The sequence below is a fragment of the Beta vulgaris genome, chromosome 3, assembly GCF_026745355.1.
Source record: "Beta vulgaris subsp. vulgaris cultivar EL10 chromosome 3, EL10.2, whole genome shotgun sequence".
Taxonomy (NCBI): Eukaryota; Viridiplantae; Streptophyta; class Magnoliopsida; order Caryophyllales; family Amaranthaceae; genus Beta; species Beta vulgaris.
This window is the reverse complement of record NC_079204.1, coordinates 12,689,370-12,761,458: the sequence shown is the minus strand read 5'-3', so window position 1 is coordinate 12,761,458 and position 72,089 is coordinate 12,689,370. Positions and strand designations below refer to the sequence as shown.

The following is a 72,089-nucleotide window of genomic DNA, read 5'->3' as shown; positions in this document are numbered from 1 at the left end:
GGAGGGGGAGGGGGAGGGGGAGGGGGAGAGGAGGCTCAAAGAAGATCGAACACTAAAGAGGGGAGGGGGAAGGGGAGGCCCAGCCTATACTACGAAACTCTAATCATGGGAGGTGGAGGGGGAAACCGAAGACCGACGAAATGCTGGGGGGAGGGGGAAACTAAGCGACACTGATGGACTGGCGTTGCCGGAGGCAGTCCTAAAAAACAATAGAGAAAAACCGCCGGATAAAGGAAAAGCCTATGAAGAAACTCGACTAGAAAAACGCAAAGATAAGGAAATGACAGTAAACTGAGGAAACTAAAAGGAAACTCGCCGGAGAACCCGTCAATCTACGCGGCGTCGCAACTCCGGCGAGTTCCTAGGGTTAGATGAGGTAGGTGCTTTATGTTTAGAGAGAAGGCAGAGAATTTAGAGAGAGACATATATGGTGTAATGTCTTTGCTATGTTGTCCGAAGCTTCCACATTTGGTCGTGAATTTTGATAACCATATACCATATAAAGGACTTGGCAATCTTTAAGTCTACAAGTCGTCCATATCAGATTAATATGAGGAGGAGAGTTTCCTTGCTAAAGACAAACTAGATTAGTAGAATCGGCTATAAATGTAACATGTGTAAGGCCTAAGTGTAACGTTACAACTGAAGCACTCGTAAAATCGTCATGAGGAGACAATTTCAACAACCCAAATTTGTGTTTTTTTCTCCATGTGAAGCAATCTCACCTTTAAGCTTGTGTTTTTGTCCAAGGGGAAGCAATTTTCATCAACACTCATTACCACCTAGCTAGTTACAAGGTGGTATTGAATGAAAATGAAAAATTTAAGAAGAAAAATAGACACTTTAAGATAATTTAGTATAGTTTTTTCACCATGTACCCCTGTCAGATTCTTTTGCATCAAATACCCCTTGCAAGTTTCGAGATTCACCACATACTCCCGAGATTTTTACAAATACATCATAATACCCTTATGACTAACAAAAGTCTGATATTGTTAGTCATTGACCCTAATTGACATAATTAACCCGCTAATTTTTAATTACCTCTCCCATAAATGCTAATTAAATCCTAATTAATTCCAAATAAACCCTAGCTGATTAAATTCCCACTATTCTCTCACCCTTTTGAAACCCCACCAGTGGCCCCAACCCTTGTCTTTGCCCAGTCAACCCCTACCCTTGAACCTCACCTTCAAAAACCATCTCCTTCACATTCCCCACCTTCAAAAAACCAACTCCTCCTTCAACCTCCCCTTCGAAAAGCACCCCATACCCCTGAACCCTACCTTCGAAAAACATCTCCCATCCAGCACCACCCCCCTCCCTTTCTCCGCCCTTGAAAACCTACAACAAACCCCACCTCTTTGAAACGCCCATCCAACACGACATGCGACCCCAACTAGACAGTAGCAGGCATATTAACATCAGCACCAACGGTAGCAGAATAGTAGCACAACAGCATTGCGTGTAGTGGAGAGAGGGGGATGGCAGCAACACCAAGGACTGCGGCAACGCAAAGAACTAGTTGATTGAAAAGGAGTTGGCTCCGGAAAGAATTTGATTTAAGAATTTGATCTAGATTGATATACTTTGAATCTCTGCAACTTCCCTAACACGCCAAAAAGCGACGCCTGATCAATTTCCGTAAGGAAATTAAATGAGGGCGCTTCGCTTCCACGACTACCTTCCCAGCCGCTAGCTTACAGCTGCGGTGATTAAGGCACCACATTAAAGGCGTAGCACCAACAACAAGGAGGAAAGGGAGAAATGCAAAGAGGGAGAGACTTGCGAATAGAGTGACACTAGGATAGCGCCAGTAGCGCTAGTGGCGTTGGTGACTTACCTGATGGTTTGGGTGTAGGTTGTGCTGCAAGCTTCTTCTAATGATGGGGGAAGGAGAAGGAGATGTGGTCATCAGAGATAACGAAGGTGGGTAGTGGAGGGAGAGAGAGAGGGGGAGGGGGAGGGGGAGGGGGAGGGGGTGGGTGGAAAGATAAACAAGAGGGAAGAGAGTTAGGGTCATTTAGGGTTAGTTAGAGTTAGATAACAGAATTAGAGATTATGACTAATGGTATTAGATTTGCGTTAGTCACAAAGGTATTTTGATGTATTTTATGGAAACCTAAAGGGTATATGAGGAATTCTGAAACGCGAAGGGGTATGTGGTGCAAAAAAATTTTGTCAGGGATTTATGGTGAAAAAAATCGAAATGAATATTACAATGAAAATGTACAACGATTTTCTTCACAAATTTACATACATATGTATTCTCACTACCACCATTTATAATCAAGAATGGAACATACCATTAGTGTAATATAGTAATGCCATTCAACGCCTTTTAATCTACTTGACTTGGGAAACAAGGTTTATTGATTTCTTTATTTGGACCGAGTTATGGTCTATATCTTTGAAAAATATCATAAAAGAAGGAATTTTATGTGTAACTTTCAGAATATATATATGATGTCAGATTGAAACGTGGAGTTATGTTCGCTTGACCTGCCCGACCCGCTGCATGCCAAGTCCTTCAATTTCATTGGCCTGTTTGTTTACATGATTATTTGTTATTAAGCATTCTACTAGGTTTTGAGTGTGACATGCTGACATCCCATTAGAAAAATTTCACAATTTTTTTTGGAATATTAAGATGGAGTTGAGTATTGCCACATTTCAACATTAATTAACTTGGGCAGGAGCCGGGAAGCAAATATTGTTAAAGTGATATTTCAAAGACATTTCCACCTTTCGTTTGGGCCTGTTCTTCCCAGTTTATTTTTAGTTCAGTTCAGTTTAGCTCAGCTCCAATCAGTTCAGATCAATTCAACTCATTCTTTTATAACCATTTTGTTAAATATTATTATTATGTTGGTATAATCTATTTTACTAATTACTCTTATTATTATTTATTTTTATATCATTACTATTAAGTATTAGTATTATCGTTGTTTCTATATATTATTTTGCTTATTATAGCTTTACTCATTATTATTACTATTATTATTATGATGAACATAGTTTAGGTTAAAGCACAAATAAACCCACGTTTTTTAGCCCATAAATCAATCAAATCGCTTCAAGACAGTTTATGATCTAATTTTCGCGGTCCAACCCAATCATTATTTTTATTGCTAAATATTATTATATTATTAAATCCAATTATTAAAATAGTAATATTAATTTACTTCTTAGATATTATTGTTATTATATATATGATCATCAAGTATTGATACATTAATACAAATAATATAAACTAATTATTATTAATTATCTATCATTAATTATTATTATTATTATTATTATTATTAATTTATGATTATTAATATTATTTATTTATAACTATCATTTAAAAATATCCAAAATACTATTATTATTATTCATTATTATTACTTATCATTATAATTATTATTTAATATTCATATTATTATTGTTTAAATATTATTTTTATATTTATTACATTCAATTTAATTCAATTTAATTTAATTCAATTCAATTCAGTTCAATTCAGTTCAGCTCCAATCAGTTCAGTTCAGCTGTTTTATGCCAAAAAGAATAGGCCCTTAATGTTCTCTATAAAAGTATAAAACTGATACTTGTCTTCTTTTTCCATTCCATCTTTGGTAAAATATTTTTCCTCTTTTCCTCTTTCTTAGCCCACCATACAAATCTAATTGATCTATTAAAGCCTACCAATCACCATGTCTCTGAACAAATTTCTCTCTCCCTGTGTAAATGTATGTCATATTTAGGGAAGTTATTTTCCATTAACTCCTCAGTATCCAAAATAAAAGTAAAGATTTTTAATACTCCCTCCATCTTATAATATAGTATTTATATTTTATTAGATGTTCGAAAAAAATATGTCTATTTTATTTTTTATCAATTTAATTGAACTCAATTATCCTCAATTTTTACACAAACTTTCTAAAAAAATTATCTTCATTTTTAGAGAGGAATATAAGCGCATCTTGGCATTGTCCATCGTTAGACATTAGCTGGTATTCCAACAAAGACAGTGTTATCCTTTCGAAAAAAAAAAAAAACAAAGACAGTGTTATAATTGTGAGGTTGGTACATAGGATTACTTCCATTTTTATGAAGGAGAGAAATTAGCTTCATTTAAATTCAACCACCTCCCGTCTAGGGATGGCAGGTGGGTATAATTTGGCGGGTTTCGCACCGCATCCGCCCCAGTTGGGGCGGGTATGGATATGACTTTGGTGGGTAGTGGGTGGGTATGGATACGAAAAGTCAAATCGCCATGGGTGGTGGGTAGGTGGTGGATATGAGGTCACATCCGCCCCAAATCCACCCGCCCCGCCCATTCTCCCGCCCCGCCCCATATCCATCCGCCCCGTATAATATTTACTAATTTACCCTTTATAAAATAAAGAATTATGTTCATAAATCTAAAAAATTGTAAAAAATAATTAAGAAATATGAATACTAAGAATGTACTTTTTTTTCTTTGAAATGTGTGTTTCTAATAATTAATTTATATAATAGGTTATATATAGAAAATAAATCAGGTGGGCGGGTGGAAAATCCACGTAGGTGATGGGCAGGTATAGGTGGGTAATGGATATCCACTTGGGTGGTGGAGCGGATGTGGGTATAACCTTATACCGCGTGGGCGGAGTGGATATGGAAACTTGTACCCGCCATGGTTGGCGGGTAGGTGGTGGGTATGAAAATTTTAGGTGGAGGTGGGTGTGGATTTAGGGGTATCCGCATCCGCCCCGCCCATTTGCCATCCCTACTCCCGTCTTCTTTTAACCTCCTAACGGTATATTAGTTACGCAAAATTCTTCATCTTTATATCCTTTAATAGCAATTTTTAAGATACTTAATTTTCAGGACATTATTATCTGTATATATCTTGGTTAACAAAAAAAAGTTACTTGTTTTTTTAGGTTTAGCCACAATAATAATGGTCAAAGTCGACAAATTTTCATGGAAAGAAATCAAATATATATAGCTTATATGTTCGAGAAAGAGGGAATTGCTATTTGTATAAGTGAAAGTGCATAAGCGGCCCCAATATAAAATATATATTATTGCTCAAATTATATCAATTAGAAAATTTATAAGAATCGACAATAAATTGATCAAAGAGCATTAAGAATTTATATGAAAAAACCTACAACTAAAAGAAAAATCGTAGTTTCTCAAAGACCGGACTCTTGAATAGCTTTATTGATAAGTGTTGGAATCAAGGCTTGAAAAGCCTCCTTTACTTTAAAAGTCCACATCACTTGTGGGAGGGAATACTCCCTTGTTTATATATTCCCTCCTTTCCTATTTTTATTGAGTTGGATACTTGAGATGCTTTTGTGATTGGTTATCATGTTTGGATTTGGCTTGCTAACACACACGCGCGCACGCCGCTTGCCCGAACCGGGCTTGGGTTCTAAGTTTTGGGTTCTAGGAATAGAGCTAAAAATTCATTCTCTTCTCCATCTTCTCTTATTCCTAGGTACATGCTAATCTCCATGGCCTACTCTGTTAGTGGTGACAGTTTAGGTTGTTATGTTAACCTTGGGGAGCTTTCCAGCCATTGTCAATTACCACCATTGTCGGGTCGGAATTGCTTTCAAGTCAGTGGTCTCCTACCATGGCACAACCTTGAAATCAGTTTCTTCCTTACCATTGTAATTGTCAGTTTCTAACAATTTGAAAGCAATTACTTTATTTGCAATGGCTGATGTTCCAAACAAATCCATGGCTCACCTTTCAAAGCTTGAGTCTCTTGGCGGAAATAACTACAAATGTTGGGCTCAAAAGACGTTGATGTTTTTTTTAGCAATTGGACAGTGACTACGTCCTGTTCAAGGGTTGTCCTGCTGATATTACTACTACAGCTGATTCCTCTTCTTCTCCTTCTGCTACTGTTATTAAGAAGAATGATGATGAAATTCAAAAATATGAAAAGGATAATAAGACTGTTCATTTCTATATCCTTAATTTGATGACAAACAATTTGTTCGATTTATTTATGGTGCATAAATCGTCTAAACTGATTTGGGATGCCCTTGAGAAAAATATGGGACTGATGATGGTGGGAAACAAATGTATGTGAAAACTGGCTGGCTTTCCAGATGGTTGATGACAAGCCTGTCATGGATCAAGTTCATGTCTACGAAAACTTGTGTGCTGATGTCTTAAATGAGGACATGAAAATTTGCGAAGTTTTTCAAGCTAATGTGTTGCTGGAAAATTTCCCCCCTTCCCGGCGAGAGTTCTGTAATATTTTGAAACATAGGAAAGAGTTTATGTCTCTTCAGAAACTCATCAGTCACATGAGGATTGAAGAGGCAAACCGCATCAAGGATAATCAAGACTATGTATCGATGTCAATGTTACCAAAGCTAACCTGGTGGAAACTGCTGCTGCTTCATCAGGATCTGATTAGTTTAAGGGAAATTCTATATGGTGTCCCTCAACTTTTTTAAATTCTATTTTGTAGACAATTTTTATCTTTCCTCTATTTGGTAACCTTCTACTCTATTTTTTTTTTCTTTAACCTTTTTGCATTTGAAATTATTTTTTAATTTAAAAACTGATTTTTCAATTACAAAAAACTGATTTTGAAATTTAAAAATAAACCCAAATCCTCCCCCACCATTACCACCCATCCCACCCTCCTTTCCTCTCCCTTAGCCTGTTACCACCGCAAATAATCCCTCAGTTCCGACCTCTTGCTACCACCCCCACCCCACCCCATACCTGCGACCACCGCAACCCCACCCCCTGCAAGCACCGCCACCCCCAAAACCAGCTCTCCCCATACATAATACATTAATATAAATAAAAATGGACTAATTACCTTAAATTCAGAGTCGGGTTTTTTATAGGATCCGACTCAAAGCTGAACTTTTTAAACATAATCGAATTCGAATTATTTTTTGTCAGAATTGGCTCGAATTTTTTTCTTTTGGATTGGAGCGGGGCAGGGGTAAATTCGAACTGGACTTCCATTTCTAGATATACTGTAGTGTTGAACTAAGAGTTAATTCAATTACCCCCACATATCTTTTTGGTACTTTTTTCGTTATTTTTTTCTTTGTATATAGTTGGGACTTGAACGTTTCACTAACTAACCTAGTTCTTTCTCTTTACTTTCGTACATCTTTGTAAAAACTTTTACAATAAATCGGGACGGAGAGAGTAGTTCTTATTAGTTAAGCAATAACTAACACTGTTTGCCGTGAAGGAGCATTATCTAATTAAATAATCATTAGTCAACTATAGTACTTAATATTAGATGAATTAAGGCCTTAGTTTAGTAAGAGAGATTTGGAGAAAAATTAGAGTTTCAACTTATATTAGTGGATTTGATTAGTAAATTATTTAATTTAAATATTTGGTAAAGAGAGGTTTGAAATAGTTAATTGGCTTAGAAATCTCTTTTTGAAAAAGTTAGAGGACATTTTTTGACTAGAGGCTTAGAATGAATGGGTGTATTACATTTATGTTTTAAAGTTATTTAAAATTACATTTATAAACAACAAAAAGTACAATAATTGATTATGTATATGTCCTTATTAATTAGTTTGCACAATTAAATAACAATAAGCTATTATCTACTTATCAAATACCTTTATACAAACTCCTAATCTAATCAGTTAGTCAAATCAGCTAATGCAATCAACTATCCGCTATCAAATAATAATATTGTATAATCAGCTATCTATTAATTGTCAAACAGGACCTAAGTATTTCATAGGATGATAGGACCCAAAAGTAAATAAAAAACACATTGCACATGGACTTTTACTTATAGTCTCTCAGTCTCTCTCTAATTTCATGATATAAAATTTGTGGGCGTTTTGACATTTTAGAAAAAAGGTGACTAGCTTATCGGTCAAAGTTGTTCAAAAGATCCAACGGAAATGAGGATCATGAATTGAAAAAGGTAACTTTACTCATTAAAGAGTCTAAAGACACAAAAGTATTAGAGAGACATATTAAAACTGTAAAAAGATCATGTTTGAATAGAACTAGAACTAAGAAATTGTTTGTGAACTTAACTTATAATTATATTCTAATTACATTTTGTTTGAAAAGGGTATAAATGAATATGTTAGAAAATAATACAATCAACTCCAATGTTGCACTACAGTGTATAGTCTATATATTAACAGTAATGCACGTATATATGTCATGTACATGTAACCTAGCGTTAGCTAGCTAGCAGTGGCCCTTTCCTCCTGGTATGTACGTGCATGGCGAGCTTCCTGAGCGTGGCGATGATCCTTTTGGCAGCAACGAGAAGAACAATGAAGACATATCATTTTTCGCCAACCATTCCTCGCCGCGAAAGTGTCTAATAGCAAATCCTACTTGCACATTTGCCAGAATAATACACAAAATGCAAATTATTAGGATAGACGTTCTCCAATTGATTGCACCCATGATGATCGATTTAACTTAACAATAGTTGGCTTTTGATAGTAAATGAAATGGAAGAGATTAATTGTTAAATATTCTTTTCTGGGGAGTAATGTTAATGGATGTTTGAATGAAGTAAGCTGATTAGATTGTTGGGTTAGCTACTTATGATCGATGTATGTGATCTTTGATGGGCTAGCTGTATTTATATAGAAGTGTTATATATCGTAGTTAACGTAATTTATCACTGAACGCTGTTTGAATTGTGTATTGTTCAACGTTTTAATGTCAAACGACTTGGGCAAGAAGGATTCTTTGTTTTGACCCAGTTAATGGTCAATGACTTTGAACTGGTTGGTGGTAGTGTCCAAAAAATCAAAATATATACTATGTGTTTTTTTATATATATTTTTGTGCTAGCTTTGCGATTGAACTTCGATGTTCATACATATGCAAAGCTAGGCTATCGATCGGTCTATTGGAGTTGCACAATTAACTCATTATTGTAGTAGCTGATAGTCATAAAGTAACTGCTAGCTAGTTGTGGCATGTGAGAGTAGTTTTTATCGGGTGATTAATAACTATCAGAGGTACCTGTAATTAGTTGTTTGAGATACGTGCACTTAGATTGAAATACTAAAAGAAAAAAACACTATATTGGTACTTAAAAGCCTAATTAAGTAGTTTTTGTCAAACACTAGTCCAAAAGTTGTTTTATGTGAAATACTAGTTCTATATGCTACTAATTATATCCAATTATTTATAGCAAAAAAAATCAAATTTATTTAGCATATTGATAAAACTAGATACGTAATGATATCAATTATAAGTAAAATAATATAGTTTATATTACATAATCAGGACATGCCTAAAATGCATGGTTTCTTGTCAAAATATTAGATAAGAACAATGGTTTGGGAGGAAAACAATATACATGTATAAGTTCAGACAAATTTAGCTCATGACCAATATGTTCAAATCAATGAATAAGTTACATTTAACGTACATAGTGGCAATGTATCTAAGTTCAATTTAAATACATGCAATAAGTTCGAATAAGTACGTATCGTGAACTAAATTCAATGCTACTGATTCAATTCGACATATATAATTGATAAATCTAAAAACACATAATTTTTTTGAACTTCTTTTACGATATTTTTTTTTTGAAAAAATAAACATATAACAACATGATAACAATTCAGATGAAAAAACCCACCCTTGATTAGAAACTTGTGTTGCAATTTGGAGATCAGAATTGCATGACTTTTCAAGTCATCCTAAGCACACTTTACTACTTTTATATGCCGTAGTCGACTAGTCGTAACATGCTGCTGCAGGACATTGAGCATACACATCTTAACTACTTGTGTAGTTAGGAACTAACTCAAAAATACCTAGAATAATTCAAGTCAGAATTACTTAAGTCTTGGCTCCGAGTCCCATGGGACCAAAAAGAAGAAAGCAATAAAAGTTAGCTTTTTACATTTAGAAAAAACATGAAGTTTTTTATCCCAGCTAGCAGCGGGATACATGATCTACTCAATTTTTTATTATTTCGGTGAAATAGGGTAGCATAGTGTCAAAAGACCAACTCAATCAAAAGGTTAAATTGATGGTTGGAGTTTTTGGAATAATTTTGTACTCTATCATGTCTTCTCACGCGAGAGCCCATTGGGCTAGAAATGTGAATGCAGCACATGTCTCATTCATACCCGGCGATAAATATTCCACTTAGAAAGGAGGGTTGGATGGGATTTGGACCCATGAAATTTATGTCACGTTGGCGCTGATATCCTGTCAAAATATCAACTCAATCAAAAGTTTAAGTTAATAATTAGAGTCTCAAGAATAATTTTCTACTCTATTATATAGAAATTAAGATGTTATGGCAATAAGGTTTATAATCCTTAAATAATAAAACCCGACAATAATAAGGACGGGAGGAAAAATGTTTAATTCCATTAGGAGTGCCAACCCCATTCCTACATTCATGAGCTAACTTGTCCACCACTTGGTTGTCCTTGCTTCTAACAAAGGTAAGGTTGATTTTTCTGAAAGTAAAATTGCAGCTCCCTGCAATTCATAGTAATATCGCTATAAAAATCATTATGAATTATCTCGATATTGGTGGTATCCACGACCTTCTTACAATTAGAATGAAATGCAATGCGAGTGAAATTAGCTTCACTTGCAACATGGCCGGAGTCCTTGCCGAATGGCTAACAACTCCACATGAAAAGGATTAATGGCATAGGTAGAGCTGCCAATTTAGTTAATCGAGTCGGGTTCAGGTTAGGTCATCTCAGGTTTTAAGTCATGTTCGGTCAGGCTGTGTTAGGTCATTAAATCAAACAGATCGGGTGCAGTTTGGGAACGGTCATAATTCGGCCACGTTTGTCTCGGTTCATTTCTTTCAGGTTAAGCCGGGTTCAACGCGGTCAATTTCAGGACAGGTCATCTTTCGTGATCATGTGGTGTCATATCGGGTTTATTACAGGTTTGTAGCGGGTGCTTTCAAGTTCATGTCATGCGTGGGTCGGATACTTATCAGGTCAAGACAATACCGGTTTAGGTCGGGTTCATGTTGGTAGTTATTGGGTTGTACCATACTTGGTTTCAGGTCACTTTCGAGTTGCTTCGAGCACGGAACAAGTCACGAATTTTGTGTGGTGGTGCTTCAAATTTGTATCATTATACTTCCTCAGTCCCGAATTAAATGCAACAAATCTACTTTTTACACATGTCGAGACATTATTTTGACCACAAATATTAATAATTATATATAAGTAAAAATTATAAAAATTATGTTTCATGAAAGTAGTCATGAGACGAATCTAACAAGATCCTACTTGACTATGTTTTTCATTATGTATAAATCACAAATATTTGTCAAAGTGAAATGTGTGAATAGTGAAAAAATGAAATTGTTGCATTTAATTTGGAACCGAGGAAGTATAAGATTTCATTGAAAGTCAATGCTTGAATAGTTTATCTAGTTATATACCTTTTTTATAATAGTGTAAATTTATGATTTATGTTACTATGGGGTGAGGTCAATGACAAGTCGAGTTATCAACAATCAACATGTCGGGTAAAATCGGGTAACATGTAGCAACAAGTCGAGTAAAATTGGGTAACATGTAGCAATAAGTCGGGGGAAATAATGTACCGGGTCGCAACAGGTCTCAGGTAACGGGTCGCAACATGTCGGGTTAATGACAAGTTACGTCGAGTTATAATCAGTTTCAGGTCCTAATCAGGTCAGGTGTCGAATCAGGTTCAGGTCGTTGTCATGTCTAATCATTTGAGTTATCGGTCTTTTTTGGGCGGGTACCAGTTGAGGTTCAGGTCATAAAGTACCGGGTCACGAGCAACAATCAATTATTATCAGGTCGGGTACAGGTTAGGTTACAGGTGACCTGTTCTGCCAAAATTTCAGGTGCAAGTAAGTTACAGGTCATTACAGGCTCATGTCAGGTTATCAGATTAGGTATAGGATAGCCTCTATTGTTTCTGATAACCCCCTGAAATACTTATTTTGGTTTCACTGTTCACGAAAGACGCGTCAACATACGTATAGACAGAAGGGACGGGAGAAGCCTTCTACTGGAACTTGGAAGGGCGGGACAAAGGTTTTAGAAAGAGGAGAGGGTTGATACGCAATGATATACTCTTTAGTTAGACTTAAGGCCATGTATAGAGTGATATGAGCAGGAGTATATGATTTGTTATCAAAAATAAAACGGTTCGTAATTGTGGCTTTTCAATTTTCAGAACAGATGAGGGCCTGAGGGGATAGATGATGAACCAACTCAAACCATTAAAACTTAGATCGACACTAATACAATCTTTGAGCCATTCTTTCACATGGTTGTGGATCCAAAAGGAAGGGGGGGGGGGATCACAATTTGCAGGGAGATTTTGCACGATTTCATCGTAGACCCGGGACAAGGAGAAAGTATCTTTTGCAATCAAGGAATTTCCATATTAAGAAATTGTTGAAGTTTCTTATTTTAGATCGCGGAACCATAAATTTTTAATTGGTCCATAGATCGTTCATAGCAAAACGCAACAAATTCAGCTATAATTTACAAGCAAAAACGTTTTCTACAATCTATACAAATATATGCGCGTGAGAACAAGAAATTGTGCCACGTGGCGCTCTCCCTAGGGAGTTTTAGTTTATGTAATCCATGTGCGATAAAAAAATTAAGAAATTACATAGTATAAAGTTTGATCCCGAGACCTCAAGTACATATACTAAAGTTTTAACCACTAGGCTAAGTTGTTTTTAGTGTTATTATCATAAAGTATTATATTAATAAATGAAATTTTTTCTTACCCGGGGAATATCCCGGGCCTAATAACTAGTTTTCTAAATCCTAAAATCAGCTTAATTGAATGCCGATGAACGGAATAAGAAGCACCACCATCAATACACATGACGTTTGAATATAACTTTTAAATTAAAATTATGTTAATTTTTTTTTGATCCATAATTAAAATTATGTTAATTTATTCAACATCAGTGGTATTAGTGAGCCTAGTTGGCTCACAAACTATTTGAGTACGACTATGGAATAGAAAAAAATAGAACTCCAAGAGAAGAATGAAGTTCTTGAGTTGGAACTCCAAGAGAAGAAGAGCTTAGTTACATAAGGGTGTAATTAGGTTTCTTATGTAAGAAACAAAGATTATCATACAGTAATGAATTGGAATTATGGAGTTGTTCTTTTGAATAAAGGAACTGTTCCTATGGAACTATGTTAGTGGAACTAGTATAGGAAATATGTGTCTAAAACGAGGAACTGACTAAACATTGGTAAGGACCTACAAAATTATAAGATAGTGGTTATTTGTTCCTTTAATTTGTAAGGAACTGATGAACTTAAGAAACTAACGAAACTAAGGGAACTAGACAAGTATTGTATGGTGCAACGGTTATAATGTGTCAGTTGAATTGTTAAACGCTAAAATTTAGGAAACTGTCTTTTGTTTGCTAAAAATCTTATTTTAAGGAAAATATTTTTAAATGGAAGATCTTATCTTTATTGAAAATAAAATCCTTTTCAGTTTTTAGAGAAAAATATTTTAAAAGATATTATTTTGTTAAAAAAAATTAAAGTTGGTTTTATTAATTAAAATAATTTTAAATTAAAAATTGGATTTAGAATTGTTGAATAAGTGGTTGCTAAAATTAAGGAAGCAATATAATTCTATAACACTCATTCAACTAAGATGGTGGATATCATGGGTAACAAAAGCAACGTGCTCATTTAGTTGAGGAACATCATTATGGGAAAATGGTTTGTCTACTAACACATGATCTAAACCACATTCATTAAACTTATTGTTATTTAAGACAAACACTTAATTGAGTTTCAAGTGTATCTGACAAAGTGATAATTAATCTGCAAAGGTATTAATTTAAGTATCACGTTTATTGAGTCATTACCACCAAAATTCAAAGTTTCATGTTCCAAGTTTCATTACCATATGAGTTCATTGTTTCATTACTACTTTCTATCATTCTATTATTTTGTATTTTGAGTTGAGAATAGAGTTGAGAACAACTCTTATAGTTTAAGTTTAGGGAAGGGGTTTGAGTGAAATCTTGTAAAGTGTGAGGCTTTGAATGAAGCAAAGAAAGTGAAGGGAACTTCGAGTGAAGTTCGATAGGAACAACAGTTAGAGGGAACTGTTGTTGGGACTTTAAGTTTGTAGAGGAACTCAAGGAGTGGTCCGAGAGATAATAGGTTTGCAACAAAGGTATTTTGGCCTATTACAGTGAAAGAGTTTAATGTAAAATACATAATGGTCGAGTTAGTTTCTTCTCGTTGGGCCTAAGAAGTTTTTCCTCGTAAAATATGTTGTGTCTTCTCTTGTTCCTTTCATTGTTTTATAATTCCTCAAAAAGTTACGTTCATTCCCCACACATATAATTCAACCCCCCTCCCTAATAATTGAGGGTTATCAGTGGAAATAAATAAAAAACTTAGGGCTACCAATAGGAAACTCGAAAAGTTCAAAGTCACCATTGAGAATTTTCCTTTATATTATAATTTAATTTCTTATTCTTATCTTTAACTAAGGGTTTATTCTCTTCGGCATAAAACAGCTGAACTAAACTGAACTGAACTGAAAATGAATGAATTGAATGGAATAACTGACTAAATGAACTGAACTGAATTAAATTGAATGTAATAAATATATAAATAATATTTAAACAATAATAATATGAACATTAAATAATATATAATTATAATGATAAGTAATACGAATGGAAAATAATAATAGTATTTTGGATATTTTTAAATGATAGTTATGAATAAATAATATTAATAATCATAAATTAATAATAATAATTAATGATACGGTTTTTTCACCATATACCCATGACAAATTTTTTTTGCACCATATACCCTTTCAAGTTTCCAAATTCACCATATATCCTTCACTTTCAGAAAATACACCCACTTACCCTTAATGACTAACGGCGTTAACGTCAGTTAGTCATTAACCCCTAATCCCCTCCTAACCCAAGTTAACTAACCTAAATCCTAACCGCCTCTAGCCTAATTAACCCTAAACCCTAACCCCTCTAGCCTAATTAACCCTAAATCCTACCCAAATCTCCCCTCTAATCCTAAACTTACCCTAACCACCCACCTACCACGCCTCCCCCACCCCACCCCTTCCCCCTTCCCCAGTCGCAACCCCCTTCCCTTTCCCCGGCAACCCAACCCCCTCCCCTTTCCCCGGCAACCCCACCCCCATCTCCGCTCCCGCGCAGCCACTACACCTTGAACCCAATGCCACCTCACCAATGAGAAATTCGGTCACAGTAAGTCACCACAGCCCTGAACCCAAATGCCACCACACCACACCCTGAACCCTCCCCCACACTACATCAAGTTGAAAGGAGAAAAACAGAGACCGACGATCCCCCTTCCCCTTCGAAAAACAGAGACCGAAGCGAAACGGAGGAGAGCTTCGAAAAATAGCGGTGCGTTTTTCTGGCAAAACAGATGAGAGAATCCGGTGGGGTGCGAAAATCCGGTGGGGATGGGGGTCAGGTGCGAAAATCCGGTGGGGTGGGGTCTGGCGAAACAGAGGAGAGGTGGGGGTGCGAAAATCCGGTGGGGATGGGGGTCAGGTGCGAAAATCCGGTGGGGTGGGGTGGGATGCGAAAATCTGGTCAAGAGTGGGGGTGGGGGTCAGGTGGTGGTGCAATGGTGTGGGTTAAGGTTAGGTGGTGGTGGGCTGGGGATCGGGTGGTGGGTTGTGGGCTAAGGATGGGGGTGGGTAGGGGTTAATGGGCTTTTAGGGTTAGGTTTTTTGGTTAATTAGGTTTAGGGTTTAGGTAGTTGATAAGGAGTAGGAGAGGATTATGACCTAATGACTAATGGAAGTCTAACACCGTTAGTCAAAAGGGTAAGTTGATGTATTTTTGGAGAAGTGAGGGGTATATGATGAATTTGGAAAGTTAAAAGGGTATACGGTGCAAAAGAAATTGTCAAGGGTATATGGTGAAAAACCGTTAATGATAATAATGATAATTAATAATAATAATTTTAAATTATTTGTATTAATATATTAATACTTGATGATGATTATATAATAACAATAATGTATAAGAAGTAAATTAATATTACTATTTTAATAATTAGATTTAATAATATAATAATATATAGTAATAAAAATAATGATTGGGTCGGACCGTGCAAAATTGCATCATAAACCGTTTTGACGCGATTGGATTGGTTTGTTGGCTAAAAAACGTGGGTTTATTTGTGTTTTTGACCTAAAGCATGTTCCTTGTAATAATAATGAGTAAAGCTATAATAAATAAAATAATATATAAAGATAATAATAATAATAATATAATAATAATAATAATAATAATAATAATAATACTTAATAATAATGATATAAAAATAAATAATAATAATAAGAGTAATTAGTAAAATAAATTAGACCAACATAATAATAATATTTAACAAAATGGTTATAAAAGAATGGAGCTGAACTGAACTGAGTTGAACTGAACCGAACTGAACTGAGCTGAACTGAACTGAAATAAGTTGGGGAGAACAGGTCCTAAATAGATTATATCACTCCCCTAAAAAAAAAAATTACACCAGTATCCTATCAGTTTCCAAACAATTGAAGATTTTAAAAGGCTACTCACTACCCTTGAAAGTTGTAAGTTGTAAATTACCTATTTAATATTCTCTTCATTCATTCTCTATCAAAACATATTATTTTTCACGTTTATCAATGTATAACTTTAATTATTATCGTTTTTGATAATTTTTTAGTAAAAATTATAAAAATGTTGTGAGAAATATAGAGAGAGAAGTTATGTAAATATATCAGAGAGTATTGTATTGTATTTATGTGTAAACTGATTTCTTACATCGATGTATTTATAAGCAAAGTTTTCTACTGTGCACAATTGTAAAATTTTCAACACGGAAGAAAATTACCTGACATGCATTAAATGCACGCAGGAAATATGGACTTCACACATATGTGAACAGTGGACTTTACATATATAAACAGTGGAATTGTTCATTCCACTGTTTCTCAACACTCCCCCTTGAATGTCCACTTATAAGTCATAATAGACGTTGTCTCATTAAGAATCTTTGTTAGGAAAAATCCGTGGGAAAAATCCATAACTAGGGAAAGAGTACAACTATTATGTATCCTTATATGCTTAAAATCAACTGCCTCATTAAAAACCTTGTCAGGAAAAACCCAGTGGGATAAAAACCTGATCGAAGGGAAAAAGAGTGCAGCGCATATAATACTCCCCCTGAATCTAGCATAATCATGAAGATGACGCATTCCAATTTTTCGGACTAATTCTTCAAATTTCTTCGCCGGAAGGGATTTGGTAAATAAATCTGCAAGATTCTCACATGATTGGATTTGTTGATGTTGATCGTCCCTTCCTTTTGGAGGTCATGAGTGAAGAAGAGCTTTGGTGATAAATGTTTAGTTCTGTCTCCTTTGATGTACCCTTCGCTTACTTGGGTGATGCATGCAGTATTGTCTTCGTAGATGATAGTTGGATTTGTTGTTATTGTTTCCATCCCCATTCTTCTTGGATATTCTTGATCATTGACCTTAGCCATACACATTCCCTTCCAGCTTCATAAAGAGCAATTAATTCGCATGATTTGATGATGTGGCCGTCAAAGTCTGCTTCGTAGATTTCCAAGATATTGCAGTACCTCCATAAGTGAATACATATCCGGATTGAGACTTAGCCTTTTGTGGGTCTGATAGGTAGCCAGCATCTGCATATCCAATGAGTGACGCATTGGTCTGACTGATAGAATAATCCGAGATCTTGTGTTCCTCGAAGATAACGTAATAAGTGTCTGACTCCATTCCAATGTCTCTTGTTGGTGCATTGCTGTATCTAGCTAACAAGTTTACTGAAAAAGCTATGTCAGGTCGAGTATTGTTAGCCAAGTACATTAAAGCACCAATTGCACTTAGATATGGTACTTCAGGACCAAGAATTCTTCGTTTTCTTCTCGTGGTCTGAATGGATCATCTTTCTCATTCAGGGAACGCACTACCATTGGAGAACTTATTGGGTGGGCTTTGTCCATGAAAAAACGTTTCAGGATTTTTTCTGTATAGTTTGATTGATGGACAAAAATCCCATTTCTTAGATGTTCCATTTGCAGGCCAAGGCAAAATTTTGTCTTCCCGAGATCTTTCATCTCAAATTCTTTCATCAAGTATTTTGCAGTCGCTTCAAGTTCTCTAGGAGTTCCGATAATGTTCAAATCATCGACATATACAGCAATGATGCGAATCCTGATTTAGATCGCTTAATGAAAACACAGGGACTGATTTGATTATTTTTGAATCCTTCTTTCAATAGGTATTCACTAAGACGATTATACCACATTCTTCCAGATTGTTTTAACCCATAGAGTGTTTTCTCAATTTTATTGAAAACATCTCTTTGGGCATGCAATTTTCTGGTAGTTTTAGTCCTTCAGGAACTTTCATATAAATATCTGTGTCAAGTGAGCCATACAAATATGCGGTCACTACATCCATCAATCTCATTTGCAATCCTTTCGAAACTGATAAACTTACCAGAAATCTTAGTGTAGTTGCATCGACTACTGGAGAATATGTCTCATCATAATCAATCCCTGGCATTTGCGAGAAGCCTTGGGCTACAGTCTTGCCTTATATCTAATAACCTCATTTTTCTCATTTCTTTTTCTCACGAATACCCATTTGTACCCAACTGTTTTACACCTTTTGGTATTTGGGTTATTTGACCGAATACTTCACGTTTTTCAAGTGATTTCAATCTGCTTGAATTGCTTCTTTCTATTTTGGCCAATCTTTTCTACGTCGACATTCATCAACTGTATTTGGCTCTACATCATTTTCATCGTATGTCATTTCAACCGCTATCGAGTAAGCAAAAATTTCATTCAAGACAACATCTTTTCGATTCCATTGTCTCTTTGTAGAAACATAATTAATTGAAGTTTCATTGTTGTCTATGCTTTCATGTTCCTTTTCTTCTGGAACACGTTTGTCTTCATTTTTTTTTTCATCATGCTCTGTTGGGAGATTTATATTAATTTCGTTCGTTGTCTCCCCTTGCCTTTTCATTTTTCTCGGTTTTGAATCTTTAGAACCGGGTGGTCTGCCACGTTTTCGACGTGCTATTGACTCATTTTCAATGGCCTTATTGTCATTAGGAATTTCAATCCGTTCCGGAGCATTCGCAGCAGGTACATGTGACTTTGTCACTTTCTTAGAATCTGTGAACGCATCTGGCAATTGGTTTGCAATACTTTGCAGATGAACAATTTTCTTGACTTCTTGTTCACATGAATTTGTTCTCGGGTCCAGAAACGACATTTGCGATGCGGTCCATGCACTAGTAGAATAAATGCTATTTGCTGCGGTTAAAAAGTGCCCTATTGCTGTGGTTTTGGGCGCGCAGCAATTAAGAGGGCAGCAATAGGTATTAATTATATTGCTGCGGTTTTAAACCGCAGCAATATCTCAAAATATTGCTGCGGTTTTAAACCGCAGCAATATCTCAAAATATTGTTGCGGCTTCTAGCACAAAACCGCAGCAATATTATCATTTTTTATCAGAAAAAATCCAGTATATTGCTGCGGTTTCTGGTCAAAACCGCAGCAATATGACCTGGTATAGAAATTTTTTTTTTTTTTTTGCATTTGCCAATTAAATTTGAAATATTAAAACCAAACAATTAACATATTCACTATCCATTAAATTTACAGACAAACCGAAGATAAAATGTTCATTAATATATAAAGATGAAAAATCTAATTACATTAATATTACAAAAGAATCAATGTAAAATAGAAAAGCAAAACTAAAAAAAAATTAACAGTAAATGACTAATAAAAATAAATAATACTAAAAAATAAAAAAGAAATCTAACTTATTCAAATCAACCTCTTCTACTACTACAAAACGCATATCGTCCTTCAAGGTTACCTGTTGAACCGACCCCCCTTCCCCCTATTCCCTTTATCTTCTGTATTTTGTTATAAATGTAGCACCTGACTAAATAAGATCTAAATTAGAATGAAGATACTACTTCACTCTGACCATATACAGAAATTTAGATTTAAATTAGAATATAAAATAAAGAAAATAAAAAATACATAAGTTTAAATCCAAAAAACAGAAAAAAAAAAACAGAAAAAAAAAACGATGAAGGAGATCCAAGAACCGCCGGGTTTCCAACAGAAAAAAAACTAAAAAGCATATTAAATCCAAGAACCGCCGGGTTTGAATGGCCGACGAGGAGAACAAACGATGAGGCTCGACGGATTCCAACGAAAGTAGAAGGAGATCGACGAGTAGAATCGACGGTTGGTGATTTTGGCGAAGAAGAACTCGCCGAATCTGAATTTTCGCGAAGTTGGTGAAGACGACCAGTTCGCCGGAGAGGAAGACGACCAGATTTCGCCGGAGACGAAGATGCGCTGGAGACAAAGACACGCCGGAGACGAAGACGCGCTGGAGACGAAGACGCACCGGAGACGAAGATCCGTCACTAACTGATGGATCTGAACGACAGTGAGGGAAGAGAGAGAGGAGAGAGGGGGAGAGAGTCATTAAAATGACAGTCGGCAAATCGAGCCGTAAATAGATCACCAGTTGTTGGCTCTAAATATTTGATAATTGATGGAGATTCAAATCCAACATATATTCCCATCCTTCTTTGTGGACCCATTTTAGTACGTTGGGGCGGAGCAATAGATACATGTACAGCGCACCCAAAAATTCTCAAATGTGAGATATTCGGTTCTCGACCTGATACTAATTGTAATGGTGAGAATTTGTGATAGGTTGTCGACCTTAATCTTATCAATGTTGCTGCATGTAATATAGCATGACCCCAAGTAGTAGATGGCAATTTTGACCTCATTATTAATGATTAATGATTCAGCAAGACCATTTTGTGTATGTACATGAGGTACAGGGTGCTCAACAATAATCCCAATAGACATGCAATAGTCATTAAATGTTTGGGATGTAAATTCCCCAGCATTGTCTAATCTTATTCTTGTTATTGTATGATCTGGGAATTGAGTTCTTAATCGAATTATTTGAGCCAAAAGTTTTGCAAATGCAACATTTCTGCTTGACAGAAGGCTCACATGTGACCATCGAGTAGAGGCATCAATTAATACCATGAAATAACGAAATGGTCCGCATGCAGGTGAATAGGCCCACAAATATCTCCTTGAATTCTTTCTAAAAACATTGGAGATTCAGTGGCAATCTTATTTATAGATGGTCTGATTATCAATTTGCATGCAGAGCATGTTAATTCATTTGACCGAGGAATTTTGACATTCTTTATAGAGTGTCCATTTGAGTTTTCAATGATTCTATGCATCATTCCTGTGCCGGATGGCCTAATCGGTCATGCCATAGAGTAAATGATTTTCTATTATCTAACTTCTGGTTAGATATCATATTAATTTCAATCGGACGTATATCTATGCGATATAGTCCCGAGGAAATTGCTGGCAATTTTTCATAGATGTATTTCTTGCCGTATTTCTCTGTCGTTAGGCATATGAATTCCTCTTTGTTCACCGTCATTGTTTCCAAATGGTAACCATTCTGACGTACATCTTTGAAACTTATGAGGTTCCTTCGAGATTTACTCGAATATAATGCGTCATTAATTATCAATTTTGTCCCATTTGGAAATATAATGCAAGCTTTTCCAGAGCCTTCAATTAGCTTGGCTGTCCCAGAAATTGTACTAACATTTGCTTGGAATATTGTAAGTTTTGAAAAATACTCTTTATTTTTCAATATGGTGTGTGTTGTCCCACTGTCCAGGAGACATTGTTCTTTGTTCCAACTTCTGATGAATTCATATCTTCATAAATAATAAATACGATGATCAGTATAAGAAAAATCATATTTTATTAATAATAAGGAACGAATACATGAAAGTGGATATTGAAGCAGTTAAAATAAACTAAGCACATTAATGGATTGTTATCTAAACAAAGTTATTTTCTGCTTCAGCATCATCCATAAAAAAATCTGAAACATCAAGGCTGGGCATGGATGTAGTGGCTTCATTAACAAAGTTTGCTTCAGCATTTTTTCCTTTGTTTTTTATTGAAGCTTGATATAGATCTACCAAATGTTTGGCAGTACGACATGTGCGGCCCCAGTGCCCAGTCATGCCACATCTATGGCAAGTATCATTTCCTTTATAGGATGTCTGACTCTGATTTCCAGATGATTGTCCCCAATTTTTATCTGAATGTTTAAAATTATTATTTCTTGGGGAAAATCGGCCTCTTCCACGTCCACTCCCTCGGCCACGGTAATTACTACGTCCTCTCCCACGACCGTTGTAATTACCGCGTCCACCACTACGTATAGCATTTGCTTCTGGTGGATTAGAGCTTTCTATTGCATTTATCTCATGAGTGGCTGAAGACCCCGTAGGTCTAAGATTATGATTTTTCAGCAAAAGATCATTATTTTGTTCAGCCACAAGTAGTACTGAGATTAGCTCAGAGTACTTTTTGAAAGCTCTGAACTGTATTGTTCTGCCAATATGATATTAGAGGCGTGGAAAGTGGAGAGCGTTTTGTTTATCATTTGCTCTTCTGTGATGGGATGATCACAATATCTTAACAATGATACAATTCTAGAAAATGTTGAATTGTAATCACTGACTGTTTTGAAATCCTGGAACCTCAGATTGGTCCAGTCATAATGTGCCTTTGGGAGGAGCACATTTTTGTGATGCACATATCTTTTGTAACACCCCAGAATTTCAAAGCGGAAACGAAAGAAATAATAATAGTATTAATAGGACGATGGCGGAAACATCGTCTTCTGGGAATGTCACTACTACAAGAAATGCAATTACATAACTAAGTGATAAACCAACATAAGTAAATAGTATAAATATATTAAATTAATTAGAGTAATAACAAAAAGAGAAAACTAACTCTTCAACTAACTAAAAGTCTAGGCCTAAAACACCTAGCTTTTTAATGCTCACAACTCAACTTGAGCACCCAAACCAAAGGAGAAACCCATTAACTAACCTGCAAAATATACAACAACTTCCACAATCAGTGGGGAGTAACTAGCAGTTCTCCCAGCTCAAATAGAAACAGATAATGAACTTAAAAGAAATTAGAAGCAACATCAAAGAACACATTATCAAGATACCGTACTCAGTACGAGGTACAATATTCATAAGCAACCGACCGTACTCACTATGAGGTACAAATTATCATAAGCAACCGACCGTTACTCACTACTAGGTACAAATTATCATAAGCAACCGACCGTTACTCACTACGAGGTACAAACGACAACCATGCAACAAATGTGGTCAACGTTGCAACAAATGCAACAAATGCGGTCCACAAGCTCAAACATAACAGACCATACCGCCTGTGAGTAGACTCATTGGACCATACCGCCCAAGGCCTACGTTGCATATTCGAGGAACCATACCGCCCTTTTCGAATATCCAGCATATTCGAGAAACCATACCGCCATTTTCAAATAGCTAAATTCTACGGATCATACCACCCGTAGTGAACCAATGGACCATACCGCCCAAGGTTAAGTAACCAAATCCTAGGACCATACCGCATTTAGGATAATCAAACACAAATTCCTAGGACCATGCCGCCCTTAGCATCATCACACAAATTCCTAGAACCATACCATTCTTAGGATCACATATATCTAGAACCATACCGTTAAAATCAACTAACGCAAATTCCTAGAACCATACCGTTCATAGGGTCAATCAAACACAAATTCCTAGGACCATACCGTCCGTAAGATCAATCCAACTCTACAAGCACAAGGTGTACACGACAAGGTATACACAAAATCCATCTAATCCAACTTTCATAGGTATACACAACAAGGTACACAAGCAAATCGAATTCACTAACGAACAAGGTTCGAATGTGTGAATGCACAACAAAGCATAAGCCCTCAACATACTCCAAACCAAACAACCATAGGCTACCCAACAAAATAGGGCACATACCCTTACTGTAACACTTAAATCGATCAAACAATACTCAAACATCCTTGGTATACATATCTAAGACAACTCAAGCAAAGGTACACAAGCTGTAGACCAAAAGGAAACAAAAACGCAACAGCGCGACTCAAGAGGCAGACCCCTCGTCGCGAGGTGCGACGAGCATCGCGGGTCGCGACAGCCAGCCACCCACGCCTACTCCTTCGAGGCTAGCACCAGCCACCCACGCCTACTCCAACCTCAATGACACATCGACCACACGCCAAGCACTTCCACAAACATCCATACTTCACCAATAACAACAACGACAACTAAGATTCCAAGACGCAATCCAAGTAAATCAACCAAAACTTATTCTAACACACTTAGCATACATGCCTAACACAACACCAATCATCCTCACTGAGGCTAAATCTCATCAACAACGACAACTTCTCAAAATCCAAAGATAACCCAAGTGAACCAATGAATCAATTTAACCACAACAACAACAAGGATACAACTAATCAACAAAACTTAACAAGATGATCATAGTAGAAATCCAAGGTATGAAAACAACACCAACAACCATGAAACTACATATAACTTCAATCATAAAATCCTCTAAGTTCCACCTAGCATGATACTATATTCTCTAAAGCGATTCTAACAACCTAAGTTCACAATCTATTCTCTATCGAACTAGAATAACGCTAGTTACCTTTTTCTTGAATGTTGAAAACTCTTATTTTGCACTGCTCTGCTCCGATCATGATTTCCAGTGATCAAAAGCTCGGATTCCCAATCGATCCGGTCAAAGAAAAGAACAAGATGTTATCAATGTTCTGTCCAAATTTTAAGACGATCCAACGGTTATATCTCCAGCTACAGTTATTTTCGTGAAGGTATGACAGGGAACAAAAACCGATGACTCGTCTGATTGAACGAAAACTGCAGTCGCTCTTCCCCTTTCTTCAAAAAAAATTATACACGAGCAAGATCTTTCGAGTAGATAGATTTTGGCTACTCACACGCTCAATTCGGATAAGAAACGAAGGAGATATGATGCAAAGAAAATGGGTGTGCAGAAATGGACGAAAACCGAGAAGAGAAAAACTCTTTCTCTTCCTCTCTAATGGTTGGACGAGAATGGGGGTTACAATGCAGCAGCCTCATCTGATTAATAACCTTATAAAGCAAAGGTTTGAAGGTGATTATGAAGGTGGATTAATGGGAATTAATAAGGAGTTACAAGAGACTCAAAGGTTAGCTTCATAAGCACGCACCAAAACTCTTCATCCTCCACAACAAAATTGCTAATTTTCGGCTAGCATGACACGCCATATGAAATGCAACATTTCATCACCCAAGTCGGTCCAACAACGTTACAAAAATGCTACGCGACAAAACCGGATTCTAAACACCCAAATAAATAACGAAACTAATATAACAACTTAAAATAAATATATATATATATATAAATATATCACAACATATAAATATATATACACATTTTCATAACATGTTCCAAAATAATTTAAATAATAAATTATTTATTTTTATGAAAAAGAAAATACCATTTTAAAATAAACAAACACCAAAAATAAAGGGTTAGAATTACGGGGTGTTACATCTTTCATTTAGGCTATCCCATAGTTCTTTTGGATCATCCACAAGTAGATATTCACTTTTTAAACTTTCATGTAAATGATGTCTTAGGAGGACTAAGGCTTTTGCCTTTTCTTGTACAGTCGCAATTTTAACTGATGCGGCTGTTGTAGTTGCATCCCCTTGTTGGGTTGTCACATCTTTAATTGTATGTTCCAGTCCTTGGGCCTTTAAATTCATTTGGGCGTCCACTGTTTCTCAACAGTGGACTTCACACATATATAAACAGTGGAATTGTTCATTCCACTGTTTCTCAACAAAAAAATTCACATTTTAAGAATGTATAGTGAGACGAATATAAGATGACCTCTCCTTGACCTAAAAATCACATCAGAATGTGCAAGAGTATTGTGTGAATAGGTAAATAAATCTTATATGTTGCACAGAAAAAGAACTTCTGTAAGAATCAAAAGAGGTAAACTCCCACTGATCTTATTTGTAGTTCCATCCTACTTCCTAGTTAGACCGCCTCCGATAAAAATTGTGTAAGCCCATTAATCGCCCACTTACCAAGTAGTGCCAATGGCACACACTTTTTTTTTTTTTTTTTGGTACATAAAGAAAGTTAGGACACCCTTCTCTCAAGGGAGATTCCTAACGAATCCAGAAGAACTAATTTATTTAACAAAGGTTCCGTAGAAACATCCACGTCTAGCGAAGCAGCAGAACTATTGTGACCTTTTTTTGATAGAAGATCTGCTACCCGATTAGCTTCTCAGAAAATATGGTTGATGCTGTAGAATCTAAACTGTCGAAGCAAATGCCGAATGTCATCAATTAGGGTTTGGATAGTCCAGGGGTAATTGTGATGCCCTTGCAACACTCTTATAACTACTTGATTATCTCCTTCAACATATAGATCTTGAATATGCTGCTGAATGGCAAGTATCAATCCATTTCTTAATCCCCAGGCTTCAGCAATGAGAGCTGAGGTTTGTCCAAATCGATAAACTTGAGCGGCCAAAAGAAGACCAGCGGAGTTGCGAATGGCACACACTTAAGAATATTACGGTTTTTTTCAATCTTTGAATTGGTTTAGGGCTTGTTCTCTTCAGCATAAAACAACTGAGCTGAACTGAACTGAACTGAACTGATTGGAGCTGAACTGAATTGAATTAAACTAAATTAAATTAAATTGAATGTAATAAATATATTAATAATATTTAAACAATAATAATATGAATATTAAATAATTATTATAATGATAAGTAATAATAATGAATAATAATAATAATAATAACAATAATAATAATAATATATTGGATATTTTTAAATGATAGTTATAAGTAAATAATATTAATAATCATAAATTAATAATAATAATAATAATTAATGATAATAATGATAATTAATAATAATTATTTTATATTATTTGTATTAATATATTAATACTTGATGATGATATATAATAACAATAATATCTAAAAAGTAAATTAATATTATTATTTTAATAATTAGATTTAATAATATAATAATATTTAGTAATAAAAATAATGATTGGGATGGTGGCTGATATCATGATGGAAGGCCAAGTGGAGTCCTTGCTAAAGAATTGTGGCCTCTGCAATGGGACAGATGTAGACCCAAGGATGAAAGTTGTTGCTGAGGTTAAGCCGCCTTGAGAATCGCGAATAATAATTTAGAATTCTTAAAATATTGGGAGAATCATTATGAAAAATAATAAAGTTCAATTCCTTCCAAATACTCCACAAAAGGAAGACAAATTTGGTAGTGGAAGACTTATCAATTCGGAGTTTAGACAACGTGGATAGGAGGGGATCTCGATGTAATGGGTGTGGAAACCACTCTATTAGATCTTGAAGTTGCCAAGTGGAAGGAGAAGGGGGCAACTCCCAAAAAGATGGTCTAAGGATTCGTCATGAATGTTACAAAATCCACAATGGGTGAAGGGAATAATGTTGCGGTGAGCGAGGACGGATCTAACCCCCAAACTATTGAAAAATTTCCCACAAAAAAATCTTTAATTTGGGTGGGATATCAAGCTTCCAAATCCAACGATGTTGCCATTTGATAAGAGGCAACGAAAGATTATGAGCTAGCCAGTTAGCGGATTTTACCGTAAAAAGGCCTGAAGAGCTATACCCCCAAATAGGCTCATTTGGAAGGGGGTTAAGTGGTAGTAGAATGCCATTGATTGAAGTGATAATGTCACCTGGCAGAAAGAGCTGCAACTTTGGTATATCCCAAGTGCGGGAAGGTAGAATGAAATCGTTAAGACGAAGATTTAGATCTATCTAGTTGCCCGTTAAATTAAGCTTATCCATTAAATTTCATCACCACAACAGTTACGAAGCCAAAAAAGAATTTGGGAGTCATCACCTATCTTCCAACGAATACCTTTTTGAAGGAGTGAGCGTTGTAGTAAAAAAAAATTCCAAATAGGTGAATCGCTTGGCTTTGATTTGTAATTAAAGTACGATTGACCATGAAGATACTTCTGTTTTATTAATTTTACCCATAAATGGGTAGGTTCTGTTAGGACTTTCCAACATAGTTGGTGAGGAAAGCTTTCTTCATAGGAAGCATTTTTCTCATGCCAAGGCTGCTTGAGATTTCGGAGAGCATATTTTATCCCAAGCGATAAGAAGTGTGGTGTTCTTGTCTTTATGTTGGCGCCAAAGAATTTCCTGTGAAGAGTGTCCATGGATTTGGCTAAAGTTGGGCATCATCGTGGAGGCACACGTATAAGATGGTAGAGCCTCAAGGTTCGATTGAATAAGAGCAAGCCTTCCTGCCTTTGACAGGAAACCGAATTCCCAAAGGTTAATTTGTTGATCTGTCTTATGAACAATATGAGCGAGGTCAGTTTTTGAGGGGTGGTGGGTGCTAAATAAGATTCCCAAGTACCTCCCTAGGGAGGAGTTTGGCAACATATTAAATTGACTTGCTAAGGCCGTCTTTCAGGCAGGAGATACTTTTTTTGAGAAAATAATAGTGGATTTATGGAAATTCATTCATTGGCCGGAGAGATTGCAAAAGTCATCAAGGACAAACTTCAGATTACTGCAGGCCGAGGAAGTTGCTTTAATTTGCAAAATAAGAGGTTGTCATCATCAGCAAAGGTGAGGCAAAGTAATAGTGGCAGTTTGGGGGAGTAACTTAAACCCGATACCCGATTCCCTAGAATGACTTTGGAGCATTAGTTTGCGGATGAAAACCTCCATATATACACAAATAAAAATATATGGCGACAGTGGGTTGCCTTGACAAAATCCCCGAGAGGGTCGGAACCATGGGGTGGGTTGGCCATTAACTTTAATTGAGTAATAAACTTTAGACACACATTTTTAATCCAAAGGATCCAAGTGGGAGGAAAGCCAAAAGCCTTAAGAGTTGCCCAAAGGAAATCCCACTCGATTCGATCGTACGCTTTTTTCCATGTCCAATTTTAAAGCACACCGCCCAGTTTTGTTTTGGGATTCGTGAAACGTATTAAGGGCTTCTTGGGCAATCAGCAAATTGTCGTGTATGGACCTACCGGGGGTAAAAGCATTTTAAATTGGACTAATTTCTCTTTGGAGGATAGGGCGTAAGCGATTTACTATGATCTTTGAAATAGCTTTTGTAAACAGTGTTAATTAAACTAATGAGTCTAAAGTGTTCAGGAGTTTCCGGGGCCTCTCTTTTTGGAATGAGCGTAATCAAAGTGTGGTTTAGAGAGGGTGGTAATTTTCCATGAGAGAAGAAGATTTGAACAGCTAGCACCAGTTCTTTTTCTATTGTTGGCCAATAAGCCTGGTAGAATTTGCCCCCAAGTCCATCAGAGCCAAAGAGCTTTAAGAGGGTTAATATCAAAGAAGACCTCTTTTATTTCTTCGGTTGTCACTGTGGCTAGTAAATCGAGAAAGTGCAGGTCGATATCCCGGGGGGCGAGGTGTGCAGAGTGAAATCGTTGTTTGAAAGAAGCAGATAAACGATAAGATAAGTCGTCGTGGGAGTCAATCAATTGGCCAACCTCGTTTTTAAGTTTGAAAATAGTCATGTTCGCCATGGATTTCTTCATTCTATTATGTAAGAAGCGAGAGTTACGATCTCCGTCCTTGAGCTAACCATGTTTTTCTAGTAGAGGATCCCCAAACTTTTTGATTAAAGAGAAGAAGCTTCTCTCGTTGAATAATCAAACGATTGATATGCTTCACTAGAATGGTATCAAAAGGTTGTTGCCACAATTGTAAATGTAAGGCTTTTAATTTATCCTCGTTGGCAACTAATTTGTTTGTCATATGCTTGTATTTGGTGTTGGCTCAAAGTTTGAGGTCAATTTTTATACGGACGATTTTTTGTTGGATCCTGTTATTTGTAAATTACGTTTTTTTTCTTACAATTGAGTGGGAATGTTTATCGAGAGTCCAAGGAGGGGGGTGGGATCGGAGCTGGTTCTTTCATTGGAGGAGAAGATTAGCGGAGCATGGTTCGAGACAGTAAAAGGACCATAAGAAATGGTGCTTTTGTTAAATACATCATAGAAAGAGGTGTGACTAATAGCTCTATCAAATCGTTCTTAAATGAGACTATTATTACGTTCGCGGTTCGCCTTTTCAAGAGAAAGCTCATTGGAGGCAAGGGATGTCGACGGCGTTAGAAGTGGCTAGGAGGGAAGGAAGGCGTTGAAGCTGGTTTGGCCTTAACGTAGAGCATGATAGATTACAAGGCTTTGGTACGTATAAGCAGTTCTCACATATACTTCTATGACATATATACTCTAAAATTAGGATCATCTTGTATAATTGTAAGAAATATAAAAACCGACCATATTTTTGAATGGTGGTTAATTATGTGTACTTTCCAAAAACGCCTAATTGGCCCACAATCTCATTTTTTGATCAAGATTCATTGAATCTCAAATAGACAAAGCACCAGCTTAATGTGAATTGTAGTAGTACAAACTATAGTGGTAGTGCCCAAATAGCAAACATGTCAATTTTAGCCTTCATCTTTGTCTAGTTTTGCAAACAATCTCCTACCTGTCCAAGACCTTAAATTGTAAAATAACTTGTGAAGCACATATTTCAACTTCGGAGAGGCTGCTAATGCTTGATTTTCACCAACGTGCACTTTGTTTGAAAAAGTTAGGGTCCAAATACAAGAGAGTGACTGATTTCTTATCAATTATTATGTCAATTCTAGAAAAACATTCATTGAATGTAAAATCCTTTCATCACTAATTCACTATGGTTTGTCATTTCAATACTGCAACTCTGAACAAGTGAGCTATTAATACTTAATAGTAAGACAAGGATATTTTGCTAACACTACTTTTAAATTGCTTCTTTTATAGTCTTTTACTCTATTTAAACTAACTTATAATGAATTATCACATTAAAAAAGAATTTAAATTAATTAAATCGATCGCTTTGAAACTTAGAAGTGAGATCGAAAACATAATTTCTTAACAAAAACATAACGCTAAATGCGTCATTGAGACTTTGAAATTTTTTAGATTGAAGCGCATTTTCAACAAAATGCATTGACACCCTATATAAAAAACAAGAAATACAATTACTAAGTTATAACTGCATATTCCTCTCAAAAATATTAACAGCATATGTTATGGTGCAGGCAAAATGATGGAGCAAAGCTACTGAATTTAGATGTTCTTTATAAAGGAATTAAATTTAAACGATATTGGGTCTGTTAGGCGCAAACTTTTGAGTTAGTTTTTAGTGTTTTCATTCAATCAAAATACTATTAAGAAAATAGGAGTGCTTGGTTAGGTATAGTGGTGTATAAACTTTATGTTAAAGTTTCGTTTGAGTTTTTGACTAGTTATATCTAAACAACTACTTTAACAGCTTTTTACCAAACATGAATATATTATACCGCTACTTTAACAGTTAACTACTAAAAGTTACATTCCAACCATTAACAACTACCGGCGCACTACTACCGAACACACCCTAACTTCATCCATTACATATGATCATTTCGATTTCAATTAGTTCTACATCCACAATCTCCTCCGACAAGCAAAAGAATGATGATTAGATTTTGCACATGTTTAATTAGGGTATCATTTATCGCAGGTCTTGTAGGGAGTCTTGCATAGAGTCTTGCAAGGAGTCTTTACAAGACTCAGCGTTATTGTTGGAACAAAAAGCACCATGTCTTGGGATGGGTTTTGTTTTTTAAGACTCCACTCAAGACTATTGTCATGCAATTAATAGATTAATGCCCACTAAAAACATGCCACTTGTCTTCTTTTTTATTTTTAAATCGCATTTTACCAAATTTTTGACTTCACTTATAGTGGATCCAAATCAAAGTTTTGTACTTGGTGTTCTATAAATTTTATAATATTAATATCAGTTTAAAATGTTAAATAATTAATTAATTTTTTTTTTACATTTAACTAATTATTTATTGGTAGTCATTCAAATTTATTAAAATTTCATAAATATAATGTTATTGAAAACAAAAAAAATGAAATAAAATGCATTAAATAAAGTTAAAGTAATATAGAGTGAGTTTGGAGAGAGTTTGAGTGATAAAATATAAAATTGGAATGGAATAAGTCTAAAGTGAGTATGTAGAATTAAAAAGTAATGAAAAGTTATTGTGGCACAGTTTAAACTTTGGAGTTTCTGAGGTATAAACTCGCCCTCAGCATCCCAATAGACAATCATCTTTCTACTCGAAGATCAGAGCGGCTCATTGAATTTGATCTCTATGAATGCAACCAAATGCTTCAAGTTTCATCAATACTCTATCAATGACAGATCTCGGTGGGCTCAGCACAAGCCCACACAAGAGAAAAGTATGACCACATACAAGCCCAATGGGGTTCCGTCCTAAAACCATATGGTGATAGGTGGAGTAACCCATTAGCTTATATATTAGTCATATACTTTCAATTCTTCCAATGTGGGACACATGTGGATTACACTCTCAACACTCCCCCTCACACGTGTGCCACCTTTAAACTTGCAATTGGATAGGTTACATACACCTCGTTGGCCCTACTTGGGCTTCCAACATGAGGTCTACAAGCCCCTACTTGGGACACAATTCTGTTGGGCAACTTGCTCCAAACAGATCAAACCTTCCATCTTGCATTCAATGGGCCACATACCCTGAGCCGGGATCGTCCGCTCTGATACGTCGTGAGACATGTTAGTTTTACCCTACTGATGACAGTATTGCGATGGTAATTCAACCTAATATGAGAGGAACCGTTGATTTGCACAATTGGTAATCGCGCTTGGTTGAAAAGCCAGTGGCGCGAAGCTACCGTGCGCTGGATTATATGACTGAACGCCTCTAAGTCAGAATCCGGGCCAGAAGCGATGCATGCGCCCGCGGCTTGATTGCCATCCTACACTAGGGGCTTCGGTCCCCAAGGGCATGTGTCGTAGGCTAAGCCAGCGCGGCGGATGTGCGGTGAGGGCCGCCTTGAAGTACAATTCCTACCGAGCGGTAGGTTGAATCCTTTGCAGATGACTTAAATGCGTGACCATAAAGTATAGATCTATTCTTGGGACCTCAACCATCAACTTGAGCTTTTGGTTGAATTGGTCCCTTGACATGGTATCAAGAGTCAGCGTGACAAAAAGGTCACGGGTTCGAATCTCATCCACCCCTCCTTTCTCAGTGGAATATTTAGCGCCAGGTATGAGGGAGGCTTGTGCTGCATCCACACTTCAAGCCCAAAGGGCTCTTGCGTGAGGGGGCGTGATAGAGTATAGATCTATTCATGGGACCTCAAGGTCCTCAACCATCAGCTTAAGCTTTTGGTTGAGTTGGTCCCTTGACATTATCCATCATTTCAAGAGCAACACAATTTATGCAAGCATGTGAAATAACCTACACAGGGTGAGCGTATATATGTAAGTTTTAATATAAGTTAATTTTGATTGTTATGCTATATCCACCTATAATATGGAAATAAAATATACATGAGTTAAATTTTACTTTCAAAAACTATAAAATTCGTACCTATATATATACTTCCTCCATTCTTTATAAATTTTACATATAAGGGAGATACACTTATAATAGAAAAAAAACAGACCCCAAGTGATGAGGAGAGGAATAGAAATATGAGAAGCGTGTCATTACTCCACCGCATCAAACCTCCAAAAATCAATATGTAGCAACTAATATGAAACTTCTATTCTAAATAACGACTGCAATAATTAATAAAAAACAGAAATAATATATCATTAATATTCAACTAAGAAATTGAATTTGCCAGCATAAAAAGATTAGCTAATACTTAGCAAAAAGTATTTCTTTGACAAAGATAGGAGAACCTACTTTCCCACCTTCCAAGTGGGCTAAGTATGTACAACTCTAATATTACACTATCACCTACTCTAAGAAAGTGACCCACCAGCCCGGCCCGACCAGGCCCACCCAAAATGAAAAGTAAAGAAAATAAACAACTTTGGGAGCACTTAATAATAGATTAATCTATCTATTAATAATAAAAAAAAAAAATAGTATTAAGAGTAGTACTATCTTGTCTTAGTAATGAAAGGATGAGATAACAATTGAGCAGCAGACCATCGTTTGGTGGCTTCTTTCTGAAGACAACAACTAACAAAGTTCCGAAAATCATCCGACCCACGACCCTCTGGCAAAGTGGGCGGGTCCCCAAAACAAATAGCACACATCAAAGTAGCCCAATCGGGTCTTTCTCCAGGTAACAAAAAAGGGAAATAACCCAAATACAATTCCATTAAAGTAAGTCCCAAACTCCAAATATCACCAGCATATCCATTATAATTCCCACCATAAGTATCGGGATCAAACCTCTCGGGACTCATGTACGCACACGTACCCACGTAAGAATTACACGGGTCAAGTGTTCTCCCCATAATCCTTCCAACACCAAAATCAGAAATCTTCACTTCCCAATTAGAGTTAACTAAAAGATTAGAAGGTTTAATATCACGATGCACAATTTTATGAGCATGAAGGTATTTCAATCCATTAAGGATTTGAAAAGCTACGTTAGATAACAAAGGTTCAGAGAAAGTTCCTTGATTTTTAAGAGTATTATCAAGTGTACCACGATCCATATACTCCATAAGTATAGCGAGATCACCATCAGGTTTATCGAATATACGATGACATCGAATGATGTAAGGAGAGTCTGATGAGATCATACGTCGGAGGATTTCTTTCTCACGAGAGATTTGTCGGATAAGAGTAGGGTTAGGATCAGAAGAAATGAGTTTAAGTGCGTAAATGGTGTTGTTTTGTTTGTGGGATACTTTGTAGACAGTTCCACCATTACCACTTCCGAGGACAGCGAGTTTGGTGAAGTCGGAGAGAGAGAAAGATGCGGTGGTGGATGCGACGGAGTTAGTGGTGGTGGAGTGAGAAGGAGGGAGTGGTAAAGGGAATGAAGGGCGTCGAAGGGATTTATCTGGAAGTGGGAGGCGGAGGTTTAATTGTCTACGTTCTCTTACTAAGGCCATTTGATGTTTTTTTTTTGGTTTTAGGAAAGTGAGAAAGGAGAAGTGTTTGGAAAACATGGGAGAGGGGTTTATATATAATTATAAGTGAGTTAAGAGATAACTGGGATAGTGAAAGCACGTGGATTAAATGGAGGTGAGGGGAAGTGGGAAGGAAATGGGGTATGGTGGTATTGCTAATTTGCTATGGATTGTTTTGGATGGATATGAAGATGTATATGATGATTATTATGATATGAAATGAAAAGTTGTTGGTTTTGCTTTTGGAGGGGTCTGGGGTGGGGTGGCTTTAAAACTTGGGTGGCGATTGCTTATACAAAATCCCCACTACAACTACTCACTAATCACTACTTCCTCTGTTTCAAAATATAAGGCATTCACGTTTTACGAAAATTTATTTTGACTGCAAATATCTCTCAAATACGATAAATTAATATTATAGAAATTATACTGTTAGATTCGTCTTGAAAAATACTATAATAATATTATTTTTTAAAATTTTCTATTAATATAAATTGAGAGTAATTAATGGTCAAAGTTCGACCTCGAATATCGTACATGCCTTATATTGTGAAACGGAGAGAGTAATAAGTAGTCGTATTATTGTATTTATCCTGATGATTGATAGACGGGTACAAGCAATTGTAATTATTGAGATTTTAGTTTTTTTCTATCATAAACTAATCTTATCCTTTGATTTAATTGAATCTTATAAACATGGAAAAATGAAGAAAATGTTAGTTTTGATTTGAAAAATGAAAACAAATTGTCGTTGAACTTTAGTTTATTTAGTCATTTTCTTACTTTTAGAGTAAAGTTTTTTATTATATTCTTTGTTGTCACCATTAACAAAGATTTGTGTAATATAAAGTTAAAATATATAATTTTAATTATAAAATCAATTTAATGAAAGGTGTGAATCCAACATAAAAATAAGTTGTCCAAATTACACAAGTTAGCCATTTTGATTTTCAAATGGTCATATCTCACTCATTTCTCATCGGAATCAAGCTTTTGACCAGAAGTTGGAAAGATATCGAGCCAAATTTTCATCTCCAACATGAATCTTCCCAAAATATTAAGTGTGTTGTGAGATATGACCTTTTGATGTTGAACCTTATGCACAAACCCTTATGAACAGATGGAGTTACTCTTATGACCAAATGGAGTTACTTGTATGAGTATGTGGTTACTTTTAACAATAAAAGGGTGGCACTCCTATAAAGAAATGTGGTTACTCTTATAAGCAAAATGAGATTACCTATGTGAACAAATAAGGGTACTCATATGATTAAATGAGTTTACTAGTATGAATAAATGGGGTTACTCCTTATGAACGAATAAGGTTACTCGTATTAATAAGTGGGGGTTACTTGTATGAACAATTTGGGTTGATGATGCGAATAAAATGGGGTTACTTATGTGAACAAAATGAGGTAACTCATTATGATCAAATGGGGTTACTAGTATGAATAAACGGATTACTCCTTACGAATGAATGAGGTTACTCATATTAATAAGTGGGGGTTACTTGTATGAACCATTGGGGTTACTAATGCGAATAAAATGGGGTTATTTATGTGAACAAAATGAGGTCACTCATATGATTAAATGGGATTATTACTAGTATGAATAAATATGGTTACTCTTTATAAATGAATGAGTTACTCGTATTAATAAATAAGGGGTTGCTTGTGTGAAATATTGAGGTTACTCGTATGATTAAATGAGGTTACTTGTATAAATAAATGTGGTTAACGAGATTACTCATAAGATTAAACAAAATAATTTTTTAAATTTCAAATTCCATCAAAGATATTGTCCATGTTTCTGAGGTAAAAGTTTGCTTGCTTTCTCTTTCCATTGATTTGCTTAATCATTTATTCTAGTTTATGGTCGATTAGTTGAAGTGTGGCCCAATGTTAGATCAAAAGTATTTGTTCCTGATGTGCAATTTCAATATCAATAGTAGTAATGGCTAACAAAACAACGAACTTCTAGACTACGATGAATTTGAAGGAGTTTCATTAAAGCTGCGATTTAGGTCAAGTTGTTGTTGGTAGATTTGAAGGGCTTTGAAAGACTTCTATTAAAGTTCTTGTCTGAAGATGATAGTAAAAATAGAGGGGAGAGAAAGTGTGACATGAGGATGTCATTGTTGTTGATAGATTTGAAGTGTACAAATTGTTGTATAGGGATGCGGGAGGAAGTGGGGAAAAAAAGGAGTAGGTTTTGAAGTATTATATCCGTACGAGCCTCATATATGGGCCGGCCACACGCGAAATTATAGGTGTGGCCGGCCGTATATGAGAATTTGTTATTAGTACATTCATGCAACTATTGTATTTTTACGAAATGACTTTTATATTAGTAATTCTTATTATGCACTATAATATGTTGATAATCCTAGGAAGATTCACTAGCTTATCAAAGGCCCTACCAGATAGAATGGTTTATATAGCGCGCGCTTCGTTGCTAGGTTCATGGAATGGAGGCTCAGTTTCTACTTAGCTTCCAACAAGTGGAGTGAGCGTGACAATTGACAAGAGAAAAAAGACAAAGGTGGCGCGCGCACCCAATATAATTGGATGTTATGATGAAATATAAAAGAGAATTAGGTTTTGACCCGTGCAAAATGCACGGATTTTTTTTTTATTCATAAATTTTGTGACTTTATGATGTTTCTCCCAAAATCATGGGATGGATATTAGATCGCGATTTAAACTTTTTATAATTATATCGTTTAGGAGGTATATTTTAAAACTGACTTATAACCCATGCGTTCAATGACTGATGTAATTAATATTATCGTGCGGCGTCAGCTTCACATTGAGGACCAAATAAAATCACAATTAGCTCCATTATTGGGATTCAATCATGCAACCACTTCTTTTCCCACTTTCTGTCGTCCCTACTTTCCACAGTCTCTTTCACCCCCGCTCTTTTGTTGTCTTGAGATCCCGTGATCTTTATCACAAATAAAATTTCAAACCCTAATACTGGTAACTCTTGATATGGCTAACTGAACCCGTGCAACTTACAAACCAAAAATGGAGATTTAAAACATAGCTAGAATTGTTATATTTCATTGAACCTTTCTCCTGAATTTGGGCAATATCATATTTAAATAAAATGGAGATTTTTATTCGAAAAATTCCTACATTCGATCAATTGAATCTTATGTATTAAAGAAAAAAATTCCCGTTCAATTCCAGATTTATTCGAAAAAAGTTATCCAAAAAGTTTGACCACAGATTCAATGAACACACTTGATATTTTCGAAAATGGAGAAAAAATGAATTTGATTGTGTTTTTATCCATCAACATTAGATGTGTGAGATTAAGATGTTATCTACATAAGTTTTTATATGAAGATGATGATTCACTTTCTAGATTTTCAAATTGAGATGGAAAAAGACAGAATTTTTATGGCAGTGAAAACTGAGAGTTCTAAGCAAGGGTTTGTTACAGTTTGGAACTTTATTATTAGCAAACTTAGATTTTGTTAAGATTATATTTGACTTCTAGCTAGATAGAAGTAAGATTCTATGCACCTCTCTTAGAATTTAAAGCTTGTAAGTTTCATACTATTTGACCCATTTTTTTATTTATTTTGGAAAGTAAAATATAGAATAAATTGTATTGTCAATTATTTGTTACATGCATAATTCACCCTTTTTTTTATTTTTATTGTGAGTTTGTGATTAGCTAACTGACCCAGGTTAATAATACTTGTTCCAAATGAACGGTAATATATAGAAATAAAAATTAATTTTATATGTGGAAATATATTACATGACATTTTATCTTCTCTTTGAGATGAACACCTAGAAATTATGAGCTCTCAAATTTCATATGTATGGTAATATTATTTTTGTTAGTTGTGATTCGGTTGTTGTGAATAAACTGAACAAATATACTTCCTCTGTTTCAAATTACTCGCTACACTTTGACTTTCATGCTTGTCGATGCACTACTTTGACTACTAATATCATTAATTATTTATTAGAGTAAAGTATAAATTTTTGATTTTCTGAAAATATACATTGAGACAAATAGGACAACATTTTTTTTTTTTGAGGGGAACAAATAGGACAACATATTACATTATAACATTTGATTTTATCTAATAATGCATGGTCAAACCTCATTAATGAATAGTGGAATTTTCAAAATATAGCGAGTAATTCGAAACGGAGGAAGTATATGACTTATAAACTTCACAAAGATACAACTACACTAAAATTATGGACAATAAATTTCACATTAAGTTTTATATGTAATTTTAATCTTTAACCTAGCTTACATAGAGATGCCATACATTTACCAGTTAAGATAGCATATTCCTAACGAACTTTAAATACTGTGATGTGATATTTTGTACAATGAAAGGGGTCCCATTGTTATTATACTAAACTTTAAGACATCTCATGCTTGTTGTTACAATTAGGCTACCTCCTTTAAGTTTTACAAACCTCATGAGCCAAGTAAAAGTTAACTTTTGTTGAGACTTTGTTATCTTTTCTTATCTATTAATATATTGGCTAATCCGTTTTTTAGTTGATAGTTTGATATTAGGTGTTAGTACATAAGATGTTTAGACTTTTGTGCAAGTATTAATACATAAGATGTTTATTCTTTTGTGCAAACTAAGTGTTAGTACATAAGATGTTTATTCTTTTATGCAAGCTAAGTGTTAATACATAAGATGTTTATTTTTTTGTGTTATATGAGGTGCTAATATCAATTATTATTGATTTTATCGTGGATCGTGTTTTGTATTGCTAATCACACTGTAGCTCACTAATAATTATCATCGTTTTATGGGATACACCATAGTTTTGTAGTATGACGGCCCACGATTTTATAGTTTGTAATGAACTTATAATTTTGATGGTATGGATATGTGGTCAATGATCTTATAATTTGAACTTTTTTAAAAAAAAAACTATAATACAACTTATTGTATGATTAATACGTCCCTTGGTAAACTTTAAGTTTGATATTATAATCTGTTAAGACTTCTGTTTTAATTTGGGTTTAAGAAGAGAGTACAACATGTTCATTTAAATAGTTGTAAATTGTAATACCTTAAGTAGTACCTAAATTATCGGCTTCTTGCTATAAATTCATTTCTGAATTAGTGCCAAAATATATGATTAGTAACTCAAATACCGAATTTAGGGGATATGAATTTTTAATTAGTTTCTAAAATACCGTATTTAGGGGATATGATTTTTTTAATTAGTGCCTAAAATATCAGATTTAGGAGATATATTTTTTTTGGCAGTTTTATGATGCATAAGTGATTACTAATTATAATAGCAATCGATTCCTAAAATTTAGTTGATTTACATTCCATAACAGAGAACTTTCTTAAATAGCTTTCCAATTATATGCCTAAAAAAAGTAATGCATAACAGAAATATTTAGAGGCAAATACACGTGGCAAAAAAATGTAAAAGATATTACAAAGGATTGACACATCAGCAATTCAATTTGCTCTTGACACATAAACAAATCCTTATTGCTTTATAGTATTATACTAGTTTTTGGACCCGTGCAAAAATACACGGGAACTTTTTTGTTTAATAAGCATGTTTATATACCAACTACAGTAAAAGCATATAAAAGATTCTCTACGTCCACTCGATTTAATATACGCTTATGTACTACTCGAAACTGAAATGAGTTTAACCTATACTAAATTAATAAACTTTGGACGATGTATTGAAATACAGAATAATCCTATACATATTTAACCAAAAACAAAGCATCAATGATGTACTTTACACAGAAAGACAAAAAGTGCTCCTTTATGTTAATTATGAAGTTGTTTTGCAAATACATGACACACTTAGGTTGTAGAAGACTTATTTATATATGTCATTAGCTATAATATTAGACATATCATGTTCTTTCTTACAAATCAGTATTATTATACACTTTCTACCCGTGACTTTAGAAATGACCACATAAAATTGGCCATGGCTGAAAACCGAACTTGGGAGATATAAACCTATATGTGATAGAGATATCTTTGACTTTTATTTATAATCATTGCAAAACACAATTCAATGGAAATTTTGTTCCATTTGACAAAATGAGTGTCATACGGGGTATAAATACCATACTATTCCCTTTCCTTGACATACTCAGGCCCCTTTAAATGATTCCTAGAAAATACCAAATATATGTTTTCTACTATATATAGTTGATATAGGATCATTTTCCTTTCCCAGCTAAAAAAGTAACGTGATTAATTTTCTTGTTGCTGGCTCCTTGAGCCACCCCGTGTCCTTGCCACCGCCTGGTTGTTGTTTTTCCATCTTTTTTTATTCTCATTTTAGTAGTGTAGTCTCCTTTTATTTGGAGCCCCTTAGCTTGAACATGTCTATGACCTCGAAGATGAATGTTCGATTATCCATGTACCACAATTAACCAAATTTAGATAGAAAATACGCTACATATTGGTAGAAAAATGACTTGTTTTGTAGAAAATTAAATAATTCATAATTTATGTTTAATAAAAATGCACGGGATGAGATAGCCCGTGCAATAAAAAAACTCAAACGACATGAGTTAAATACATCACGTTGATGTCATTATTTGTATAATCCATATTATTTTAAAGTTATTAATTTTACTAATTATGGTTTTTCTTTTAAGAATTATAAGAGAATAACATAAAGAATTATGATTACCATAACTATCATAACTTACTAATAGAAAGTGATCCTACTCGACCAAAATGCACACTAAACCACTGTAATCCCCCATATTTTTAAGATATTAAATTAAATAGTTTTAATCATTTTAATTATTAAAGCTATTTAATTTCAGTATTTAAGAGCAGAAGGGTATTTTGGTCATTTTACCAAAAGAGTATTTGAGTATTTCCACAAAGAAGTATTTTAGTATTTGCAAAGTATTTTATTAATATTAGTAGGAAGATTATTTTGGAAATTTATCATCAAATGTATTTTGGCAATTTGATGAGTAAGGGCATTTTGGTCTTTTACCCAAAATTGACTACTACTATAAAAAGGGGGAAAACCTAAAGTTCCCATCATTTTCCATCTTCTTCACTAGCCACCATTTCTCAAAAAGGAGTAAGTGGTTTTTTTTCCTCTCAAACCTTTGTTCTTCCTCAAGTAAGTTTTTCAAGTAATCCTCTTCAATAATTCTAGCTTCTAATCTAGTTTTGTTTTTGAAATTTATAGGAAGATCTTGCAATTATCAAAGGGAAGCAAAGAGGTAATCTTTTTCTGAAATTTTTGGGGTTTTCTTCCTTATTTTCTCTCTCCTCCTAGCCCCTCTTTACTCGCGATTTCCGGCCACCACGGTGGTGGTTCGCCGGCGAGTTTTGATGAGATCCGACGGGGCCATGTCGGGATGACAGTGGTGACAACGACTGGGTCGACAAGCACCACCCTGCCACTGCCCGCGTCGGTGGTGGTGCAGGCGGTGCGTGGTGGCGCCGGTGGTTGTGCTGTATTCAGATTTGTGGTTTTCGAACCACTTGTAAAAAAAAAAAAAATCTGTTATTATTTTAGTTAAATTTACAGCAGTAATTAAATTAATAAATAATTAATTTTAAGAGGTTTTAAGTATTAGTTTGTAGTGGGTTTTGCCTACTAGTAAAGGTTTTCAAGTTATGACTTTAAAATAGTTTTTAAAGCATTTGTAAGAAAAATCAGCTTTATTAGTATATTTAAAATGCTGATTTTAATTATTAAGTAGCTTTGAATTGTTGTTGGAAAGTACTAATTGATAGTACTTTATTGTGGTAGGTTTCAAGAATAATTAAAGCCAGTCAAACTTTTGACTGTTGATTTTTGTGTAATCAAGGTACATACACTTTGACCTTGACTTTAGTAGTTTCAAAGGATATATATATTTTATTGAGCATGAGGAGTAAGGAGAAGCTTATGCCTTGGAATTGTTTGAGTACATGTTGAGAACTTAGAAAGGAGATTAGGAATGGAACTTTTAAGTTATTCCTATATTTGAAAAGCATGTGATTGATGATTATTGCCTTTGAGCATGATTAAAGTTATTAAAATTACTCTTGAAGCTAGGGCTTGCCTGAGAATATTTTATTGAGCATGGTCTCAATTGAGGTTATATATTTCATTGAGCATATCTCTTTGAGGTTATATATTTTATTGAGCATGGTCTCATTAGAAGTTTATATTTTATTGAGCATGGTCTCATTAGAAGTTATATATTTTATTGAGCATGGTCTCATTAGAAGTTATATATATTATTGAGCAAGGTCTCACAATTATCAAGTTATTGAGCAAGGTCTCATAAGTTAAAGTTATTGAGCAAGGTCTCACAAGTAGTTTAATCATTGAGCAAGGACTCAATTGATTGGATCATGGATCCTTAAGAAAGTAAGAAAAAGGACTCATGGAGTCATTAAAGTAATAAGATGAGCAAGGTCTCAAAGAATTTAGAATTGAGTTAACTATGGTGTTTGTTGCATTCACTTGTTAAAGAAAGATAAGAAATTAATTTATTTGCTAGATGTATTATTGTGAATGTGTCTCACATAATGGGCTTTGGCAATAAAACTCTTGGGATGGATCCCCCATGAGTATTGAACATAAGGGGGGAGTTAGTGTGAAACTATACTCCTATATAGCTTAGCATGACGATGTTAATGCTTTTATTTTATCAAGCAAGTTTATGGAATTCCAATTATCAAGATCTTTGAGTGGACTAGGTGTCACTCGTATTCTTTATCTCTGAGATGTTGAGTCTAGAGGCTCACTCTCACCCTCGTTCATTACTAACAAGCTTAAAATTCTCGAGTCAAGTTATTTAAAGTTCATGGAACTTTAGTAAGAGGTGTGGGATCTCTTACACAAGAATAGTAGCCCGTATGACTCCAAGAGGAGGACGGTGCCCGTTCATTGCCAAATAATAATAAAAGAAAGTATTTAGTAAGTTCAGTTATATGCTTGTCGCATGTAGAGTCGTAAGAAGAGCAAGCCGAAGTGATTGAGGATTGCATGCATTATTATTCGCATTAGTTAGTTGTGTTATGTACTCTAGCGTTGCTGATGTATGTGTTTCTTTGTTTCTTTTGTTGTTGTTTTTCCTCAACAACCCTGTGATGATCCATTTGGTGAGCAGAGTTTAGAGAAGAAGTTGCAGGTACAAGTTCTTGATGTGCATGGAAATCATAAGCATCCGGATGGGAGTTTTAGTACACGAGTACTTTCTTAATAAAGTTATTTTGAATTTATGTTTGACTTTACTTGACCACTGGGGTCAAGGTTTGACTCGTTTTGAAGATGGGACTAGTATGGGATAGTCTCCGAGTTTGTAACTCAATTATATACTTTCTTATTTCAGTTGTATTAAAGTATTTTCAGTTTATTTTAAAAGACTTCCGCTGTATTATCTGATTAGCCTTACGTATTATCATGCGTGGCATAACAACTCCCGCAATTTCTCCTAGTTTGTAAAAGGAGGAGTCGTGGGGGTGTTACAACCACACCTCTATTATGCAACTTAGTAAAATTAGAATTTAGCATATACTATTTTTCATATTGTTTTGCCCTACTCAATGTAAACCAACCTTAAATAGAAACCACCCTCATCCCTTTAATTTTATTCCCATAGCCACCCCACTAATCATACAATTAACTTCAAATTGAATAAAAATATTGACTTCAATTTATACTTGACATTCACATATCGCCTATCTCTAGAACAAAGGGGTATTATAGACATGTATTTAGTTCCACTATAAAAATCATGATCTGAATATATAGGTGTTAAATAAATTTAACACGCCAAGTTTGGATTTGTAATATTTAAACTTATAGTATGATTAATACGATTCGATAAGTGTTCATAAAATAAGTAACCCATTTCTTTACATTTGAAAATTTCATGTGATAGAATAGATCTAGTTCGATCTTGGTTATGCATTAGTTCTAGGTGATTATACTCCACTTATGATGAAACTAATTTTAATTATGTTACAATCTTAACATATATTTATTGAGATATAAAGAGTTTTCTAACTTTCTTCCTTCTTTAATATATCATAATTGCATAAATGAAATCTCCTAATCATCTACGAACTTTATTTAAGTTATCAAATAGTTACCTATTTTTCCTCTCATTGAGATCTAAAGAATTCCTTAAATCTGAACCATAATGTTATGTGTTATCAACTGAACTTTCCTTTGATTTTTTTTGTTTTTTGACTAAAATTATCTTCAAATCTTTTGTGTTCCTTCACCAAGTGATATGTGTTCCTTCACCAAGTGATATCTACCATTTTGTTTGATGACTCAATTTTTTAGCTTCATTGAAAAATTCTCTAACTTCATACCATGTGGCTTCAAGGATTTTGTTTTAGATATAGAGATATTATAATTCAAAAAAAATTAAATACATACTTTATTTAATGGTTGTGTACAAATTTTAAAAATTTTGATAGTCATTATTAACATCCATTTCAACCAACAATCACGCATGTTTTAAAATTATGAGTAGATAAAGGAAATGTTAACTCAACAATCTATTATATTTATAAATGTGATCAATTATAATGAAAGTGAAAATAAGTTGTCTATGGACTTTACCTACAAAAAATAAGAAAAAATAATAATAATTGTATTACATATAACTATACCTTTACCTACAAAAAATACATTTCCACCTTTTTTCGCTATCATAATGTTAACTTTCACCAAACAAATTTAACGACAATCTTTCATATGGCAAGTTAAGTTCTCCCTCTTTTACAAATTATGCAACTTAGACCCGAAATTTTAGTCAGAGTAGATTAACACCCCCCCCCCCCCCCCCACACACACATCTTATTCAATGCTCAATATGATTTAACCCAATTTTATTATATGAACATTTAATATATTCATTTTTTTTTTGTAGAAGATTAATTAACAGATAATATTTTATGGATTATATAATTGTAAGACATAACTATACTTTTACCCATGAAAATATGTAGATGTATAATATACATAATACACTTTCCAAGTATTTTCTCTCTGCAACATGAACTCTCACCCCAAAAATTTATGGTCATCTTTCATGATATTTTTCATGATTTTCGTGATTGATAATGTATCATATGATTCACCATATCATAAATGCTTTAAAGTTTAGGGTGCGTTCTCTCAACCTGAATTCTCCTAAACCTAACTGAACTTCTCTTCACCAAAACACATTTAATATTGAAGTACGTGATGCATCCATACTTGAATTCCTATATACGATCATTGTATGAACTTTCAATGTTGTACTATGATTCTGTAACCCCAAAAATATGATCGTATATAGGAATTCGGTAGAATACATTTCATTCATTCGAAGGGTTTTTGCATTCTTTAGCTACTATATCACGTCTTGATGGTAATACTTTGTTAAACAATATATAGTAACTTTTAGGCATATTATCTTGTGTTTAGTTCTCGATATTGCAACTTGCATATTACATAACCTAGAATTTTTTATAGCAATTCTTTTTCATATTATTATACCCATTTACAGATGATGAAGTGTAGGGGAGCCACTCAATGTCGTTATCAAAACTGATATGCAATTACTATCATTTCTAAAATACTACTTATCTTATTAATTGGAAAGAATGATAGATTCTAAGGGTTGTTTTTCATTATTTTATACTTGATTTATGGAATAGGAATGTGAAGATAAAAAAGCAACAAACTATGAAATGTTGACACAAAATTTTTCTGGAATGGGGTAATAGACTGATAATGAAGCAACAAAATATGAATGATTCACCAAATGTTGCAGAGATTTATATAATTGTAATAACTTAATCAATGCCTCATATAATGTGATAGCATATGTGTTAATTTGACTAATGGGGAAAAAATTGAGTACTAATATAGTTATGCATATCTCACAATACTATTTATTATAAATTTGTAAATACTGATTTAGAAGGTGCATTAGAGTGTATGAGTGTATACCAAGTCCTAAATGCAGCCTAATCTATAAAGTTAACTAATTAGATGATATAACGTAGGAACCGATTCGAACTGATTGAATGAACTGGACTATTTACAACCAAATTGAACTGAATCGAACTGAACTGAAAATAAGTTGGGGAGAACATACCCTAACTATCATAAGTTTTACAGCACAACCATCCATTTAAAGTCTTAGATTTATACCTTCCATTTTTATTGTAATTTTTTGTAGATCTAATTTACTTCAATAGTATAACTAATTTCCACGATTTTTTCTCTCTCTTGATCTACCTAATTACAAATTATTTTGCTTATCACTGTAGAAAGCCGGTATTAGTTAGTTTCTTCTTTTTGTGAATTGTGATTCCTACAATCACATTTCAACCTCCATTGATAATTGCCAAACAAAATCAAGCGACGGATGATTAATGTCCTTCAAATTAGGGGAGAGATTTGATTATTGATCAGAAGATGATATTGATGTTTATACTGATTCAAATTTGGAAAATTTATCAATCGTAGTATTATATGTTTGATAAATCTAAAGTCAACCTTATCAATGGTTGAGATCTATCAATTGCAATAGCTATAATGCTCTAGTGATACTTGTTTCTATTTTCTCTTTTTTTTATCTGTTATATCAATTACAATAGCCGACCTTTGTTCCACAAAAGTTCAAAACCAAAAGTGCAAAAGTTGTTCTACAAATCTCGAGGATTAAGGGCGGATCCAGGATTTTGAATGAGGGATAGCATAATATTTATTATGATAGTACCCGTTACAAAAAAAAAAAACTATTGAAGTACAAATTAAGTGCTTGTTTAGTCCAACGTCTGAAGTAGCTTTTTTCCAAAATTTTATTTTCACATGAACTTGTATTTTCTAGAAAGTGTATAACCTTATCTTTAACTTCCCAAAAGAATAAGTAAATTTCTCCATTTTGAGAAAGTTTTAGGTTTCATATTTTTTCAACCAAACAATACACTTTGGCTTCTTCTGCTTCCAAGAAAATCTCACTTTTCAGGTTTTGTTTAACCACTAACGTAAATACTACCCTTTTTCAGTAACAATCCTCCTTTTCACCAACATCATCAGTTCCATATACCATTTGGGTTTCTCCATAATCTCCAATATAGACAGCTTACCATACTTTTCTTTGACAGATATATCTAAAAGAGAACTTTTTCTTATCTTTGTCATGCTTGGCGATCTTTGCTAACATAATTGAATACATAACCAATCTCAATATCGAAACTTAAAATCGCTTCTAATTATAAGCTCAATAATACATTGGCAAAGGCAAAAATATATTGTTGCCAAAATTTCGTAATTCAGGCCACAATCTAGATATGAACAAAACCAACTGATTGGGACTTGCGAGAAACTCAATTATTCCACCCCAATCTGTGGGGAAGTCCTTTAAACAACATTATTAATACTATACAAATTAAACCAAGTAAAACTCTTTTAACCTTTCTATGTAGAACTTTTTTTCACTTATCATAATATTCAGTTTACAGAACCAAATTTTAGCTCACATTTCCTTACTGAGCTGTAAGTATAATATAGGGATAAATTAACATCTCTTGCCAACATTTTGTATTACATATTTTGTGTATTATAATCTCCAAATTGATTTGTATGGACACAAAATAAAAAAGAAATCGATTCTTTTTCATGAGTTGCTAATCAACTCCACGTCAAAAAATATTGATTCTTATATGAATATCCCATACCTACACATTCAGGACGAAAATTTAACATCTTCTTGATGATACATTATGATCCATACAAGCTAACTAAAAGTTTAATACTCCCTCCGTCGCAAAAAATAGTTTATGTTTTTATTTTGGGAGTCAAACTTTAAAAACTTTGACCAAATACTATCACTAATATATATAAAAAAAACATACTCATGCAGGGTCTTGTTAGATTTACCACAATGTATACATTCATAATATCAACTTTATATATTTTACTAATACAAAATAGAAGATATCATAGGTTAAAGGTGTACTGAAAACTGCGCAAGAAAAAAAAAATATTTTGGGATGGAGGGAGTAATTAATTCTACATTTCCACTATAGCTAATAAATAGATGGTTGACCACTTTCATTCTTAAGTTTTTGGGCTTCAATAATGTTCATGGTTTGGTGTGGTGAAAGAGCAGTGAAAGAGGGAGAAATCGAATTGGTACAAATGCACAAAGCGGGAAGCTTGCAGTGGAAACCTTAAAATTTCTGATAATTTGTGTTATGGTGTGGTGTGGTGAAACAAAGGCCAAAGCATCATTCATATTTATACTACTTATGGCCGGGTATAATAATTTAAGTTATATATTTAATTTATTTATATATGTAATTTACTCATAGTAAGGAAAAATTGTTTCCTTAATATTAGCGTGGTTGGTTGATTTGGTAACTAATTAATTATTGCCTTAATTGTGTCGATTTCGTATCAATTACAACAGTGATTAATATTCATTTTTTTTTTAATTTTAACGTGCAATTTGAGTGTATCAATTACATAGATTAAGGCGCGATTAACTGTTTCCTTAATTATATAGATTACGTATCAATTAAAATCCGTAATTGACGTCAATTATATAGATCACTGAATCAATTATATGCGTGATTAAGGGAAGGATATGCGTGATTATGGGAATTTCACACTCTTTGATTACCTCGCCACGTGGACACTCTCATTGAGCTTCGAAAAAATACTGATCAACGGAGCATGCCACATCATGCCACGTGGGATTGAAAGCTCTAACTTTGCGACATGTGGCCTGAAGGATTCTTCTTTAAATATATATATAGATAGATAGTTTGTGAATCAGTTTATAGAAAGAGTAAAATTTAATTTCATTCGTTTAGGAGTTTGTCTTATAATAGACCGCCTACTTTTAAATTAAAATTAGACAATGGTAAGTCCAATATTAAAAATAGAATTAGCCTAATAGTGAGTAGAGTAATTTCTTTCGGTGACTAGTTTAATCCATTCAATAACTAGGTATACTTTTATATTAAAATTAGACCGTCTTTTTTAATGATTTTTGTCCGTTTAGTGTTTATTGTTCATTTCTCATGTACTTTTGTAATAAATTTACATAAGAAGAAAAGAGTTGATTTTTTTGGGTATGATTTACCGACTAAGTACACTGATGTAGATGCAATTCGATTTAAAGTTTTGGGTACCATCCTCTAAAACTATATCAACTAAGTTAGGTAACATCTATATAAAAAATATTATAAAAATGTAAAAAAATGGCTCTTAGAGAAATTGATGGAACCTTCCAAAAAAAAAATATTGTGCAACCTTATTTGTCGAAGGGGTGTGCTAAATACAACATAAAAAAATGCTAAATACAACATCTAATATTTTATAGAATTTAACAATGGTTAATTTTACCTTTTTTATAGTTAAAAGAAACATGAGATGCTTTTATAACTTCTTATTTATTTGTTGTACCTAACTACTCATTATAGTATAACAGTAGTATATAAGATTACCAGCATATCTCAGCGTATTACAATATTAGCCGATCATTTTTTTCGGATTACAATAAAAATAATAACAGCAGTTCGGTGAGTACTCAATTGTGTAATTTCAAATTTAATGTCTATTCAAAATATAGTAGGAGATCATTTTTTTTCTTTTCCGAATTAGAGGGTCGTTTGTCCTACATGATTTCCCTACGAGGGGGTCATTTATCATAAATGACCTCTCTGTAGGGGGGTCCTTTGTCATAGATGACCCCTCTATGAGGGGGTCATTTATCATAGATGATCCCCCTATTGGGGGGGTCATTTGTTATGGATGGCTCCCCTATTATGTTTAGTATGATCATGATCCTTCCATGAGGGTCGGGGTAGGTTAGTCTTTTATTTTTTTTGTTGTGTTTAGCATTTTTTTTTTTCTCTATATAGCACTTATGTTGTCGAACATACAAGAGTGCTATTTTATACTAAAAATCATTATTAACAAATGTTTCCTTTAATTGAAAGAGATCCACATAACCTCTTATAATTAGCTATATGATATAAATTTATAAAATTAACTTCTAATTGAAAGAATGACATATTTAAAAGCCTTGTCATAAACTATTTCTATTTCGAAAATGTAATATATCTATCGACATAGCGTCCAACAAGCTAAGTGGAGTGACTATGACACAAGAAACCAACGAAAGTGACAACAACCAATAATTTATTTGTTGTTATGATGTTGAAAATAACTAATTCATTAGGAGTTTATTCTTATTAGAAGATAATATTGATGGAGTTTTATATATATATATATATATATATATATATATATATATATATTCAAGAAAAAATTTAGGTACATGAGTACTAGAGATGTGATCTAGATGTTACGATTTTACAAAGATACATTTTATGATAGTTGTATTTTTTATACGTTTTCCATCATTTAATTGAGATAGATATTAGTTATTGTCAAAATTATTAGAAAAAATGGTCTAATTTAAAAAATCTAAAGCCTACAATATGTTTACAAGGCCATTACATCTCACTTTAGCCAAACACTATTCTTAGACATTTCGCACCAATTTAGTTGCCCCTTCTCTTTTCCTTAGGGCATGTTTGGCAAAACTAGAGGTTCTAGTAGCTGTTAGCGGTTGTAGTAGCGGTAGCTGTTGGGGGTAGCTGCTAGCTGTCTACTAGTAGCTGTCAGCGGTCAGCGATTGAATTAGTTGATTAATTATAAGTGTTTGGCAAAAGTAGCGGTTGGAATTGTACAAGATAAAAAAAATTAGTTAATTATTCTTCCTTATGCTAATATATTGAATTTATTTGTTAGACCGCTACATCTAAATCTCAAACGTTACTTGTAGTAACGTTCCACAACCGCTACTCATAATCTACTCCAACTGCTACCCGCTACTACAACCACTACCTTACCAAACACTCATAATTTTCTTAAGTAGCGTTTCAATCTTGCCCAACCGCTAACCGCTACCTCAAACGCTAGTGCCAAACAGGGCCTTAACCTAATAATTTTACCAAATAGATTAAACCAGTGACATACTCCCTCTGTTTTTTTTTATCATTTCTACTTTTCTGTGCGCGTCTTCCAATGCACGTTTTAAAATTTAAATATCTTTCATTATATATTAGTAAAAATTATAACGATTGAATATTAATAAAGTACTAATTGAGACGAATCAAACAAGACCCCACATGACTATGTTTTTTCTTATAAATTGAGAACATTTGAGAAGATTCTCTCTATGCATGAATAGTGTCAAGATTCCAAGTGAGAAAGATAAAAAAAAAACAGAGGGAGTAATGGATTAAGCTAGTGATTAAATAAATTTAATTAAAAAATATGATTATTAAATTGATTAAACTGGTCACTAATATAAATAGATTAAGCTAGTCAACATATTCAAAAAGGCAATATATTCTCTTCTCAAAATCAAATTTTAATCGTTGTCTAACTTTAAATTAAAATTAGGCAGTTTGAGCGAGAAATCTCATCTTAGAAAAATGACCATTATTAATTATTAATTTGGAATACATAAATTAGAATCAAAATACTAATTTATTTATTGCATCGATCGCATGCTTGCATCACTGCATGTGACAAAAGGCCAGGCTGTTTTGAGATAAGTATAATACATATATATAGTTGATGTCAATTGGGGTTGTTTAAAAGGGTCCCTTTGGTATTGTCAAGTAGTGATGAATAGAGTTAATGGAGCAAAAGCGACTAATTAATTACATAAATATCATATTTATAGTTACATATATGTACAGGTGGTGGCTCTGTATATTCCAAACATTCATTTATTTGTCGTGCTGCCTGCCTTGTTACCATGAAACTTCACAAAGTATGAAGTAGCTTTTAACTTTTGGTGCACGTAACGTAAGCATATATATTTAGATTTTGATATTTCATCAACCACAATAATGTAAGAAGGTGATGGGAACTTACTTTTTATTTAATTTGGCTTCATCTTAAGTAAGATATATCATGGAAAGATCTATATATAAACAAATTAGAAGAAAAGTCTGTGTACTACTCCATTTATGTACTCCCATACTTTTAGAATATTCCTAGCCTCATCTCTCAACTATATATGATATCGTTTTGCTTGGTGTAGTAGTTACTCTAGTTGGAAACCTAACATTGGTTCTTCAAGATAAGGTCATTTCTTATTCTGTTCTCCTACTCTCTTATGTTTTAACTTTAGAGGGCATATTCTCTAAAGTTAGATTGAGTTTATCCATAAAAATCTTATCTAGGCAATTAATATTTGAGCGAGGCAAATGGTCCAAATAAGCAAGTTGATCATACAACTTATCAAACAAAACCAACTCTTTAGATGCAAGTACTTCATATATATAGCATAATCACTTACGTCAATCGGATTTATCCAGCAGTTGTAAGAAAATGAGTAGAAGTATAATGAAAGTATTATAAGAGTTACGATTTTTTTTAAAGGTAAGTAGAAAAGGGGTTAGAAGGTCCTCTGCACGAGGGGAATTTCTAACTTATCGTTTACAATGATTTTATGGAGGGCTGATTCGGGAGAGGGGTTTATAATGAAATCAGATCAGACTAAATGATCGACATTTGTAATCCAATCTGCCGCCTGGTTTGCTTCACGAAAAATGGACCATGATCGAAAATGCGTGAGAAGTTTCTGAATGTCTTTGATAGTGTGAGCCATTTGCCATTACAGAAGCCAGATACTTTTGACTGCATTGACTACTAGTAAATTGTCTCCTTCAATTTCGACGAATTACTTATATAGAAATAGAAGTATAGTATTGCACGGGTTTATAAACTAGTTAGGCATGAGCTATTCTAGTAATTTAATTGAGCGTGCGCATATAATATATTAGGTGATTTTTCATTCTCTCTACATACAAACATTTGCAACATTTTGAAACAGATAATATTTCTTCCCTCATAAAACTCCTACCTTATACTTTAGTTCTTTTCAATATATACATGTAATATTTAACTCTTGTATACATAATAATATTGTTAGATCCATTTCAAATTATATATTCATGATACCACCATCTCTATCATTTTTCATTAAAAAAAAAAAACATCAGGATCATTTTCATTTAAAAAAAAAAAAAAACAGCAGGATCATTTTCATTTAAAAAAAAAAAAACAGCAGGATCATTTTTCATTTAAAAAAGAACATCTCTATCATTTTTCATATAAAAAAGAACATCTCTATCATTTTTCACATAAAAAAGAACATCTCTATCATTGTTCATAAAAAACATCTCTATCGTTTTGTGAAAAAGATATCAAATTTTTTGGTAAAAGAAGGAAGCAAAACATAGATGATAAATGATGGAGCTGCGGGGAATCGAACCCCGTGCCTCTCGCATGCGAAGCGAGCGCTCTACCATATGAGCTACAACCCCTTGCTTGTTCGTTCATCGATATTAAATTATTAGGATTATTTTAGCTGGGAAATGCATCCCACGAAGCTGGAGAACATTGGGATCTCTTCAATTTAATAATCCACGAACCCCGTGGATTTTGGTTGGTTGTTAACCTTAATAATCCTAATCCCTTCAATTTACAATCACGCATATATTTTTAGATAAGTGAATGAAAAGGCACCATGTATGACACTTCTAGTATAATGTAATGATGAAGAGCCTGTTCTCCCCAATTTATTTCCAGTTCAGTTCAGTACAATTTAGTTCAATTCAGTTCTGGACAATACTTTTACTTTCACATATCACTATTCATTTCAGTTCAATTCAATTCAGTTCAGTTAAGTTCAATTCAGTTCGATTCGGTTCAATTCAGTTCAGCTATTTTATGCCGAAGAGAACAGGCCCGAACACACAACATTGTGAAAGTATTTGATCACAAATGTAACACCCCGAAATTTCTCTGAAATTTTCGAGTGTTAATTATTATTATCTGATGTGATAAATTATATTTTCACTAAATTATTTTCGGAAAGTATATATATTTATGTATATATATTTTTACACCTACATTATTTTAATTAACTTTGTACGTCTTATTTATGTGGCATTGTGCTAGTCGTATAATATAGTTGTCTGCATTGTTTTTATGAAACGGACAATGTAGTACTTTTGCGTGTGCCGAGTGTATAATGTGATAGTATAATACGTGTACATTTATATTACGTTGGTAACAATAATTTTTAGTTTGGAAAACATATACTTATACATATTATTTTTGAACGTTTTACTTGGTGTCTGAAAACGGACATTGTACTAGTTTTAGCTTTCGTACATTATGTTATTTGTTTAGGCAGGTCTGAAAATTATGATATTTAGCCATGTTATACGAAGAGTTTGGACAGCTTATTTGATTCGCTTGTAACGTTGCGATAACCAAAGGTCATCTCTTCATTTTCCTCCTTAATGGACCTCATAAACCACAAACCCTTCACCTTAATTTCTGAAAATAAAATCAGCAACTCTTGGCCCTTTGCCATCCTCTTTTCACACGCCATTTTCAAGGAAAAAGGGGAGGGGAAAAGCTTTTGTTCTTCATCCACATTTCTCACACAAAAATCAGTTATTTGTTATTTGATTTCAAGCCATTTTTGCACCGGTTTCAAGCACGTGTTGAGTTCGTTGCGATTGTGTTCATAGGAGGCGAAAGTGGTGATATTTCACAAGACTTCTAGAGTACTTGGAACCTTTCTACTGTGAATCTTCCCAAGAAAAAGGTAACTAGCGTTATTCTAGTTCGGTAGAGTATAGATATTGAACTTAGGTTGTTAGAAATGCGTTAGAGAACGTAGTATCATGTTAGGTGGAACTTAGAAGATTGTATGGTTAAAGTTTCATATAGTTTCATAGTTGTTGATGTTGATTCGTGGTTGTAATTACTACTACAAACTTGTTGTTAGCACTTGTCAAATTGTTGTTTCTCTTAAAATGTTGTGGTTGTGCTTTTGGGTTGAATTGCTTGGTTGTGTCTTGGACTCTTGGGTGTTATTGTGGTGATCGATGGAGTTTGTTGTTATTATTGTCGTTGTTGTTGGTGTTGGAGTTGTTTGTTGTTGTTATTGTCGTTGTTGTTGGTGTTGGAGTTGGTTGTTGTTGTTATTGTCGTTGTTGTTGGTGTGGAGTTGGTTGTTGTTGTTATTATCGTTGTTGTTGTTGATGGAGTTTGTTGTCGTTGTTATTGTTGGTGAGTCATGGATGAAACGAGGGTGTTTGGTGTAAGTGTGGGTGTAAAGGGAGGTTGGAGTAGGCGTGGATGGCTGGAGCGAGCCTCGGAGGAGCTTTCGTGGGCGAGCGAAAGAAGCTTGCAGGCCACGGCAGAAGGCTGCTCGCGACTCGCGATGGCTGGCAGTCGCAACCCGCGATGCTCGTCGCACCTCGCGACGGGTGGTCTGTCCCCTGGGTCGTGCTGCTGTGTTTTTATTTCCTTTTTGGCTTACAGCTTGTGTGTCTTTGCTTGGTTGGTCATAGGTAAGTATGCTAAGGATGTTTGAGTAATCTGTGGGTGGTTTAAGTGTTACATTAAGGGTATGTGTCCATATGTGGCGGGTAACTCTTGGTTTTGAGTCTTGAAACGTGCCGGTTGTTAGTGTTGGCTATGCAAACTCATGATGGAACCTTGATGGGTAAGATTGGTTGAGTTACGCTTATAACTTGTTCATATTGACGGTTGGATTTGGTTGATGTGTGCTTGTCATGTATGCTTGCACGTTGTTGGATAGTGTGACTCTAGGAACGGTATGGTTCTAGAGGTCTTCATTAGGTAATCCTAAGAACGGTATGGTTCTAGGAACTTGAGTTGAATTCCTAAGGGCGGTATGGTCCTAGAAATTTGTGCTTGTTTATCCTAAGGGCGGTATGGTCCTAGGAGTTGGTTACTTAACCTTGGGCGGTATGGTCCATTGGTTCCTACGGGTGGTATGATTCGTAGTATTATAGCTATTCGAAATGGGCGGTATGGTTCCTCGAATATGCTGGCTATTCGAAAAGGGCGGTATGGTTCCTCGAATATGCAACGTAGGCCTTGGGCGGCATGGTCCAATGAGTCTACTCACAGACGGTATGGTCTGTTGTGTTTGAGCTCGTTGACCGTATTTGTTGCATGGTTGACGGGGATTGGTTGTGTTAGTAGAGTGTCTAGGTTGATATTATGATCGTTGTACCTCTTGGTAAGTATGGTGGTTGATATTGTATTTTCTGATGTTGTTTCTAATCATTTAAGTTCTTATCTGTTTCTATTTGAGCTGGGAGAACTGCTAGTTACTCCCCACTGATTGCGGAAATTGTTGTATCTTTGTGCAGATGGTGACGCTGTTTAGAGTGGTCCTAGTTTGGATCGGGGTTGTGTGTTCTACCCGTGTGAGCAAAGAAGTGGAGCTTGTCATAGTGGATGAGCATTCCAAAGCTGGACTTCGGACTAGTTACTTAGTTGGTTATGAGTAGCTACTTCTAGTTTTGACTTATGTTTTGGAACTACGGATTTCAGTTGTCCTAGTTATAATTACTCTGTTTTTTTGAGGTTTACTTTGGTGGTCATATGACTATTTTGAGACTTATCGGAGATGAGGGTATGGGACCTCATTCTTCCTTTTATATATATATATCTTGGAGTTGACTTTTACTTATGTTGGCTCGTTCTATTTATAGTTCGTATTCTACTCCTTAGAGTAGCATCTCCGTCTCTTTGAGTTTCCGCTGCCATTATTTATAACTATTTCTTTATCCTAATGCTATGTTCTTCTTGGTTTTGGACGGGATGTTACAACAAACGTAAAAAGCACTATCATTCCAATATTGTTTGGGAAGTTGGCTTGTTTGGTCAGTGAGTGGTCCTGTATGAGGGCAGCTCAGAGGAATTTTTTATGATAACGTATTGTGTCAGACTCGTCCGACCATAATATTTGGTCGGACGACTTTCAGTTGGTTTCAATTTTTTTTAGTTGGTTTCAATTTTTTTCAGTTGGTTTTAATTTTTGTACAGAAGACCAGATGAAAGAAAAACAACGCAAGCTGAAAAAATTTACACACCAACTGAAAGAACATAGAAGACCAAATGAAAGAAAAACAACACAAGCTGAAAAATTTAACACACCAACTGAAAGTCAACAGAAGACCAAATGAAAGAAAAACAACACAAGCTGAAAGAATTTACACACCAACTGAAAGATTTCAAAAGACCAAATGAAAGAAAAACAACACAAACTGAAAGAATTTACACACCAACTGAAAGTCAAGTAATCTCTCACCATTAGTATCTTCTTCTCTACTCCTACCTCACACCAACTGCTATGTCTCACTCCCACTCTCTCTCCTCCAAACTCTCGAATCTACTGTGAAGATTAGCAAAAGCTTAAGATTATCATTAACTCTCGTAGGATATTTATACAGTAGTACATCAACTATAGGTATAAGAAGATGATACAAAGTGGTTACAAAAGATAGAGCTAAGAGTATAATACTAAGAATATTCACAGCATCTAGGAGATAATATTATCCATAACACAGGTTGACTAAGTTAGGATAGATATACATAACTAACTCAAGATATTATCTTTATCATCTACTCATCCTGATGAAGAGCAACAATATGGTTGTGAAAGAAGACACTGAATTTAAGTCTTCATTTGATGAGTATTTAAAGGTTTGATGAGTATTTAAAGGCGATGGAGTCTATTAAAACTGACAGGGAGAAGAAGAAAGTTCAAAGAGGGAGTCGTCCGACGGAAAGTATTGGGTCAGACAGTCTGACCCAATACTTTCACATTTTTTATTACCACGGGTTTTCGAAAGGGAGTCCCATAAAAAATTCGCAAGCGAGTATGAGAAATTCAGAGCATAAATGATTTGACACATCCAATATCAATGTATCATCTTTGATATCATATCTAAACCATCAAAATCGTACTATTGAAGGAAGTAAGGAACATCCGCGGGGAGATACTTTACAGAACATGAATCAACGCTTTGTAGCAAGTAGCAACTATGAAGAACATTCAGTCTTATAAAGCTAAAATCTAAAGGAGATTAGAGATATCAACGCGAAAATATTATTTCTGATAAAGGAACTCGTATATACTAATATTCATTACATAAATACATTGTCTACAATGTAAATGAGCCAAAAAGAAACCTGTTATTAAGATCAAGTAGTGTAAATGAGGGTATTGTTCAAGGTTGTGACCCGAACACCAGCTCCTTGAAAGACCTCAAGGGTGACGAATGTCCGTATGCCCGACTGTCCTTCCAAAATGTTAGTCCTGTAACCCAAAAAGGGGGTTAAGATCATTTAGATACTCTATTATCTTTACAAGAAACAAGCGACATATAGTAGAGCACAGAATAAAACTCAATAGAGTTGATATTGTGTACACTCCCAAGTCCAACTCCATCCTCATGGAAGGATGTAGCGAGCTCAATAAGATTCTAATCTAGTAAATACAGCAAAATAATATAATGGGATGATGGATTGAATGATAACCTATCCAGATCAATAAGCCCGCTGTGGTTGCAAAGAAAAATTCCCGACTGATGCTGTTAAACCTGTATTGGCAGTGCAGATATATCTTTAGTAGTTCTGAATCTGTTAAATTTGTTTAAGCGAACAAATCAATGGACTAGTAACTCACAAGTACATGCAGAGGAGATTCCCCCAGCCATAAAGAAAGGATGCCCATATTGAACCAAGAAACCTGAAACAAAGTTGAATAGTCAGGCGTTACCAAGTACAACACAAATCTTTTTTTTTTTAAGGGGAGTACAACTGTACAACACAAATCTTAGAAGCACAAACATCAAATGTTCACAATTCAAGAAAAAGAAATTATGACGTGATAACTAAGAACCAAAATGTAAAGCTTTTATCTAGTAGTAGTAATCACAGTCCATATTCTGTGAACAATCTGGGAGGAACAGAAACACCAAATTCTGAGACAGATGAACAATAAATACCACATAAAATCACGGGTGAAAAGTGCACGAGGAATCATTAGTCCGTTCCCAGTCATTGCCAGCAACATTGACAAAGCTGACAAGCCTTTTATGTTATCAGGATTCAGGAAGTTTGTCCACTGAAAGAAAAGAGCCAAACAAGACTCATTCAGAGAGGATACTGCTACAAAAAGTTCAAAGTAAACTGATAGGGCATATACCAATTGTGGAACTGGCATCCACATGAACAGAAGTGTAGCAGTCCATCCTGATATAGCTCCATAAAATTTGACCCCTTCTTCAGAGAGTTTACCCGTTCTAGCCTGGAAAGATTAGCACATATTTTGAATGATACAAGAATTGCATGCTTTCTTTGTAGACGAGAAAGCTTGTAGACGAAGGACTAATTCTCTATTCACAACATAACAACAACAAAACAAAAAACTAAGTTAACCATCCGATAGTGCGGAAGACTAGCACACTGCACAACCATGAATACAGAGATCAATATCTAGTTCTTCTCACAGTAATATCTAAAGGCTACCCGTCCAATATTTGTAAGACTAGCACAGCAATGAATATACGATCATCAGCTCCTTTCCACCTATAGCAAAGATATCAAAAACTAGGTTGCCAGTTCAATCGCTGATAGACTAGCACAACAGTTAATGTAGAGATAAGATGGATACATGATCATGCTTTTGTAGCATTACTTAAATATTATCAATTTGAAGATTTCAATCTCCACACCTGACTTGCTCCTTTTCTACTGATTTAGATAAAGATTTTCCCTTTAGAGGTAAGACTATAAAAGACCCTTACACTTTGTTCGGGTAGTAAGATAGAAGGAAAAGGAAGAGAAAGGAAAGAGGAGTAAGGGGAGGTAAAAGAAAGGGAAGGGGAAGATGGAGCTCCATTCCCGCAAAATCTTTCTTAATCTGAACATGGTGTTTATAAAGATGGAGGGAAAATGGATCCCTCCCTCTCTCTCCCCTTCTTTCCCTTAACCCCTCATCCAAACAAGGGAACTTGTTCCTCTCCCTTCTTTCCCTCCTTTCTCCATTTCCTCTTATCCAAACATAGTATTAAAGAAGCCTAAATTATTGCTAGTATCTCTTACCTCCTCGTGTTTGTTCCATATAAGATAACAGGTAAAATCTATATCTTACCATGACAACTGCTACCATGGCTAAAACAAATGATATAGCTCCAGGAAGGATGCTGTTTGGAATATATGGAACAAAGGTGGACCACATAACCTGCATTTATCAAGCAGAAAAACGTTAGTATTTGGCGAAATGGATCTAGGATCAGTAATTGTGAATTTACATAGAGAACAAGAGGCAGCACCTGAGGAAGGACAGAGAGCCCACCAACAGTGATGAAATCTTCCCAAATACCCCAGATAACAGGCGGAAGCATGCCAAAGTAATTGAGGAAGTTGGAGATAACACCAGTACCAACTACTGTAGAGGTCAAAATGTAATAAGGGAAGGGCATTGCCTCAGCCAATGCTAGCTGTGAAATCACTACATAAGTAGTAAAAACTCCCAGGCATTGCACTATCATTGCTTCTGTCTCCTTTTTCTTGGCAAAGTATGAAAGCAGCGACAGATTTGCTAGCAAACCAGTTAGGGAACCCTGCAATATATTTTACTGATGACTTAAGAGTTAAACGTTCCAAAAGTGAAATAAAAAAAAGGAAATAGTATGAAGTACCGGAAGGAGCGTTAATTAGGCTTACCAGCCAATTAACAGCGGAAAGAGCAGAACTGTTGCCAGCCATAAGATTACGAGCATTGAGCAAAATCTGAGGGAGCTGAAGGAGGAGAAACGGAATATTGGCAGATGCAGCAAACTTTGCCGTCCACCAATCCCATTGCTTAACTGTGTCATCATTTGTATTGATCTTAGCTGCTTCCTCTCCCTGAAATTTATAACTTTATAAGGAAGATAACATAATTCATATAAGCATTAAGTATCCGAATAAGAAGATATCCAAGTGAAGGAAAAAATCATAGCAAATTACTGGTTGAATAGGATGAGGAAGATCAAAATCAAGGGCAGCAAGTGGCTTAAACTGCTGATGGAGATGAAGTGAAAATGGACTAATACCGCGGCTGTTGCTGATCAACAGAGAAGAGCTGCAGACACTGCAATCATGGTTCTTGAATTGAAGGGTGGAGGATAGAGATGGAAAATGTCTAGAGTTACATGGTGAATGAGGAATAGATGAAGGCGATAAGCGAAAAGGCCGCAACAAAGACTGCGCCACTGCAGGTGCTGCCACTGCAGCTACCATTGGTCCTCAAATTATAGAGAGCGGCCAAAGAAGCAGATGCAACAGTAACTCCACAACACTTTATCTCAAAGAACAATGTATGGCATGCAGCTGCAAATGAAAACCCCCATAAATATTAATTTTCTGATTTGTAATATCCTGAGTAAAACTGGTGATGTTTCCTGCATAATCAAAATCAATCCCTCTATAATCTATATCTCAGATTGTTTAGCCTTAAAGTTTCGATTATTAGGCTCTTAAATTGGTGTATTAGTCTAAATTATGTTCAATTATACTATTTTTAGTGTCTTGTAAATATAATCACAGTTGTTTAAAAATGAGTAAAATTTGTTCGCTGATTTTATGTCCATAGAAAAGTTTCCATCTACAGTTAGTTCTTCAATAATGACCAAAAAAAAAGCATCAACAGCCCAAATCAAGACATTAAACCCTCCCAAAAATCAAAGACATATAATGAGTAATAATCACCGAATTATACATAATCCATTACAATAAATAAGGAAAAAAGTAGGAAGTTAAGCTTAAATTTAGCAAAGAATAAGAAAATGGAGAAGGAAGTGAGACTTACAAGTCAATGTCGAAAGATATTTAGTAGGGCCCTAAACAATTAAAGAAGAAAGCAGCAATAATTAGAAACTCTAACCATATAACATTACCACTCTACAAAAATAAAAGTGTAGAATTATATAAATATAGCAAGTTTAGTCGTACTTAGTAGAACAATTTTACAAAAAAGGAATTGAGAAATTGAGGAAAAGGAAGAAGAGTGGAGTGAAGGAAGGGAGTCCAAACTACGATGGATGCCTAGGTGATTAATGGTTTGATAGAGGTGGAGGAGAGAGAGAGTGTGAAGAGAGGAGAGTGGCAAGTAGTAGACTTGGAGTGGTAGTAGTAATAAAGTACTCCCTCCGTCCCAAAATATAGTTCTCATTTCATTTTGCACAGTCTCCAAGACATACCTTTGACCTACGATATCTTCTATTTCTTATTAGTAAAAAATATAAAAAGATAATATTACGAATTTATACATCGAGACGAATTTAACAAGACCCCTCATGAATATGTTTTTTTTTTTTACATTAGTAAGAGTATTTGGTCAAAGTTTTTAAAATTTGACTCCCAAAATAGAAATGGGAACTATATTTTGGGACGGAGGGAGTAGTACAAAATACAAAATCCGTTTCTAAATAAGTGCAACATTTGTATAGTGTTTACTATTCACAGTTTAAATTTTAATTAGTTTTGGTGATTTACATTTTAGAAAAAACATAGTCATGTAAGATCTTGTTAGATTCGTCTGAATGTGAATTTTTTTAATATCAACTTTTTTACTTATTGATGATTGAAGATATTAATGGTTAAAATAATACATTGGCAAACGTGAAAACAAAAAGTATCGCACTTAGTTAGAAAGGGATGAAGTAGAAATGAAATGATAATGATATTTTAATGGGAAGATTTTAGCACAGACACAGTTAGCAAGATATTGAGAGTTGGACTTTGGACGGTTGCTGATCCAGTTCATATTATTGCAACGTTTCATAACTTTCACATGTCATTCTCTACCGCAACTTTCTCACTTCCACACCCACAATTTTTTCTTTTTATCAATAATATCTTGACCGAATCCCCTTTCTTTCATTTGTACGGTCTTATATAAATTTTATATTTTTATCAAGTTGAAATAATTTTATACTTACTCAGTGACCCATTAACATGGAGGTGAAATATAGGAATTTATCATCAAATGTTATACTTTGTCTAGGATTGAGATTTGAGAGTCATATTTGACTTTTGTGATTAAAGACTTACATTTGACCGATAATCAATCTCCATGTACTTTGATTTGTGATCCCCCGCAAATAATAAATAATTGTTTGTTTCAAAAGCAAACAACGTTTTCAAATCAATACTATATTTGATAACTTTTATGTTCTGTTCATCTTATTTTTGCTTATTTCATATCTAATCAGATCAGATCAGATTATAAAAAATAAGTTCAGATCAGATCAGATTATAAAAAATAAGTTCAGATCAGATCATGCTTATATTTAATAACTCATTATTAGTATTAATATTATTATTTACTAGTACATTTCTTCAAAAGGATTATTATTGTTGCCGTTGTACTTATTAATTATTAATATTGGTAATTATTATTAGTCTTGTTGTTATCATTACAAATGTCATTGTTATCATTATTTTAAGTTATTTTGTTGTTATTAAATAATGGAAAATTAAAAGCCACGTGTTAAAAATATAAAATTGACGCAAAAAATAAGAAATATATATAATATAATATCTCAAATTCATGACAACGAAACTGCTAAACTCGGATTACATTTCAAAATAAACTAAATGCGAGATACAAATTATAAATTTAGATTCAGTATACCTCTTCCTACCGAATTTCAAATCTCTCTAGCTATTTGAAGTAGGCCTGGCAAAAGTCGACCCAACCCGACAACCCGACCCGAACCCGACCCGAAATTAGCGGGTTTGGGTTGAGATTTTCAACCCGATTAGTTAAATGGGTCAACCTGAACCCGACCTGAAAGTTAAATGGGTCAGGTTCAGGTCGAATTTTCTGACCTGAAATTGACCCGCTTGACCTGATTTGTAAATGGGTCAAAATCAGGTCGGGTCAACCCGTATAACTTAACCCGAATAATTTAATTAAAAAGACATTTTCCAGCCCAAAGATGTTGGGCCTATAAATTAATATCAGCCAAAAAAAAAGGAACGTTAAGTCTCTAAAGTGTAACCCTAAAAATCTACCTCCTGTCCTCATTCCTCAGCCGACATCACACATCACTCACTAAATTTCTAACCCTAATTTCTCTCTCACTCTCTCTGTCTCTCACTCTCTCACTCTCTTTCTTCGTCGCCGCTACAACTCGCCGGTCTTCTGAGTTCCGCCGCAACAACAATCGAGAAATTTCGTCTTCATCTTCGTTGGTCTTCTACTCTTCTTCGTCTTCTTCAACATTCAGGTATTTTTTTCTTTTCTGCTATCTTCGTCTTCTTTTTTTCTTTCTTTTCTTTTCTGCTATTTTTTTTCTGCTATTTCCTTTCATTTTTTTATGTTATTTTTATTTCATTTTTTTTCTGCCATTTTATTTTATTACGTTTTGTTTTTTCTGCTATTTCATTTCGTTTTTTATGCTATTTTATTTCGTTTTTATTTCTTCTATTTCATTTCGTTTTTTCTGCTATTTCATTTCGTTTTTTTTGTGTGCTATTTTTATTTCATTTTTGTTCTGTTATTTCATTTCGTTTTTTATGCTTTTTTTTCCTTTTTTTTTCTTCTATTTCATTTCGTTTTTATGCTATTTTATTTCATTTTTTTAATGCTATTTTATTTCATTTTTCTTTCTGCTTTTTCATTTCGTTTTTTATGCTATTTTTTCTTATTTTTTCCTGCTATTTCATTTCGTTTTTTTATGCTATTTTATTTCATTTTTTCTGCCATTCTATTTCGTTTTTTGTGCTATGTTAAATGTTCTGTTTTTTTTATTCTTCTGTTTTTTTATTTGTTAAATGTTCTGTTTTTTCATTATTCTGTTTTCCTATTTATTTGTTAAATGTTCTGTTTTTTTATTGTTCTGTTTTCCTATTCTTCTGCTATGTTAAATGTTCTGTTTTCTGTTTTTCTACTCTTTATTCATTTGTTTACTTTGGTTTCCAGCTTAATATGGCTGATGAAGACTTCAAGGAGCAGATTGAGCTCTCATCACAGGCAGAGGAGGAGATTGACTCCGCTCCTACAAATGCTAATAAGGAGATATTTGATACTAAGAAGCCTAGAGTGCTACTGACTGGTAAGAAACGCCAACGTAGGCTTACCTCAAATATTTGGACTCACTTTGAATTTCTTGAGGAACCTGATGAGAATGGTAATTTAGTATGCAAATGTAAGAAATGTGGGCAGTCTTACAATGCTGATAGTAAGATGGGGACTGGGAATTTGATTCGTCATGTAAAAAATTGTAAAATGAGGTCTTTTAGAGATGTTGGGCAAATGATTCTTGAAAAATCATCTTCTGGTTTAGAGCATAGGATTGCTAAGTTTGATCCTGATTTCTTTCGTGAAATATTGAGTCTTGCTATTGTGCAGCATGATCTTCCATTTCAATTTGTAGAGTATGCTGGGATTAGGAGATGTTTGAGTTATATGCACCCTGATTATAAATCTGTTTCTCGAAATACAATTAAGGGTGATATTATGAAGATGTATAAACGAGAGAAAGAGAAACTTAAATCTGAGTTAGGTTTAGTTTCTGGTAGAATTGCTTTGACTTCAGATTGTTGGACTTCTATTACAACAGATAGGTATATATCTTTGACTGCACATTACGTTGATAAGAATTGGTGTTTGCAAAAAAGCATATTGAATTTCTGTTTCATGTCTCCTCCTCATACGGGGGTTCATTTATGTGATCATGTTTATGGTTTGTTGAAGGAATGGGGTATCCAAAAGAAAATCTTTTCTATTACTTTGGATAATGCATCCTCTAATGATGTTTTTGCTGAAAATCTCAAGGGGGAACTTGACTTAATTTGTGGGGGGAGTTTTTTCATGTGAGATGTTGTGCTCACATCTTAAATTTGATTGTTCAAGATGGTATGGTTTAAAAGAGATTGATGCTGCTGTGATTAAGGTTAGGGAGAGTGCTAAATATTGTAAAGGTTCCCAATCTAGGAAAGAAAGATTCAGAACTTGTGTTGCTCATGTTGAACTACAATCGGTTAAAGGTTTGAAACAAGATGTTCCTACGAGATGGAATTCTACCTACTTGATGCTTGAGAGTGCCTTGTATTACAAAAAAGCATTGATTCATTTTAAAAAAATTGATGCAAATTATGTTCATTGTCCTTCCACAGAAGAGTGGGCTAGAATTGAAATTTTTTTTAAGTTTTTGAAGGTTTTTTATGAAGTAACCCTTGCTTTTTCTGGAACTAAGTATCCTACTGCCAATCTATATTTTAACAATGTGTTGAGGGTTAGATTGTTGCTGAAAAATGAAATGGGAAGTTCTGATTTGTGTATGCAAAGGATGGCTAGTAAGATGAATGAAAAATTTGGGAAATATTGGTCTGAATTTAGCACTTTTATGGCTGTTGCTGTGGTGTTAGACCCACGTTTTAAGTTGCAATGTGTTCAATGAAGTTTTAAGAGGGTTTATGGGGATAGTTTTGAGTATGAGTTCGAGTTTTCCAAGGTTAAAGATAAGTTGAAAGAATTGTATGAAGTTTATGCCGCCTCTTATGCCGCCTCTCATGCATCATCAAGCAAAAATATGGCTGCTCATGGAGAAAGTGGGGTTGTTGGAGTTTCTTCAAGTGATGATTTGATGACGGTAATAAATCTGATTTTTTTTAATATATATATAATTTAATATTCTGTTTTTTTGTCTAGTTTACTCAAATATGCTGCTGTTTTTTTGTCTATTTTACTCAAATATGCTGCTGTTTTTTGGTATCTCTTGGTTTTTTTTTTTAGGATTTTGATTGTTTTTCTGCCGAACAATCAACCGTGACTGCCAAAAGTGACATGGAGCTGTATTTTGAGGAACACATTATCCCTCGCACTACCAACATCGATATACTATCGTATTGGGAAGGGAATAAGGTCCGTTATCCGGTATTAGCTCAACTTGCAAAGGATGTACTTGCTGTCCCCATCTCTACTGTGGCCTCTGAATCAGCTTTTAGTACCGGAGGTCGGGTACTAGATTGCTTTAGGAGCTCCTTGAAGCCTTCCACTGTTGAGGGTATTATATGCCTAAGGGATTGGTCATTTGGTGAAGGTAATAAAACTTTATATTACTTCAATTTTAGCTAGTTTTCTTCTTATTTGCTTTGTTTTTTAATCTGAATTTTTTTAACTATGTAGCAAAAATGGATCCACAACTTGAGGCGTTATGCGGAGCCGTCATGAAGCTCAAGGTCGAAGATGAAGTGGATGAGGTGCCTATACAATCGCCTTCCCCAAGTGTTAATCTTGAGAGTCCTCGTGAATCAACCTCAACTATGTTTGTTTGAGTTGTGGTCTTGTGAACTTGTGGTTGTTTAACTCTAAAACATTAAGGATTTGGTTTGTAATATTTGGTTTGTAATATTTTTAAGTATGAACTTGGTACTTAGTAGTTAGTATTATATATGTTATTGCCAAGTATGAACTTGGTTGGCTAAGTTTATTGAAATTTCATTGAATTATGCAATTGTTTTGAATGTAAAAAAAAAATCAGGTTATATGGGTTGGGTCAACCTGAAAAAATCAGGTCAAACAGGTTCAGGTTGACCCATTTACAACCCGTTTAAAAAAAACAGGTCAAACAGATCAGGTCAGGTTGACCCGATAACTTTCAGATCAGGTTAGGGTTAGTGATATTGACCCGAAAATATAAACAGATCAGGTTCAGGTTGGGGGTTTTCAACCCGATTTAACTTGACCCGAACACGAACCCGACCCAACCCGACCTGATTGACAGGCCTAATTTGAAGTTGCACGTTATTTATTTCTTTCTCATGCAAGTCATAGTTGTTTATATATCTTATTTTATTTTATATGAAAAAAAGAGTTGAGTCTGCCGACTTCTCAAGTGTGAAACATATTTTTTTTAAGGGAAAGTGTGAAACATTGTATAAGTGCTCTTATAAATTAATGGCTTGGGTTATATAATTATTTTTAGTAATAATAATTATTATTATGATTATAATTATTATTGTTGTTATTATAATAATGATAATAATAATAATTATTATTATTAATAAAAGTTGTGTAAAAGTTGTAATAGAAATAAAATGATAATAATAGTAATACTATATATAATGTATCGTATAATAATGAATTACAAAGTAATAATATAATAATATAATATATTTTATAAAAGATAAGATCTTGTGTAAGATTGTGTAATACTCCCCGAGGAGGTTTTCTCATTGAATGCCAATATATCAATACAACCTAAGCTATGAGAGATAACTTTACATAATTACACAAAACATATCTTTACATAAATAAGGAAGAGAATATTAACATATTCTCTATTACACCCCCACAGTCGGAGCGGGAGGAGGTCGGACGCTCAGGCTGGATCTGAAATCAATGAAAAGTTGGCGAGGAAGGCCTTTAGTGAAAATGTCAGCGTATTGATAAATAGAGGGAACATGAAGAACCCTAACTTGCCCAAGGGTAACTTTCTCATGAACAAAGTGAATATCTAACTCAACGTGTTTAGTACGTTGATGTTGAACAAGATTGTGAGAAAGATAAACAGCGGATATATTATCACATTACACAAGAGTGGCCTTCTTAAGAGGACAATACATCTCTAAGAGGAGATTTTGTATCCAACAAGTTTCAGCAACAACGTTGGCAACCCCACGATATTCAGCCTCGGCACTCGATCGAGACAAAGTGGCCTGTCGTTTTGAGGACATGAGATAAGATTGTCACCCAAGAAAATACAGTACCCCGAAGTAGAACGACGAGTATCTGGGCACCCACCCAATCAGCATCAGTATAAGTGAATAATCGAGTCGGAGCAGAAGGATACAGATGGAGACCATAGTTAAAAGTGTCGCGAACATACCGAATGATACGTTTAAGAGCATTGAAGTGAGGTTCTCGAGGAGCATGCATGCAGAGACAAATTTGCTGGACGGCATACGCAATGTCAGGACGGGTGAAAGTAAGATATTGAAGGGCAACGACAAGACTGCGATAGAGAGTAGGGTCTAGAACAAGATCCCCATTATAAGCACTGAGTTTGCATTTTGAATCCACAAGAGTAGCCACAAGTTTACAATTACTCATTTTGGCACGAGAAACAATTTCTTCAGCATACTTTTTCTGACATAAGAACATACTCTGAGGACTGCGAGTAACAGAAATGCCCAAGAAGAAGCTCAACTTACCCAAGTCCGTCATGAAAAATTCAGATTCAAGAAGAGAGATGAGCCATAACTTCAAGCGATCAGACGAGGCAGTAAGCACAATGTCATCAACATAGAGAAGAAGATATACAGTATCATTACCTTGACGGTAAATAAAAAGAGAGGGATCACTTTTACTGCAAATAAAGCCAATATGCTGAAGATAAGTGGAAAAGCGCTGATACCAAGCCCTAGGGGCTTGTTTGAGACCATATAGTGATTTGCGGAGAAGACATACATAATCAAGAGCAGATGGGTTAACAAAGCCTAGAGGTTGATGCATATAAACAGTTTCCTTCAAATCACCATGCAAGAAAGCATTTTTAACGTTCAATTGATGAATGGGCCAGTTTTTACCCATAGCAATGCTGAGAACAGTGCGAATAGTAGCAGATTTAACAACCAGACTAAAAGTTTCATCACAATCAATGCCCGCTTGTTGAGACATACGATTTGCCACAAGACGTGCCTTATGTCGTTCCAATTCACCATTTTCCCTGTATTTATGACGAAACAACCACAAACAACGAATAACATTCACCCCTTCAGGGCAAGGAACAAGATACCATGTGTGTTGGTTAATAAGAGCATTGTATTCATTGGTCATGGCAGTATTCCAGTTAGGGTCTAGCATAGCAAATTTTGAGTTTTTGGGTAAAGGTGAAATGGACTTAGCAGATAAACTAAATTGAATTTTGGGCTTGAAAATACCGTGGCTGGCACGGGTTATCATGTGTGTAGGAGTTGAGTCCTACTGGCTGGGATAGGGGAACCATTAAGGTGTAGGATTGGGCCCGCATGAATTTCAGGAGAGGAGTTAGAGGCGGGTATGTCTGAAGAAGTGGAAGATGTGTGTGGGCCTAAAGGGGAAGGATTAGTGGGCTCATTTGTGGATGGCAGAAGGAAATGGGTAGGGGATGGCAGGAGGGGCTCGCCAGATGTGGAGGATGAGTGAGGAGATTGGACCGAATTTGTAGGCTGTGAAGGGACGAAAATACTGGGCGGTTGGGCCATGATTTGGGTCAAGAGAGGGGAGACATTTGTTTGGAGGAGAAAATTATAGTCAGGAGCATGGAACTTGGCAAGATTATGAAATGGAAATTCATTCTCCACAAATGTGACATGACAAGAAATAACAATTTTGTTCATAAATATATCGTAGCATTTGTAACCTCGATGTTGAGAATGAAAGCCCAAAAACACACAAGGTGTAAAACGAGGTGAGAGTTTGTGAGAGGTTGTGGATGTTAAGTTTGGGTAGCATAAACATCCAAACACACAAATATGATTATAGGAAGGAATTTTGCGGAAAAGTAACTCCATAGGTGTCTTGTTATTAAGAGTGGTAGTAGGAAGAATATTGGTGAGATAAACAGCACATATCTAAAGCATGAACCCAAAAGGAGGGAGGAAGATTAGCATGAATCAGAAGGGTACGAACAATATTATTAAGAGTGCGAATGAGGCATTCTGCTTTACCATTTTGAGAAGAAGTATAAGGACAAGAGAAGCGAAAAATCATGCCATGAGTTAAACTAAAAGAGTGAAGAGGAATATTATCAAATTCACGACCATTATCACATTGGAAGGCTTTAACCTTTTTTTCAAATTGAGTAAGAACATAATTGTGAAATTGATAAATGTAGGAAAGAGTTTGTGATTTAAGTTTAAGTGGATAAACCCATGTGAAATGAGTATAGTCATCAAGGAGAACAAGATAGTATTTGTGACCTATTTTTGCTCATAATATGAGAACTCAATAAATCAGCATGAATAATATCAAAAGCAGCAACAGTATTATTCATAGATGAAGAAAAAGGAAGACGTATGTGTTTCCCTAATGGATAAGAATGAGACTGATG

At 34.7% G+C, this 72,089-nt stretch overlaps 3 protein-coding genes, 1 long non-coding RNA gene and 1 other non-coding gene across 5 annotated transcripts; 2 read left to right on the top strand and 3 right to left on the bottom strand.

The window, feature by feature from the left end:
* Positions 1-33,790: 33,790 nt before the first annotated feature.
* LOC104888757 (mitogen-activated protein kinase kinase 9) lies at positions 33,791-35,178 on the bottom strand. The gene has a single exon (XM_010673816.4). It carries the CDS (start codon positions 35,135-35,137, stop codon positions 34,112-34,114), a length of 1,026 nt encoding a protein of 341 aa, XP_010672118.1. The 5' UTR covers positions 35,138-35,178; the 3' UTR covers positions 33,791-34,111.
* A 6,972-nt stretch (positions 35,179-42,150) lies between these two features.
* On the top strand, positions 42,151-44,575 carry LOC130590697 (uncharacterized). Its single transcript, XR_008968543.1, has 4 exons — positions 42,151-42,189; positions 42,301-42,334; positions 42,871-42,928; positions 44,222-44,575. It is a non-coding gene; the product is annotated as an uncharacterized LOC130590697 (long non-coding RNA).
* A 9,834-nt stretch (positions 44,576-54,409) lies between these two features.
* On the bottom strand, positions 54,410-54,482 carry TRNAA-CGC (transfer RNA alanine (anticodon CGC)). Its single transcript has one exon. It is a non-coding gene; the product is annotated as a tRNA-Ala (tRNA).
* A 4,608-nt stretch (positions 54,483-59,090) lies between these two features.
* LOC104888755 (maltose excess protein 1-like, chloroplastic) lies at positions 59,091-63,157 on the bottom strand. The gene is made up of 11 exons (XM_010673815.4): positions 62,998-63,157; positions 62,855-62,885; positions 62,014-62,376; positions 61,729-61,911; positions 61,335-61,625; positions 61,154-61,243; positions 60,206-60,307; positions 60,006-60,124; positions 59,684-59,746; positions 59,536-59,597; positions 59,091-59,314 (listed from the first exon to the last, which is right to left on the bottom strand). Exons 3-11 carry the CDS (start codon positions 62,284-62,286, stop codon positions 59,226-59,228), a joined length of 1,272 nt encoding a protein of 423 aa, XP_010672117.1. The 5' UTR covers positions 62,287-62,376; positions 62,855-62,885; positions 62,998-63,157; the 3' UTR covers positions 59,091-59,225.
* Positions 63,158-66,872: 3,715 nt separating this feature from the next.
* Positions 66,873-67,454, top strand: LOC125495492 (zinc finger BED domain-containing protein RICESLEEPER 2-like). Its single transcript, XM_048640229.1, has one exon. The coding sequence runs from the start codon at positions 66,873-66,875 to the stop codon at positions 67,452-67,454; it is 582 nt and encodes a 193-aa protein (XP_048496186.1).
* Positions 67,455-72,089: the final 4,635 nt, after the last annotated feature.

Coding starts and splice junctions, on each gene's coding strand:
- LOC104888757 (XM_010673816.4), bottom strand. CDS start 35,137: ATGTTTTCCAAACACTTCTCCTTTCTCACTTTCCTAAAACCAAAAAAA.
- LOC125495492 (XM_048640229.1), top strand. CDS start 66,873: ATGTTGTGCTCACATCTTAAATTTGATTGTTCAAGATGGTATGGTTTA.
- LOC104888755 (XM_010673815.4), bottom strand. CDS start 62,286: ATGGTAGCTGCAGTGGCAGCACCTGCAGTGGCGCAGTCTTTGTTGCGG. Junction 60,308..61,153: donor CCATGGTAGCAGTTGTCATG/GTAAGATATAGA, acceptor TAATCTTTCCAG/GCTAGAACGGGTAAACTCTC. Junction 59,315..59,535: donor GGGCTTATTGATCTGGATAG/GTTATCATTCAA, acceptor TTTGGGTTACAG/GACTAACATTTTGGAAGGAC.